Raw genomic sequence first — 72,089 nt, 5'->3', positions numbered from 1 at the left:
TGACAAAGTGAACACCTCCTTAGACTGTTGACATCCCATTTATGATGTTAATCTAATCTATAAATTATAAGAAAGAATAGGCAGGCAGATGATAATTTTTTAAACAATACATTCTGCATCACTCCAGATTGTGGAGGGAAAAAACCCCACGTTTTCCCAACGTTTTTGCATTTGTCCACCGGACGTGTGTTATGGAGCTACATAAATCGATACTTTAAGAAAAAATTGCTCCAAATCCAGATATTGAAATAGATGCTCAAAGCTCTCAAAATCGATGTGTCTAGAAATCAAAACCATGTATCTAGAACTAGAAGTACAGATTAAGTTCAATAGATTCAGGCATTCCTACTATTACTTTAAAAGAGTAATTACACCCCAAACAGCAAAAGATTAACAGCAAAAGTCAGCACGAACACTAACTCCAAGCCATCGCTGGAATGACTCCACTTCCATTCCCCCACGCTTATTTATTCAGTACGAATGTTACTGCCTACCAGCCCAAGTTTGCCATTTCAAGCCACACACAAGCCAAAATACAGATTTCCTTTCTAATTCACATTTCTCAGAGTTTTACCATGCACTTGTCCAGCCACAAAACCCAGATATTAGCAAGACATGCACCCAGCAAAGGGCATAGTAGTCAGAAAGAACTCTGCCCAACATCCCATTTTTCAAAATGTGAAAGTGCCTCCTGGTTTTCTATGTCCTTCTCAGAATACTTTGGGATGTCTTAGGTGATGCTTTTGGGCTTCCCCGATTGTTCCAAAGGGGTGGATGTGCTGCTGTTTCTTCAATGGCGTCTCTTTCCCTCACTCTGTGTCCCTGGTTGCCCACGTGTTCAGATCCACACAGAGGAGAAATCCATCTATCAATATCCCACTAACTCATGCCAGTTACGTTTGGTTATGCACAATCGAACACTGAAAGGTGGGTGCTTTATGACGGACCAGCCTTTATGTCACCTGAAGATCTGGTGCTTGGATTTCTTTGCATTTCTTCCTCTCCTCCCTCCTCATTTTCTTTTCCTTTAATATCATAATCTGGGTGATTATAAGGAGAAAACATTCAGCCCAGTCTTTAACATCCATGGAAAATAGAAACAGTTGTCCATCTAACCGCTGAAATCTCTCAGGGTTGGACTGGACTGGTTGGGTTGCAAGATTAGCTTGGAAGATCACAAAGGGGGACATTAATGATTAAGAGTGACAGGCAGTCCATTCATTGTTTTTACCAACCCTTTTCCTTAACAAAAACAGCCTTTGCTGCAATCTTTAGCCGTAAAGCAGCAATGAGGAGGCAGCTATACCTTCTAGGTTGTATCTTCTCTCTTGGAGAAAAGATCAGAGTGTGCCAATCCTGCATCCCCTAAACCAGTGTTGTCCAAACTTGGCCACTTTAAGATGAGTGGACTTCAACTCCCAGACTTCCCCAGCCAGCCATGCTGGCTGGGGAATTCTGGGAGTTGAAGTCCACTCATTTTAAAGTGGCCAAGTTTGGACAACACTGCCCTAAACTAACCTGCTGCCTTCTGGTGTTGTGGAAGACCCTCTGCCGTTATCAGCATGGAAGTAAATTTCAACTCCCAATCCAGTTGCCTTCTTTATAAGGGCCAAGGGGAGACATCAAATTGTCCTTTGTCTCAGGCAGCAAATTACCTTGGGCCATCCCCACAAACCAGGTTGATTCCAAGAGGGTTGCTATTATTGTGATCTTCTGTCTCTGCATCCCAAAAGGAGCCAAATGCCTCTTTAACAAGTAAAAAATTAGGAGCACAGTTAGCTTTCATCAGGAACTGAGGTATCCACTCAGCATCCCTCTCCTTCCAGCATGTAACATACTGCAATATATCTGGCATTGTTTTAGAGAGGCACAGAGGAAGCAGCATATTTTCCTGATTAGGGTAGAATGAAAAAAAAAATCACTCTTCCCCCAAATGGAGATAATGATCTTAAAACTTCAATATGATGCAGAGTCTTGCTTGCAGCCCCACCTCCCTGGGCTCAACATGAAGCAGAGTAATCATTTTGTTCCTTCTAGTGTCTTAATCGCATTAGCTAATTATTGTTAAATGGATGAGACGGGCCACAATCCAGAAGGCCAAGCCAATCGCTCCTCATGCCCCACAGGGCATTAGAATTACATTTCTCAGACAGCAGCATCTCTCCTGCTCCGGCTTTTCCTCCCCCACTACATCACAAACCGCTTTAGAGAGGACAGAGTGTTTCCAGAGCAGCCTACAACGAAGAGGTGCTATACCAAAGGGGCTCAGCCTGCCGTCCCCTGTCCGCCCTTAACTGGGACCGACTTCCAAACGTGCGTAAGGGAGATGGGCAAACTCTGCAGACTTTTAAAAGCCTTCTGCGGTTCATGAAATCAGAGGCTTTGCGGAAAGTTATTAATCTCTTCCTGCTTCTGGGAGGGAGAAAAAGGAGGGGGCAACATCAGAAAGAGAGAGAGAGAGAAAGAAAACGAGTGGCTGTACCCACAGGCATCTGATCCCTAACATATTACAGATTGCCTTATAAAAGGCAAGTGTCACCAATCACCTTCGTTCTAATGCATCCAAGAGTGTTCTTGGCCATTTGTTTTAGAATGTCTCTGGACATGTCAAATTACTGAACTCATCCACAGTCCTTCTGGAGCCCCAAATTAATTAGTACCTCTTCTGGCAATTATTGTCAGGAGCAGCAGTTGATGACATGGCCACTTCCCAAGCTTTTTTTTACGGCCATTTCTTCAAGCTTCTGAGATGGTTCTTGTGGTCAGACCCTGGATTTGGGGTTCTCTTCTGACCCAGGATCTTGGGGGCTGTGTTGGTGCTGTCCTTGTTTAAGGAACTGCCTGGTCACAGAAGAAACAGAGAGGCAACAGTTTGCATATCAGTAGCGAAGGAAGTCCCACAGGAAAGGGAATGGCTTATGTCCTGGAAGTGTCCTGGCACCGGGGTCTGATTTACAGTGGCAAACCTTGTAACGCCGACTCCTTCTTTAACTGCAGTTGGAACTGTTGCAGCAACTCAGGACAATCAAGTTGAGAGCTCCATGCTACAAAAAACTTTGGCAAATAATTTTGGCATATCATCTCTTTGTTAAAGATATAGGAGCTGGCCCACATCCCTCCTGGCTGCTGGGCTATAACTAACTATATTTTTCTACGAGAGGCTACAGCTCAGTGGTTGGGCAGTTCAGCATGCCAGTCTCTGCCAGAGACTATGGAAAGCAGTGGCCATTGATATGTCACATATAAATATCCCACGTTTCCTGAGAGGATACCATCAGACAATGCACTAAGTGGTGATTTTCACCACAGTTTGATGAATAAGCCAATTGGCTGGGTTCGGATCAAGATAAAAACTATGATTTACAAATTAAAGGGGTGCAGTTTGCACCAGACACAAAGTCACAAACAAGAACATCACAATACGGCCCAACGCAGGATATGAACCAAGCCATAGTAGGGCCATGGGTTCAAAGTATTGGAAGCACTGAAAGACCATCTAGAGTCATGTTTAAGATATTCCATTGAGATATAATAGTTCATATCCATTCACAAAACTCAATTCCATGAACTGGTTTAATCCTACTTAAAGGATACTGGTGGCCAGAAGTTCCATACAGAAGTTATTATTTAATAGGAACATACAATCAATCTTGAGCCAATTCAAATTTCTAAGTCAAATTCTCAAATAAAAGCAATTAGTCTGTTGACCAGTTTAGGAAAAAAAGACTCATTTGACTGAACATTCCAATTGTTCTAAATCAATTCAGTTGGGAAAAAAGGCTGAATGGATTTGAAGAAATCATCCCATTTGACAATACCCACTTTGATTCAGCAACTGGATTCAGAGGAATTATTCAAGGAAGCCACCTTTGGATCCAATCATTGAATCAAATTTTTGCACAGCAGTATTATCTAATAACTTCATATCCTGCCTTGTTCCATGGAATACATAACTTCAGAGATGATTTCTTTGGAATCGAGGTTGCCCAGATTTCTTGGGCTTATGGTTCAGTTCTCTGGGCTCCAAGGAATTAATACTAAGATATTAATCAGGTTTTCTGCAGACATTTCCCCCATGTCTCTGTAAGGGTTCTGATCAGAAGGAGGGGGGTGCACCCTCAAGAACCAGTTGACTGACACCTCACAGGAAACCTTCGGTCACCAACCAAGTTCAAATGTGATGCAGACTACAAATACCATGAGGGAACCCCTTCTGAACTGTTATACTGAGGAAGTCTCACAGGGTGAAACATCTGCAGGAAAGCTGATTAGTATCTCTGTACTGAAAGCCTGAAGAATCTGACCATTAGGAAGGTCCTACTTGGTATGGCTTCCATATACTTCATGTGCAGAAGAACTGCAGAAGGTGGGTAAAGCTGAATGCGTTGGGGCTTAAAAATGCTTTAGGAATGGAGGAGCATATGCAAAGTTACACGTTTACGTTTTCCAATACACATTTACCTTGGCTCCAAAGCATGACTTGTGACCCTTAGGTTCAAGCCGGCACAAGCATAGCCTTAAGAGACTTCTAATTAATGATCACATTTCACTTCCTGAGCCTCATAGCTAAGCAAGGGTTGGAAAACTGAGTCTCAGTAACCCTAGTGCAATAGCCTAACTGCTAAAATGCATTGGCTTCCATCTGTGTACGTCTTGTGGGTAGAAGGATTTTGAGCACTGTGGCATTCATCATAATTATCCTTTCTGAATGCAACCATGTAGTTTTCTTGGCAGCAATATGGAAGTGGTTTACTAATGTCTTCTACTAGAATATATTTTTACTGCCCATTTTACCCTATAGCTCTGAGATTTCCTAGTGATCTCCCATTCAAATATTAATGACATCTGACCCCGCTTAGCTTTCAGGTTCATACAAGGTCAGCCAAGTGCTGCTACTTGATGGATACAGTGTTGGTCTTCATCTCATCTCAGATTTTATTGTGAGCCTCTTTGGATGTGTGAAAGCACCAGAACCAAATGCAGGGGCATGCAGGGTGTGGAGGATGACAAAAACAATGCTGTGCCATTGCGATGCACACTCAGCCCCTTTTCTACATGTGTCATGATGTCACCCACAGATCCCAAAGGGAAAGAGCTTCAGTACAACCATTTTCACCTCTGAAAACCCAGAATGATTGAATACTGTTTCTTCACTGCTCTTGTGATGACCGAGAAGAATATAAATGGCTTTTTGTTAAATTTCCCCAGGTAATTTGTTTTGTGAGATTAGCAGGTAAAATCTCTCTGTGTCTTCCAACCCTCCTTTTAATAAGATGACATTCAATTCCATTCCACCCCCTCCAACCTTCATTTGCTTCACTGGTGACACCTAACAGCAAAATGCTCTTTTTTCCCCACTCCAACCTCCTTCAAGCAGCTCCCAAAATCTATTTTGGTTGAGTCTGTGGCTTACGGCAGCTGCTCTGAATTTGACAACTGTCATCAAACACCACCACCCTGCACCCTGTCAAGAAGAGGTTGGTCAAGTGTTCCCCAAATTGTTGCAGTCAACCCATTTGCATTTAGTTTGCAAAACATTCCAGAAGGAATCTCTCAGTTAAAAAAATAAAGTCAAAGTTTGGAGTTCGCCAACCATGTTGATCTAATTATGATGATCCACTCATATCCTTCAGCTTACCCCATCCTGCAAATCAATTTTAATTTTAGCTCAGAGGACTTCCCTCTCTCTCTCCCTCCAGCTCCCTGCTTTTGATAAAGCAGCAAAACATCTGTATGTGCATTTCGGATGCCTTGCTTTCAGGAAATTTCTTTGCTTCTTTCTTTCTTCCCCCAAGAATAATTTGCAGAGGGTTTTTATTTATGTATTGGATTTTGCCGGTTGTTTTGTCTGCAGTCAACAGAGCTCAGTATCAAAAACAGAATGCAGACCATCAAGGTATTCTTTAGAAATATCCAGCTGTAAAGGAAGAGGCAAGAGAAAAGGTAAAACCACTGGACTGACAGACATGGTTAGAAGAAAAGGGATCACATACAGCTGCAGACAAATGTTGGGTTCAGACATTATAAGTAAACCATATGTCGTTTGGTTTTGGCTTAACATGGTGTATGAATCCAACTACTAAGGTTTAGAAACCATTACTGATGACTTAATGGGTTGTGCAAAGCCAAAAAATGTACCTTTAGTCAATAAACCATAGTTAAACAAAGCAGTGGCTTTGTGCAATATGTGAACCCAGTTCTAAGTATGTTGAAAGTGACATTTAACCATAGAATCAACCCTTTGGTGGTAGCCAAACAAAGATGGTTTTAATGCAGCCTTCCAAACCTGGTAACTTCCACATGTTTTGAGTATGCTGAATGGTAATTCAGGAAACTCTACTTCCAATCACAAATAAGATAGAAGATACAGAAAGGCTGCTCTATTAGCAGAAGGCTTGCTGGTGATTTCACCACCAGAAAATCAGGAAAAAATGGGATCTATAGAAAAGACAAGAGGAGTTTGTAGCAGAAAGAGAAACTCTGGGCTGTGATATGAACAGACACATTGATAGAATGAAGAAAGATCTGATCCAAGCAGCCAAGCAGAGTCCCTGATAAATTTTGGGAGTGGGTGGAGAAAAAACACAGTCTGGGTGCATTCTTCAAACCAGTATTGCTTTTATGACATCATAGCCAGAAGTAGCCTTTTTTTTAAAAAAAAAAAAAACCAAGCTAGGCAGGTTCATCGGTTGGTCTTGCATGCCTGACTAGTTCCAAAAGGCTACCTTGCTTCAACCAATGCTTTTTCTCTTAGGAAAGAAACAGAGGCATGTTACACCAAGCCTCCGAACAGGATTGCCATAATTCATGACATGCAGAGGGCTCTGAAATTTTCACTAGACCAGCAAATGGCAGTTAAATTAGGAGCTCACTCCATCCATCCTGAATAGGGTATACCCAATTAGTTCCCCCAGTGGCACCAGAAAAAATACAGATTCATTTAAATCAGTTAAACTCTTTTCCTTTCTGTGTATTCTTTCTCGCATATGCTGGCATTGTATATGCCAACACCTGTCAACTTTGGGCAGGTCTGTGGGTGTTAACAACTAGCGCTAGACCTTAGAGAAACTGGCAGGAGAGGAATGCCAACATTGTCCCCAACTCCATATTTTCTCAAAGGTCTCTTTAGAGTTGACTGCATAACCGAGGCTCTTGTGGCATGTGGCATAGGTCTGCTTCATCAGTTAGCATTACAGAAATATGACTATAAACCCAGTTGCCTTGGCACATGGAGAAGTAAAGTTCAGATTATATTTTTGCACCAAAGTGCCTATGTATTTTCATGCACGTTCTCCCCAAAACACATAGTTTTGCATGCAATTTTGCCTGATATGCACCTTATGCAAAGAAACTACTTGGACGGATGGATGGATGTTCCCTGTATTGACTCATTTTGAAGGGAAGTAAATTTTGGGTTTGTACACTGGTTCAAAGAAAAGAAATAGTTAACATTTACATCCAGACATAAGGAGACACCACTTTTGTCTTTCCTTGATTGATTGATTGATTATGTGCTATCAAGTCATTTTTTACTCCTAGCAACCACATAGATAGATTTTTCTCCATGAGTCTTTCCCTGAGGAAGCAAATATCTTGGGTCTGCTCTGATGGCTTTGAACAGTTGAGGGAGAGATGGAAAAACAGCTCCTGCGTTTTGGAATGGACAACTAACCATTATGCATTACAACAGACAGGTGGTTTTCTCTCAAGGAGGTATATAATGAAATACCCTTGAGTTGATACATCAAGAGCAAATCCTATAGGGCTTTCCTCATGAGAAAGCCTTAATGAATCCAGCAGGGCTTGCTTCTGAGTAAGCTCATGCAGGGCAATGGTTTAAATAAAAGGCAGAAGGCATGTTCATGGAATTTAATCAAAGCATACTGCAGAACATCACCGAGGTGGACAAATACAGCCTGCCAAATTCAGTGGGGTGATCAAAGAGCATCTACCTGATCTTCCCTCTGTGATAAGAGAACAACTGACAGTTCAATCCTGCATGTTTATGGGTAGGTATGTGGGTGTGAGCACTTATACATATGCTTAGGTACATTCTCCAGGACCAATTGAGTCCAACGGGGTTTACCTCAGGTAAGTGAATCAGGATTTCAGCCTTGAAGTTTGATGGGATGTCACATCTGCATTCTAATCCCATCAATTCTCTTCGGCTCCCCGTTCTCTTCAATGGCAGTAATGTAAATTATGGGACACTGAAGGTGAACGTTGTAAATTATCAAGCGCTGTCGACTTCAATCTATTCCATCTCATGGGTACCTGATTTGACACTGATCAGCTTGTCAGTGACTCTTGCAAAACATTAACCCTCTCTGCTATCCAGATGTCACCAGCAACCTCGTTTCTGAAATGCAATAAATATTCTTCGCCGAGTAAAATGCTTGATTTTAAGAATGGTCACCTTCAGATGAAAATGTCAAAGAGGGCTTCTGTGTCTCATTTCTGTTTGTAGTCTGGCTTTTGAAGTGGTCTGAGTCCCCATTAACTATAAGGTGGCTTGTTTGGGTTTGGTTTAGCAGTTGTGTGAACTCCACAATTATGATTGGTTAACCACAGTTTACAGCTTAAAGACTTGGCCGAGCTGGGGTTGATTCAACAAAACATGGCTAAATGAACCCTTCAGGAAATGAATGTCTGAAATCACAAAAATCTCCTTTTATAAGCGAGGCTTTCAAACACAGCTTCTATGGCTATTAAACACCATCCAGTATATTTCAAGCAGCTTGCAAAAGACAGGGGTGCTTAAACTTTGCAAGCTGTCTGTATTCTATGGTTCCCCTGGGGAAGAAGTATCCCGGGGCATCCACAAAGGAGGGTCAAAAGCGTCAAGATGGCAGCTGTAACCGTGCGATGGAAGCCCTGTCTCTTGTTATATGTGTTGCACAGGCAACTAACTTAAAAAAGACTAGGTCTTCAGTCACAGAGTTGCTGGTACCATCTTGATGTTTTTGACACACACACACACAAATACCCTTGGATGTGCTCCCTCGAAATGCATTGGGACTCAGTTATAATAAAGTCTCCTGTACACTAATTTTCCTTCTTCCCAAGCATATTTTAAGTGTAAAGAGGATATTCAACATATTTATTCTATTGGTATTCCTTGGTACATATTAGTACCAAGGAATACCAACGCTAAGGAATATGAATAGCTCACTGCCCTTAGCGTGCCCAGCTGAATTCACCACTGCAAAGCTACATCCCAAGGATTCAGGAAGAGAAACAGTAGCTCCTTTCCCCATATCAGTTTGGCTCCATGAAACAACCTCTCTTCTTCTTTCAACCAACCCGCTGTCATCTTACTTTTAATCTCACAAGTTCTGATTGTCCAAAATCTAACATTTCCACAGACTGATGATTCACTGAATCCCGCATTATTCCAGCTGCTCTTCACTGTTTTTTCCCCTGAAAGTGGCATCAACACACACACACACACACACACACACACACACACTTCATTTCCTTGTTTTCAAGTCTCTGTTGTTTGACATGCCTCTGATTTATTGGATTTGATGAAGATGACCTTAAATGTCTCAGTGGCAATAATTCCTTCAAGGGCTTGAATCAGCAAATACGTAACGTTCTTATTTCGCATTATGTCTCCTGCAGGCTGTTGGAATCTGCATATGTCTTCTTGGCAATATTAATATTGTAGTCAAACTGGTACTAAAAGTGTTAAATATCAGAAAGAGATACTGTTGTTGTTGTGCATGAGATCTAGTGCAGGCAACACATTTTTCTTATCCTGGAGTATTGAGGCATAAAATACCAGCCCCATATAAAAGGCACCAAGACCTGGGGATTTGATATGAACAAGAACTGAATTTATAGTCAGATTTCCAAACTTGTAGCTGTAGAATAATATCAAATCAGAGGTTGGGGGGGAGGAGGAATGGAAAGTTGAGCTATGAAGTGGAGTTTCTGCTGGGCACAAATGGTGTTTTGAAATTCACATTTGTGAGCAAAGAAATTGCTCCTGGAATAGGACACATTTTCCAGTCTTCTCAAAGGCATGTGTCTCTCTTAGTGGTGACAGTGATACACCTATGAAAACAGAGTAATGGAAGGCAGATGGGATGGGGTTTGATAGAGGTGGGTAAAGCTATGGTTCCAGATTGCTGAAGAGAGGATGGTACAACAAAAAATGAGACATACACGCACGTATCTGGACCACCTCATTCCTAGGGTGGAGAGCAATAGTCTGTTGTTGGGGAAGGTGTGTGCTGTAATAAAGCCTTGTGTACAGAATTGCTACACTGTGGTGTGTCCAGACCTTGGAAAGCAAAGAACCCACTGGAAGAACCCTGGAAGTTCTGTGGATTGAATCAGTCCACTCAGTTCCAGTCCCTGTATAGTACGGAAGAATATAAGTCTTTCACAAACTTACTAATGATTTGTTAACTAAGTGTGGACTATTAGGATAAACACAACTATATAATTTTCCACCACCATATGGTTAGGTCCCTTTGGGCAGGCTTCACCTATCACTCAAGATTATTTTTGATAGATTTTTTAAAACTTCTTCTCAAAGACACTTCAAGGTTTAAATGCTACTTGACATAGAGCAGTGTCTTCCAAACTTGGCAACTTTAAGATGTATGGACTTCAACTCCCAGAATTCCCCAGCCAACATGCTGGGAGTTGAAGTCCATACATGCTGGCTGGGAAATTCTGAGAGTTGAAATCCATACATCTTAAAGTTGCCAAGTTTGAAAAACACTTAGAGTATAAGAGATGGTGAAGAAGCTGAGAAAGGAATGGAAGGAGAGGAGATATAAACAATCAAGGGGCAGAAGACCATTGGCAGCTTACATCATAAATGGCAACTTGGCCCAGATGGCAAGAAACCTAGGAAGAAGCATTTCAAATTGTTCAGGAAGTCCCTATTTAATGAACTTGTTGTACATGAGGATGAGAAATTCATCTTATAGTTTCCAAGATTCCGGATTTACTTCAGACTAGCATTCAAGTAACTACCTGAAATCTCTGTGGTTCTTGCTGCCTTGATCTTGCCCAACAGTGCGGAGCTTGTCATACAGTTTAATTTTTATATGAGAAGAGAGTGGAAAACAAATGACAAGATTATGGAAAAGATACTCAAGAACTCCTGATTATTTTCATTTAAAAAAAAAAATAAGGAGGTCTATGTGGAAACTCATGGCGAAAACCTATCTATGTAGTCGCTAAGAGTTGACAATGACCTGATGGCCCATAAATCAATGCGGCAACAAAGGAGAATTGCCTCTGATGTGCTATATCATGAGTCAGAATGAAAATCTGCTTTCAAAAAAGATAAAACAAACCTGAAGCAAAAGTGTGCAAGTGCATATTCAGCATGAACCAATTAAGATGTGTCAATATTCACCCTTACTTGTAATTCTGTTCCATTTCTGCATTAATTTGCCATCATTATTATTTTTAATAATCCCATTAAAATGTTTACAACATGATTAACTTTCAGAAAACTGAATAATGATGTTCAGATTGTTGAATGCAGGAATTTGCAAAGATTTGGTTCTCCAAATTTCATTGGCATGCATCTTTTCTTGGAGAGCATTAGTTGCCTAAATCTTTCACAAGTCTGAATGACAAAGACTAGGAAAAATATCCCAGTTAAGTTTTTCAAGATGACTAGAGGGAAAAGTAATAGATGTTTGTCTTTACATAACTTAGTCAATTTCTACTATTGGGTCCTTTGATCTGAATGTTATGAAACGATATCTGAGACCTTCCAAAAGCCGGCCCATAAATAAACAATTTCAGTTTTGATCCAAGTCCTATCTTTACAGTTCTAGGAAACGCACACTATTTATCATCAATGATTTACTCAATAGCTTCTGACCATCTTTGTCTCCTTTCCATTATTTTAAGAAGCTTCTGACATGTTCAGGAGAAGGTCTTTTCTGCACATTCACTTCCCTGAATACCAGCACAGTTTTCCAACAACTAGTAAGAGAAAATAATCAGTAGATGATAATTACAAAATGAACATGCTGTAACAACCCCATTCATCTCTGTAGCAAGAACAAAGATGGTCCTATAACTCATTCATTATTAACCAATGCAGGATGCCATGAGATTGGTAAGAAGAAAAAACAATAAACCTGGCATCCTTAAAATACCAACACCTTGGTTGCGTTTACAAATGAATAGATAAATACAACACATAATCACATCTAGAAGAGCAATAACATAACAGTAACTGTAACAAGCAGTAATCATTTTTGCACAATTCCTCTGTGCCCATGTTTCAAATGAATATGGAAGCAAGATGTTTTGCTGTTGCTGCTGTTGTTGACCTAGGAGAGGAAAAAACCTGCATATAACTCTTTCAGCTGTTACTTGGATACATGGGAAACAGAAGCATAATTCAGAAATCCAAATACATCACAGGGCAAGCTGCATATTTGGGATTGGCAGTACCCTGATTAACAGCATCACTGAAAATTCAGGAGGGAAAAAATAGGCATTTTTGTAGAATACACCTGTAACTTTTCTCGACGGCTTTATTCCCCTGGAAAAGAGACTTCTATTTCTCTACTATGCATAGTCAAGCATCCGATTGTTTTCTTTTTTGAGAGAAGAGAAAATCATTGTTCTCTTCTATCCAGCTGTTCATTCACCTGGCTATCACAGCTGCAGCAGTTGGGGTCAAGAGAAGGTCTCCTAAAATTATGTCATTGCTCGGCATCCCGTTCATGATGAAGGAAGGTAGTTGAGTGGGAACAGAATGAATCTGTATTAAGAGGTTCTGCTATAACGAAGTCATGTGTGAACGCAGCCCAAGTTCTCCCCTACAACCAAGTCTTGCTGCAGGTGGAAAAGCAAACTCTGTCCTTGTAAAAGCAAAAGAGGGGGGGGGGGCTTTTTTTTCTGCTCCAAATGTTCAAGTCTCACCATCCCTGTGGGAAAATGAAAACTTGGGCTAAAATAGATTGGCTTCTGTTTTTGCCACGGACAGATCCCATCCCTTCTCTACTGTCATTGCCAGTAAGAAGAGGGGAGGGTGGGCAACCCTTTGCTTTAATTTTCAATTGGACTGCCACTGCGAAGATCCAATTTAAATTGCATCAAGGGTACAATCCTTTGAAGTCAAAGCCAATGATGCAGCATTGTTCAGCAGGCTTCCCTAGGTTGGCAGTTCTGCAGACAAATCAAACTTTTCCCCCCCTCCTCCCTCTCTGCAAGCCGGGAGAATGCAAAGAGAACTGGAAAGAATTGTTTTCTCGATGGTAAAGTATCCCAGTCTTGTTGAAAACATAACACAAAATAATTTGCAATAATTGCCTTTCCATAACTAGATGGCAAAGCAATAAATGAAGATAACCATGTATAAAATGACGGATTAAGAGACAGACTTTAGGGCAACATAAAATAATTGCAGGACTTTATTACTGCATACTACCACTGTGTTTTAATGGGATGGTACTATGGTAGATTCTCACAACAGAGACAGAAAGGTAAATTAATCTTTATGTTTCATCATCAAGCAGTGTAAACATGACCAAGCTTAATTACGCTATAATAGATTGCTAAATGCTTGTCCCCAAAGCGGTGTGTTTTCTTTCCTACAAGTGATTATAGTCCAGGTTATCAGCATACCAATGCCAGTTCTTCAGCTACAGATACAAAATTCAACTCCAGCATCATGTGGATTGACAAGCCACCAAGACCCAGCTAAGTCCAAGGCAAAATAGAAATGGCAGCTAGAGGTGAATGTTTAATTGACCTCCTCCTTGGGGCAATGTGACATCCATCTGGGGAGTCAGAAATCAGCACGTGCTCACTGCCTTTTCTTTCAGCCATTGTGGTTCAGTCTGAAGAAGAAGAAATGGTTTCTCACATGCTTTCAAAAGAGTGAAAACATGGTGGAAGTCTCATGGGCAGGGGGGTTGCCATTTAGTTATGAGAAGACCCAAGGACTCATAACTACCTTTAACCATGCAAACCTCTGTCCGTCATTCCGCAGCATTCTTGCTTCCCATGCTTCATGTCAATGCCTAGGGAAGATCTCCTCCCAGCAGGCTGTTTTTAAATCAGGAAGCAGAAGCAGACAAGGTGGTTGCCCAAATCCATACTTAATGTTAATAATAATATGCATTATTAGACATATTAAGCAAAATGTTCCCCAAATGATGATAAGCTTTTCAGATGGTCAAAGTTGTAGCAAAGAAGTAATGGGTCAAGCCCTACAAGGCAGACCAGAATAAGAAACCTCATGACATCATTATATAACTGCTCCTCTTGGGTGAAGGTGTCATAATGCACATGTTATTTTGACATCATTGTAGCTTGTTACAGATACCTATCAACACATACCTTGTTCTCCGAGCCCACTCAGGCCCAGGAATTGCTCGCCCTACATTTTGGAAATGACACAAACTCAAAATGCAAGGCTAACACAATTCTTGTTTACAGGACTTTTCCCCAACTTATCATGCATTGTATTTCACCCCATTCTACCCCAATCTGCCTACCCACCCGTAAGGTCACAACCCCACTTGAGGACCTTCAATGAGCACCAAGGCTGTGTACATGACCATATAAAAGAGTGAAAGGAACTCAAATCATTCCAGATGGGGCAGCGTCAGAGACCCAAAGGATTCAGAGCTCCAATCCCCGTTTCAATATATTTGGACTTTGCCAGCACCATAATCGCAAGCTTGTGTTTTATTCCCACTAAGCAAACTGCAATTAAAAAGGAATGTGTTTAAAACATCCTTGGGATCAAGGAATCAATCTCAAGGTTCTTCAGACATTTTTAGAAAAGCGATATTTTAAATTTAGCTCAGATCTGTTGACACTGAATAAACAGGATATGCAAAATTGAATGAATGCTATGAAATTCAAAGGGTGAAACATTTCTCGGGCAAACGGCCTTCCTCAATAGCAATTTCTTTGTATACATTTTGCCTCCCGACTTTAACTTTTTAATTATCTTTAATTCCTTTAAATAGCATAAAGTTCTATCCTCCAGAGAGGAAATTAGGTAGAACTCAACAATCCATATGGTGAAGTCAAGAAACATATTCTTAACACTTCCATGATACATGCCATGCCATCAAATTTTGCATTTTTGCACAGATGACAGCCATGTATTGATCTCTTTGGCCAGAGGGAGAGACATTGCTTTAATTTCTTTTGAAGCCAAGGTGCTTTTCCCAGTTTCTTTGAATAAATTTACTTTGTATCCAACAGATGCTCAGAGAAAAATATGACTTAGACATGCACATACCAATAACCGTTGGGGAAGGAATCCTTCACAAATAAAATAAGGAGTAAGATACAGGAGAAAAATTCAGATTGGCTTCCAATATTATTTTGCCAGCGTTTTTTTTTTCCAGTAACATAACAATTGATTTATCATTTGTGGGAAAAATAATTAATAGGCAACCACACAAAAGAAACGTGGACCCATGTATTGGCTGAACATGATAAAACAGAAGTTATACATAACAGTCAAGACGAACACTAAAATCTGCCTCACAAGTTTTCTTCCTTCATGCAAGAATAGCCTCAGTGTTTCCACTTGGCTCTAGGGAGCTTCAAAATTCTTTTCAAATTCCTTTTCTTTATGCTTGGAAGAGCCAAAGGGGTTGGCATTGCTTTCTATCCAAGGAATTTCCATTGCTCTGAAACTGTCGTGGTTTCGTACATGTTCCAGTTGGAAAAGAAAAAGCTCCCGGGGAGATGTTCTCCGTGTTGCTGTCTTCTCTTGGGGTCTAGGAAGTATGGGGAGACAAGAAAGCTATGGAACACTGACAAGATGACCAAAGCTTGCACATTCACAAGGTTAGTAACAAGTCTTCACCCTAAACTGGAATTTGCTCACTCAACTACACCCTGCATCCATGATTCAAGAATATTCAGAGTCCAAAAGGCTATCAAAGAAGGAACAAGTATGAGTTGCACTTCTGAACCATCTGGATTAAAAAGAATAGAATGCTGACTTTGCATATTGATTTATTTTTGCTATCTCACTTTTTCCCCCAGGCATTTTTTTTTAAAGTTCTAATTACTTTCAAGAATTAAACTTTCTCTTCTGCAGTGAAACTAGGGAATTTCAGCCTATGGTTGCAAATATTCTAACAGGTCATTAATTAGAAGAAATCCCAAAATATGGATTCATAATAAATGTGAGTTTCAATGGAGGCGAATATGTGTAGCTCAGGGTTGAACGGTGGAGTCCTTGGGGTTCTCTGAGCTTGGTTCTTTTCTTGCAAACGTTTCATTACCCGGCTAGGTAACATCTTCAGTGCTAAAATGGGATGAGGTTTGCTATTTATTTATTTATGTATTTATGTATTTATTTATTTTTATTTATACATAGACTTATCCCTGCCCATCTCCCCACAATGGGGGACTCTGGGCGGTTTACCTGATTTATCTGCTGTGGCCTGCTTTGCCAGTGCTGGTGGGGGTGGGGGTTCTGTTTCAGGCAGAAGACTAGCAGAGCGCATCCATGAGCACCAACTAGCAGTCAGAAGACATGATGAAAATTCCTTAATTGCCCAACACATGGACAGACTCAACCACAGTTTTAACTGGGAAACTGTCAGCATTTTAGACCAAGCCAAATCTGAACATGCAAGAGAATTCTTGGAAGCCTGGTATTCAGACAAGGCAGCAATTAACAGACACATAGAGATTAACAGCATCTACATACTATTCAACAGAGACAAAAGACCAGAAGATCGCCTCACCAGCATTCAATCACCAGCAATCATCTCCAGCAATCATCACCCAGATAAGCAAAGGTCACCACCAGGCACACAATCAAGCAGCAAACATATGCTAATCAAAGAACTACCAGAGGAGCAAAACAAACCCTCCACCCTTACCAGCACTGGCAAGGCAGGCCACAGCACATAAATAGAGAGCAAACCCCATCCCATTTTAGCCCTGAAGATGTTACCTAGCCAGGTAATGAAACATTTGCAAGAAAAGAACCAAGCTCAGAGAACCCCAAGGACTCCACACATATGAGTATATGGTATGTGTGTGGATGTGAGTGAAAGAGGAAGGCACCATTCTGTGATTCCTAGTGGAGAGTAGATATTTATTTATCTATCTCAACCCACTGTCTACACCAGTGTTTCTCAACCTTGTCAATTTGAAGACGTGTGGACTTCAACTCCCAGAATGGCTGGGGAATTCTGGGAGTTGAAGTCCACACGTCTTCAAGTTGACAAGGTTGAGAAACACTGGTCTACACCAATAACCATTGTGAACCCCTCATATTTCAGGAGTAGTCTGTCAGCTGCTAACCAAAGAGTAAACAGAAGCTTTGGGAAGAGATTCTTCCCAAGAGTAAAGTAAGAATCTTCTTCCCAAAGAGTAAGTAAGAATCTTTGGGAAGGGATGTGCAAAAGCAAGGAGGAAAAAAAAAAAATTCCAGGGCTGTTGGGTGTTCCTTCATCTTTGGCTGCAATGTTCCTGGCTGCCCCTCTTCAGATCAATAACATAAAATGAACACCAACAGCAGTATGAAGTCTGGGCATGTGCATCTTCTATTTGAAGGAAGGTCGCCACCTTCCTTTGGTTCCATCATCACATATCCTCATCATTAGGAAATTATGTCCTCCAGCTCAACCACCACTTTCCTGTAACATAAGTTCATTATCTGTCTTAGCTCCCATTGAAACTCAGTATCAATATCCAGCACCTTCAGGCAGTTATGAGGATTCCAGTATTCTGGCAGGGGACCAGATTCAGCCTCTGAGCCACTGTTTTTATTTTCCCTGAATTCTCTTCCCCAAGAGAGGATCACTCTAGGGCATTTGGGGCAATTAAAATTGGCATTTCTATCCCAGAACATATGCCCTCAAACTATCATGGCCTTCCAGGATTATCCAAATCCTGATAAATATCAAATTCAGGCATTTCTCAGCAATCAAAATCTTCCCCCATCATTCCAGTGCTCAAAGTATCCATCTGAATATCTGAGCTCCATATCTATGTCTATTTGTAACCTAAAATGTAGGAAAAAGAATTTCAGTTCTCTGACCCAGCATCATTCACAAGAACTACAAGCACAAAAGAGAGAAACTTTAGAGGGGGAAACCCCAAGGACCTATCCTTATCTTAGTCACATGAGGATAAAGCATGTGCACTGGGGACAATATGCCACCCAATTTTGGAGCTGAAATGAAAACCTGAGTTAAGAAAAAATATAATGGTACGTCTCGAACCTGAGAGGACGTTCCATTTTAACCAGCTGGACATTCCTCCATTATCAGCAAAAACTCTCCTTGTCAGTTCTCCTGGTAGCTATGAATAAGACAGCTAGAACATTTTTGCCTTAGGAACCTGGGAGATTAGTTGGATTTTAAAGGGGGAACAGAATCCAACGGCTGAGATTTCTTTACCCTTATCCTGTCCTCTTTCAGTAAATCTTTGTGAAGAACCTCAGGAAGAATCTTGCTTTCTGGGGAGGTGGGCTGCCTAAGACCTTGACAGAGAGAGCATTAAACATCATGGCTGAAGATCAGAGGAGCAACATCTCAGTCCACAGTATTTTATTGAAGCTCCAACTGACCATCTGCACATTCAAGATCAGGAAGTCCTCAAGAGAATGTCTAATAACCAGCTCCCTGAAACTCTGCTAGGGATTTACTCATGGGTATGGTTTTTCATACTGAAAGTCTTCTACTCGGTATGTTCTACTGTATTAAACTCTACTTAGTTTAAAAGCCAGGAAGCATCGCTACCTTTCTGTACCCACAAATGCTTACATCTTTCAAATGGTCCAGTGAACCTCTGGAGAACAGAACGGGAAAAAGGTTCTTCTGTACACTTCAGACTCTAGAAAGACCCCACTCGTCTGATGCAAAATCGCCATTCTTTTCCCCAGTATGATGGATTTGTACGGGGCCCACCATGGAAGTGATGCGCAGTTGGGAAAAGCAAAGCAAACAAGTGACACGTTACTTAAGAGGCCTCCCATTTTACATTGACAGTTCATGATAATGGAATTTAATGGGGGGGGAGAGAGAGAGAAGCTGAATAATTTTAGCTGAATGTCATTCAGTTCATTCAAACTGGGAATCAGGGACATTTCTAACAAAGGTTTTCAAACTTCTTTTGAAATCAGGAAGCTGCTACACACAGATAAGAGGGAAGGTTTAAGGATTCTCTATCGGAAATTTCAAGGTTTTTCTTCCCACCCACCCCCACCCCCCCATCTGCTTTTTCACATTAACTGGTAATTATCCAGAAAGGCACATAATAGCGCCGAAATGGCAGAAGCTGACAAAAGGTTTCCCTAAGATATGTAAATTGTCAGTGATAGGCAAGATTCAACAGAATGGCTTTCTACAGCACAATTATTTATGCCAGTTTCATATGCTTTTAGGAAGGAAGGATGGCAAGTCACTTGGCGGCTCCTTATCGCATGCGCTGCACATTAGCTTCGCAACCATGCACTAAGGAAATATGGCATATATATATATATATATATATACACATACACACATGCGCACATACGCAGACAGAAATATGCACATACACGCACACTTACTTACAAGGTTCAGAGGTTTTCTCTTTCCTAGCAGTTCTATGCTTTCAATAAATACGTAGCGTAGCAGCTGTGTTTTTAGAAAAGGAATCACCTTCATTCTCCTCTTCTTCTTCTTTAAAAAAAAAAAAGGATAAGAAAGTTGGTAAAAAAAAAAAAAAAAAGGTTCACCCCCATTGATTGCTTTTAACACATGAATTTGTTCTTCTCAGAGCTGGATTATCCCCCGATGGCTAATGTTCCTAATGCTATTCAGAGACTCCCTCATCTGCACGTGGCTTCTTGTAAAAAAATTTTCACCAGCCCAGCCCTCAGATTTTAGAAATGTCTTACAAATAGTCAAGGCCAGTCACCAATGCAGAGATGTTCAGGGGTTTTCTTTATGCAGGACCATCTTTTGTGCAACTGTTCAGTGGGATGAATTTCTAGAGGAGATACAGCACCATTTGAGAATACCAGGCCTTGAGAAAGTTCCAAATGTTCCTGATCCACTTAGTCTACAACAGTGTTTCTCAGCCTCAGTGATGTTCAGATGGATGGACTTCAACTCCCAGAATTCCGCAGCCAGCATGCTGGCTGGGGAATTCTGGGAGTTGAAGTCCACCCATCTGAACATCTCTGAGGTTGAGAAACACTGGTCTAAAACAACTCCTTGTGTAGTGTATCTTATTTTTAATTCTGTGTATTAGATTAATAACTAACTCTTCTAGAAAATGATAACTGGGGAGTTGACCAAGTGTTCCATCAAAATCAGACAGATACCAAAAGCTGTATTAAAACATTGTAATAAAGGGGGACAAAACCCCAAACATAGCAACAATGCCATGTTAACAAGGACTAGGAATAAAATTAAGCAGAGTGAAACTAAGAAGCTTATTTCCAGCTAGAATAAAAATCTCTTTTTTGATATCAAGAATTACTGAACTCCTGTGGAACTTGAATAACCACAGCCTCTCTGGGAAAAATACTCTGGCTGTGGTCTGTTCTAACCCTCCAGAATAGCCACGGATTCTTTTTTGGGAGAAAAGACTATAAGTCCTAAATCCTGTAGTTCTTGTTTAAGCAACAAGATACTTGAGTTCCAAGGTGTTTTATGGTGGTGTGGCTACAATTTCTCTCCAGTATTAACACTTTCCAGAATTCACTGCCTGTTTGCAAATAAAGACAAGACAACTCAAACATGAGCACAAAGTGTCAGTGCAGAGAAGACCCTGTTTTGGATGCGTTCTTATTGAGTTTCTGCTGGGGCAAGAAAGATCTTTTCAAACTGGGAAAATAAGGAAGAATCAAGGGGGGAAATGTAATTCTGGATGAATATGTTGAGCTTTCTTTGATGCATTAGAGATCTGAAAGAGAAAGAAGTGGGACATTTCAGATTAGTGCCAGGCAGGACATTTTCCTTTCATTTTTCCTTACTATTCACATTCAGTTTAATGGGGAAAATTGCTTTAGAAATTCAAAGGAGAAAACTTCAAAGAATTTTCGTGGGTAGTGTGTGGGGTTCTTATACTTATTTAGTGACAAGGTGGGCAAGGAATGGATAGGAATCCCCTGTCTTTCACTATATTGTCATCCTCCAGTGGTCTAGAGTTGCCCAATCTGTCCATTAGGTCTATGGAAAGTGGCTCCAGTCCAATCCAAGAAGTTGACCTGATCCAGATCTTCATAATGTTCTGGTCTGAGGCAGCCTCTTGACTTGGAAAATTGAGTCATTGTGCTGATTCAATTCAACCAGCTGCTTTGATCAGTGGAAAGAGACCTCTGTGCATGCACAGAATCCTCCTATAATATCCAGATCAAAGCTGGCAGCCACTCCATATCAGCACTTTGAAAGGGAATGCTACGTTGATTTAGCACTTGGAGTGAAACTTTGTTACACTGAAGCAACTCTTTGAAGCCTCATACTAATTCACTCTTAAGGTTCCTTCTCCCATGTGGCTTTTTGTGTACCACCAAAGGGAAATCCTGACTATGACAAAGGTGAAAAAGTAATAGCTTCAGGGTTGGAGCTTTGCATGCCTAATGTCCCCATCTAAGAGGGGAAGCAGTAACATCTGAAGGTTTGCTGATCTGCCAAGAATCATTATAGACGTGGTAAGTTGATGGACCAGTGACCTGCCTTGGTAGCTTGCTTTACAGATTTTTTTCTAAGCAAAGATTTTTAAACCATGGCTTGTTAAATAAGCTACTATTAGCGAGATTCACATACCACACTAAACCTGGGTTTACAAGCCATAGTGCCTGTCTTCACACTTCACATTAAGCCAAAATCAAATAAATTACCATTATAAGGCTTATCTTATAAGAGTGTGAACCCAGCCAGTATAAAACAGCTTCTTATATTCAGTAGAATAAAAATCACTAATTTAGAGAAATATGAACAAGAAACTATAGGGAAGAACCATAACATATATTTATATTTATATATCTCACTTATAACTACTGGATTCTCAAATGATACTTACACAGTACTGTTCTGCTATAATTTCACTGCTATAGATAACTAGAAGAGAAGGTCTTCATGCATGAATTCAAGGCCGCCAAGTTCAAAATGATGGAAAAGTAAACTCTAACACACTTGAATAAAGATACTCTTGTCAATAATTAGCAATCGTGTTCCACAACTCCCACGCCACTGGACGTCCTCCCAACAGTCAAAGCTCGACTCTATCCAGCTATCCAGATTATATTTGTGGAAGTCTTTAGAAGGAACATGCTGATTATTGAGAAGTTTGATTCATTCGTCCTTTATATTTGTATTAGTAATGAATACATATCCCATTTGGGATCAGGTGTGCATTGTTTACCTAAAAGGATCTGCTACTGCTGTAACTCAATGGTTGGAGTAACATGAAATCCGGATGTTATAAATGGACAGTTTGCATAAATTCAGTTTGTGTAGACTTCACCCATTTCACGGTGGGGGGAACTGTAGAAATCAGGACAACATGCATATACATATACAAAAAAGAATCTAATTCACCTGAGATCTTGTTACAACAGGGCCAACTCTACTGTTGGAATGAGGTGGTTGCAGTCAGCAGTTAATTTTGGGTATCAGTATAAAAGAGTAAAAAACATTTCACTTATGATTGAATTGTTAGTGCCAAAGGGGTGGGGGGGAGGATGTATTTTCTTGAAATGCTCAAAGAATTTGCCTGAGATAACTTCCCACTTGGGTTGTGAAAGAAAAACTGTTCAGAACTGAATTAGAGCTTGTATGTCACCTTGCTCTGCTTTTGATTGTATTTATTATTATTATTATTAAATTTATATGCTGCCTGACTTCCAGTGACTCATTAATTAGTTAATTAAATCCTTACTTTTTGCAAAATGGGTGGCCCTATAAATTTGATTAATAAATAAATAAAATCTTGCTAAAGTCAAAGTCAAAGTCAAAGTCAAAGTAATCATTATTGTCATTGTACTACTTGCACAATGAAATTAAATGCCACCCCAGTGCAGCTTTAAAAATATAAAAACCATAGAACACATAAAACACATAAAACACATAACACATAACAATAATTGTAGATAGACAGTATCCTAATCTGAAGTGGGGGCATTGGAGAGAGAAGGCGTTCTCACCATTGTGGGTCTTATTATCCCATCCCAGCAAGTTTTGGGATCCAGTGAATCTGTTCTCCTTTATTTGGACCAGTGTCTTGTAAAAATTAATTCTTACCACAGGTAAGGTAAGAACCAGGACATGTTGTAAAAATTAATTCTTACCACAGGTATAAATCAACATAGCAGCAGCACTCTACCGTTTTCAGCTAAAAGAATATTTGTCTTGGATGCATAATTCTTCTTTAGTTACACATTCTAGGAGTTGTACTTTTGTTTTTAGACAGGGAGAGAATTATATAACTTTGTCTTTGGTCAACTGCCTAGATTTTCAGCAATATAAAGGCAGACCTATTTTAAAAAATAGAATAAATAATGGAATGTAAACCCTGAAATTTCAACCATCATCCTCAGCATGTTATTTCAGAGACTTTACCGAAAATCTTCAAGCTTTGGGACACCTTTTCACCTGGGTGAAAGAAAGGACGTGATGATGGATTTCCTTGATGGTTCTGAGTGAAAATTTCAAACTGGCACCCTTCCCTGAAAATACCCTTAACAAAAGGGCTTATTTTCCTTGAATCTGCAAAAAAAAAAAGTCTACATATTTCATTAAGCATTCAGAGGGAAGTTGGCACCATTTCACGTGCAGGAAATCATACATTCCTAAACTCTGTCCAGCACTGCAGATGATATCTTATGAACCATTTCTATCTGAATCCTTTCATCTATTATTTTTGATTAGTCTCATAATTTGCTTCCTAAAAGGCCTATTCCAAATGTCTACATTTGCCCCATAGTATAGAAGGGAGCCATTCTTGCTTAAATTTGATTAGACTTCTATGATGGATCTACAGGATACTGACAATTTCCCCATTGCTCCATATTCTGCAGTTTTGTTCTCCCAATCTGATCATTCCTCTTTTCCAATGTTGTGCGAAATTTGTTCCTCCAGCTGTCAGTATATATCTTAGTGTGTGTGTGTGTGTGTGTGTGTGTGTATTTAATTTATGTTTTCTGGAATTGTCATCTCATCTAAGAGTTTTAATGGGTGCTCTGGATGCTTTAGGCACATGCAAGGCTTAAGACACCCATTTTACCCCTTAAATTGCCCCCCATCCCCAAAATGCAAAAGAGAAAAAAGAGGGTCCTTTTTTTTTTATTTGCTCCACTCACTGGGGGTGGGGAGACTTTGAGAGGCACAAGATGAATTCTGGCAGGGCACATGTGAGCACTGCCCTGCCCTGCACCCCTGAATTATGGGTTCCCATCTCCATTTGTACTCCTTCAACCCTGATATTTACAAGATCCCTTGCAAAGTTTGTTTAGCAGCCAAATTGCCAAGCTAGACAACATGCAGAGCTCAAACCATCCTGTTCCAGTTTCAGTAAAATTTGCAATTAGTAGAGAGAAGAAAATAATATTTAAAAGGGGGGGAGAATGACTTGCAATGAGGATAGGCCAAGTAATGAACTAAAGATGAACACAAATGATCTTTCAAAATTCTCCACATTTGTCAGAAGATGGTTTCTCTGAATTTCTCCAGGAAAGGACCATTTTCAGTGATGATCCCTCGGGAAAGAGGGAACGCCTCATTTTCATACTGTAAAATGCACACAGCCTAGGAGGCTGAAGAGCAATGAAAGATGTGATTTTTTTTAAAAAAAATCTTCAGCAGCAGCAGCCTCCACCACCTCTGATGATCAAGACACTTCAGAAATATAGTTGAAAGAAACTCTCAAGCACCCTGAGAATAGGGTAGCAAAACAGACGTTTCCATTGCAGGGAAAGCACACTTCTGAGAAACTGCAGAGTAGACTCTGGCACACTATTAATTTCAATACCACTGTCTGCCTTCATCTCTGCTCCTTTCTTTCAGTGAAGTTGTTCCCCCGAGGCAATGCAGACAGTCAAAAGAAGAAGGTGGACCAAGGTGGCCCCAGCGGACTGATAGAACACTCATGGAATCTTCAGGAAAGAAAATCTATAATATTGCATCTGCTTTAAGCTACACGTGTTGCTATAAACCCATATTCTTTGTATACCACTGAAAACCCAAATACTAGATTATACAAAACTGAAGTCTGTGGAAATAAGTTCTGTGTGTTTAGCATCTAATTAGCTTTGCAAGTGCCGCTTTGCTGCATGTAGACAGTGATATCAAAGATGGGTCTGTATCTCTTCCCTTCAGCGCAGTCAGGCAGATAGTCAACAAGAAAGAGGAGAGAGAATTTTCAATTACACAACCCTGTTCAACTTGGAGTAATGATATATCAACTTTTTTTCCCCCTTGAGTGCTTAGGAAATAAAATATCTGCAGTTATTTGTCATTGCTGTTGATAAACCTGGCATCATATCATGTTAAATGAGTTTATCTTTACCTAAACACCAATGACATCTTCTAATAGAGGATAGATATTTGTATGCATTTGACTCAATAAGGTAGGTAAGATATAGGAGGACTCTACATTTAGCATTTCATGCACAAGGGCCTTTTGGCATAAGGGTTTGGAGAAAGGATGCCTTGTGATAGCACCCCAGCCTGAAATCAAAGAATGTTTTGACTTAAGTACCATGAAAGTTGGAGGAGAAAATGAAGACAACACTGCAAACCATGAATAACAAATCTAGAAATACCGAAATATAGTTGCAGCTGTTAATAGGTATCAAATCCTAGAATGAGTGATGCATATGTTGGGAAGACAGACCATTTTATATAAATAAATACCATCAGAATCGTAGGAAGGCATTGGATCATCAAGTCTACAGTATATGACCATCACAGCCCCTCCAATGCAAAAATTTAAATTAAGACACCCCTAACAGATGACTATCCAGCTGCTGTTTGAAGGGAAGACTACCCTGTGGTTCCACTGTCAAATGCTCTTTTGCCTCCCTTTCAACCAGGACCTCCTTTTTCTTGTAATCTGAGATCACCCAGAACATTTGGAGAAAATCAAAACAGCAGCTATCCACCAGGAAGTCATCACCAAAGTCAGTTCTGCTATTGTTATAAAAGGAAATGCAAAAATAATCATTAGAAAATCATTATTTTGTATGAAGGAGTCTACTTTCTTCATTCTTTAGTAATGAATGAAACCCACTTCCTTATGTGTCCCTAACAAAGAGAGGTGCATACAGGGAGTCCCTGGGTTAAGAACACCCAGGTTTTAGATGACCCACAGTTAAGAACAGAGCCTATTGTAGCAAAATTCAAGTTAAATACACAATGATTCGAGTTAAATACACAATGGTTCAGGTTCATTGCACAATACTACTTATACAGTATTATACAATAATACTGTTCCAGCCTATATACAAAATTGACTTAAGGACAGACCTTGGGAACAGAACTCGTTCTTAAACTGGGAACTACCTGTATATAGGCGTGTTTGGTTCAATGGGTTGTTTAAGCCCAGCCCAAAAAATTATAAATTGGCAAAAGTTTTAACAGATGAAACTGCAGTCCTACCCAGATGTAACTTATGAGTAAGGCCCACTGAACTAAGCAGGGTTTATCTTGATGTCCAAATGTGCAACTTTGTGTGAAATCAGGACAAAAACTATATGTACTGTAATTTAAATTTGAACTAAGCTTAGATTAATTAAGCATCTTAAATAGAATTATTCCCGGGGCATTCAATAAGTTCCTCCTGCTGTTATATTAAAGAGGACAGTTCTGCACTAGGTTTTGGCACTGGAGTCACAGGTTGTGTAACTTTACTTTAAGGAGAGATGCAGGATTGCAAACCTATACAGGTTTATTGGATGGAAAACTGCCTAGGTAAGAATAGCATTTAGTCCTAAACATGCATACAATTGGCTGTTATCTGTGATACACGTTTTGATAAAGCCTATCCTCAGATTTCCTTTTTTTACACTCTTGTTGTCTTTCTCTTTCTACACTCTCATGGTCTTTCTCTTTCTCACACACACACATCCTTCTCCATATGGAAACCTGCAGAAAATTCATTGCCTTCTGTCCTTCCCCCATTACGTGCTTCTTCTCATCCTTCTGCACTGGGCCCTTACATTTCCACTAGCAAAAGGCATCTGTGATTTAGCACACTCCTCAGGGCTATGAATCACCAGTCACATGCCTCGCCCCTAGAGCCAATAAATGCAACACAAGCTGAATTTTTATGTACGAATTTGTTCAGTGATTCCAGGCAGTGCCTGTTTATGAGAAACGGGTTTTATCTCTCCCTTTCTGCTTTTCTCCACCGCCTGTTGATCTTTCAGGTTTTTTAATTTATGGCACAGTTACTTTTATGGTGCAGCTGACATGTTTTGTGGGAAGGGAGAGGTGGAACAAGGGAAGGGCTGCTCTGTAAAACTACCATTTTAGATCTAGAAACATCTTTTTTCCTTTCTTTTTTTTTTTTTACACCGTGTCACCAACGCTTAAGAAGGTAAGCAGCTAGAGACGTGGTCATGGATCCACACAGTCAGAACTAAGCACTTTGCAATTCTATCCAACACATGCTTACCTTCATTGCAGTTGGTGGTATGAAAAGCTCTATATACCCATATCTGAGCCATCCGTAATAAATGGAGCAGTAGGATTTGCTTCCCCGCAAACAGCAATGATACACAGGATTGCCATAAGTGTTGCAGACAGTTCACACATCATAATAAACCAAAGCCAACCAAACCCACATTATCCTTCTATGCAGCGTGTAAAAGAATGTTGGAATTCCTCAACTAACTTGGAACACCCCATGGAAAGTCATCCTAGGATATGGTGGGAAAATACCCAGGCTGCTATTTTAATTTCCCACAGTGCCCTGGTACAACATTACATCCAACCTTCCAGAACATTGTAATAAATTTGGATTTGTGGCAGGCAGCCAGCAGTGTGGTGGAGCCTTACCTCTTTCACTTCTCCTCAACCCTAAAGCTAATTTCTGGGAGAAGTCCAGATATTAACCAAGGAAGCCTACCCTGACTTCCTTGGAAGCAAACACCATTTAATGAAGGGACTAATTCCTGAGGAACAATCTTGGAAGCATCACTACAAGCACAATCCAGCCTTAATGAAATGCAATTCAATCTTGCCACCAAGAACTGTGAGCAGAAAATGTAGGAGGGACTCATCAGAGATATGATCTTCTGGGACAGGGATCGGAAGATGTTGCCCCTATGATGGCCTTTGATTTTCAGCAATTCTGTGCTCAAGAAGTGGGATGGGGGAGTGAAGAAATTCTCCTGACATCCCATCCGGGGCTAAAATGAGTAAACCAAACCATTTTTAGCAATCAGTCAAGTTCGATTCACTGAGCTATAGAATTTCTGTTTAAATGTTACCCTAAACATTTTCAAACATAACCATGTTTGGTTTGCTATTCTTTTCAATACATGCCTTTTTTGCAAACAACTTGCCATAGTAGAATGGTTTGATTTTGTATCTTGTTTTCATGACTACATGTATTTTTTTACAGACATTCCCAAGGTGTATACTGGGCTAAAAATGATGAACTACATTGTAAAAGTAAGAAAACTACAAAATTTCTAATGGTCAGTATCACGCCCCCCCCCCCCCCCATCATAAACAACTCACCATTCTCAATTTCCTATTCAGATGCAACAGTTACTTTCCATCTACAAGACTTATGCCATACATTACCTTCCTCTGCATTTAAAATGTCCTTTTCTTTAAAAATTTTAACATGTCTCATTTTCTTTCTTTAAAAGGTGGAGCTCCGTATTGTTTTCAAAGAGTAAAACCACCTTCCAATTCAATAAGTTGCATTACCATTCATCTTAAACTGAGAGGGGAGAAAAATACTTTTTAGTAAAATGAATGTCCCTCCTTGTTTATAGCCTGATGGTGTTTGTTTATAATGCAATCTACTTTGCGTTATGAATCAGCCTTTCCTGCTTTTCATAAGAACACTGTCCAAAAGGAAGAGTACAGGGCTCAGACAGGCTTGGTCTGGTAAGAAACTTGTATTACAAGTAAATATAGTATAAAAAGCACAAAAGGCAATTTATCTCTTCTACTCATATCACTTACCGAGGAAGGCTACTTAAAGTATAGTAGGGACAAGAAACCATAGGCAGCGTTTTGCACAATTTCTGGTGAATGCAATTATAATGATAAAATATTAAATATACCCGGGAGGGAAGACGAGAGAAAGAGAGGGAATGAGAAGGAAGGAAGGAAGGAAGGAAGGAAGGAAGGAAGGAAGGAAGGAAGGAAGGAAGGAAGGAAGGAAGGAAGGAAAGTTAAAGTATGGTAGGAATATGAAACCATAGCCACATTTGCACAATTTGTGATGAATGCAATTATAATTAACATTATGATAAAATATTAAATATACCCGGGAGGGAGGGAGAAAGAAGAAAGAAGAAAGAACTCAAAGTATGGTACGATTATGAAACCAGAGCCAGCATTTTGCACAATTTGTGGTGAATGCAATTATAATTAACATTATGATAAAATATTAAGTCAAGATCGTAACGTGTTGATTGATCCTGATTAGCTGTATTATCCTTAATTAGAAATCACACCATCTTTCAGTTGGGGCTGGCATGTTTTGCTTCTGATGTCGCTTACAGCCTGACAAGGGGAGAAGCGTGAGTCAGCTTTTGTGCCCAGCTTTATTTATTTATGCATTTAATTGAGGCAAGGGATGGCTGTAAATACAGCAGAACAGGGCAAAGCAGTAATTACAGTCTAACACTGAGAAATTTGCATGTAGGCCCAGCTCAGCCATGGAACGAGTTAATTCATGAATCCAGAAAAACAGAGGATGTTGTTTGTCCTTTCACCATTCATCAGATGTCTGCTGGATATATATAGAATGAAGCGGGAAACCACTAGCCATCCAATTGTTCCTGAATTTCAGTTCCCAGAATCTGTCACTGTGGCTAATGCTATTGGGCGGGGGCAGGGGGGGGAGTTATATTAAGCGATATATCTAGAGTTCTAAAACAATGTTATATAGAGTAACGCTCTCATAATTTACAGGTATTCCTTGCAAGTCCCAGCATTTTCATTATCGATGTTGCTTCTCTTTGCCCACACTACTGCCCAATCATCTCAATTCTCTCTTTACAACATTACAAAAATCCAGAGTATCCACTGTGTCTTCAGTTGATATTTCCTATCAACTACGGGTAGTCCCCAGTTTAAGAACGAGTTCCCTTCCTGTGGTCTGTCCTGAAGTCAAATTTGTATGTAAGCCAGAACAGTATTGTTGTACAACACTGTAGAAGTAGTATTGTGTAACGAACTCAAGCTATTGTGTAATGAACTCGAACCATTGTATATTTAATTCAAATTTTGCTACAATAGGCTCTGTTCTTAACTATGGGTTGTCTGTAAACTGGGCGTTCTTAACCCAGGGACTCCCTGTACTGCATTCTTCTCCCTTGACTTGTCTTGGTTCCTTCTCTTTCATCTTGTAGTCTGTTGTTCATACTGTCCTAATTCACACATTACACTAATGCACAGTTTGCCTAAATATGGTTTTGTAGTAAATGAGCGGGCAAAAGCTCACCTGACTTTCTCTGACAATGAGCTGTATTTCAGCTCCAAGCCAAGGGAGGCATGGCTTAAGATCATGTACTCAAAGACCCCTCCCTTTTTGCTAGAGAGAAAAAGAGTTGGTCCTTTTTAGAACAAAGGCTACCAGGACTAGGCACAGGAGAGAAGTAACATGGTTCTCCAGAGCCCCTGACTAAAGGCTGAAATCTACAAGGAGCTGGAAAACGAAAGCCAGCAGAAGATCTTTGCTTCAGGAATCTATTTCTCTCTAAGGAATCAGTAAAAAAGTCTACTCAGAAAACTACTTTAGTATTTTTCATCTTGATTTTACTGTGTCAGCGCTTAGCCAAATATTTTGTCCTGATACTTATTTTCTCTGAACGACCCCAGAAATTGTGTGATTTGTGCAACTTGGAAACACTTCACAGCAGAGTTGGGTTTAAATTAGGAACAGATCTTCATCTTGTCGTCTGCTCAGAGCCTTATATTTTCCTTTATGTTTTACTATTCGTTGTGATTTGTGAGTTGACCAGCTATACTTTTTATCCTTGTTGCCGCTGATTTTTTTGCAGATGGCTACTTAAAGTTAGAAGGGTATTTATACCCTCTGGTTTGATATTCTTTCTCTGTGAGTATACAGGAGAGAGGGAATAGCCTTGAGGGACAGGAAGAAGAGCTTCTACCAAGACAATAGTCAGTTAAAAGAAATCTGAGTCCAGGGCAGAGATGTAACCTGAGAAAACATCTCAGGCAAGACACTCCCTCGTTCTCATGAAGATAAAGGCAGGGAGCAGGGAAGCATGTTCAGGCTTGCAATATTCTGCTACTATAGCTTTACAATAAAAATAGTATTGGCCTACATGACTTTGGTTTCCTAGTCTGGTCTGTCTTGAAGGACTAACAGTGGTGAGAGTGATATGTCTCCCAAAGGAGAGTGGAGAAAGGAAGGACTGAGTCCTCCAGTCCCATGGCTCAATCCTATAGAGCCAAGAGGTGGCCCTATAAAATGTATGGTCTTTTGTGTCTCCCCCCCCCCAATAGGGGAATGATCCAATTCATGCATACACATCAGAAGATAGGGTTGGGAGCAGTAACTACTAAGCCATTACACAAAGGGAGGATGCAGGGCTAGGGAACGTAGACCCCAAGGACTTCTGGGAAAGAAGAAGAGACTTCCAAACTTTCACTCTAGGTTCAGCCATGGCTATACATTTGAATAAAGCAGAATTACTGCAACTCACATAAATCAAAGTTTCAGCTGCATTCATTCAACATGTTAAGCCAAAAACCACAAACGTAACAAGGCTTAGCATCATAGGTGAACCCAGCCAATACTTGCCACAAGGACCACATAGTGAACTCACTATAACCCTTGCACTAAGTTTCCTGTCAGCTCTGAATCCTTCTGTTCAGCTAGGATATCCTTTGAGGAACCATTTCTGAAATTAATAGGCATAGTGTCAGCCTTACCAGGTAGACCAGACAGGAACAGACATGACCTGATAAGCCAATTCTACTTTATTGTAAAACTACATTAACAGAATCTTGCAAATCTGAAAGGACAGTTCTCCTGCCGTCTCCTTTACAACCCAAGAAACTAGGGAGGGTCCCCTCTGAACCTCTTTCTCCTCCCATTATGCAGCTGCGGGCTATGCTCTCTCTTATCTGATGGTTCCCTAAGCAGCATCTCTTCACCCCATCTCCCAAGGTCTTTCCCACATACCATTACACATAGTGGAAATTGAGTTGCAAGGGAAGTGACAACAAAAGATGAGGAAGTCAGTCGTATTGCTTGGTCCAGAGGTGTTCTTATACATAAAAAAAAAAAATGTTGCTTTGCACAATGCTAATTTTCCATGTATTTATTTATTTTAATTAACAGAATCAAAACAAACAAATAACCATTAGGGGTGGGGCAGGAAGCCTGACAGCTATAAAGGTAGGTGTCTGGCATGCTAGTCCCAAGGGCACCATATTATTATTCTGTGTAATTATTATTACATATTTAAAGAATGCATATGGCCATTCAACTTGAGCATGACAACTCTGAGAGGCTTCCAACAAAACAAAAAAACCAAAGAAAAGAACAAATCCAAGTAAAAAGGGTCAGATGTAGTTAAGGGTCAAGGTAGATAAAAGAAGACCACCACATGAGTTCTTGAAGAAACTATACCAGTCAGAATAGATAATCCAGGATAAAGAGAGATCTATCTAATAGCTTCATATTATTAGATATTATCCTAAGATATTATCCTAAATACAAGGGGAAGACAAATAGCTCAGTGGTGAAGCACATGGTTTGCATGCCAAAGATCTCAGGTGGAAGCTCCACCATTCACAGATATAGCTGGAAACTGGGGGAAATTGCTACCAGTCAATGTAAACATTATAGAGCTAGGGGGACCCCTTCCAATCAAACGGCTTTCTGCAAGATTTCATCATAATTCCCTTCTTTCCATGAGCTATTCTTTCTAATCATAAAAACCATGTCACAAAATAATTTTTTTTCTTACGCAAAAAGTCCATAAAGGGTTTCCAGTCAGTGATGAATCTCAGTAACGACCTTTCTCTAATCAAAGAAGCTAGTCTGTCCATCTCAGCAAGTTCTGTCAATTTCACCAACCATTCCTCCATGGTGGGTAATGTTGAATCTTTCCATTTTTTGTACATATAGTCATCTCGCGCCAGTAATCATATATTGAAATAATCTTCCATGGCTCTTTTCTAGGTATTTATCCATCCGTCCTAAAAGGAAGAGTTCTGGCTTCCACTGAATATTAATCTTTGAAATCCTCTGCATCAATGAATGTATTTGAATCCAACATTTTTAGCTTTTTTACATGTCCACCAAGCATGATAAAATGTCTCTTCATGCTGTTCATAGTTCCAACATGCATTTGAAATGCCTTTACACATTCTAGATAATTTTTCTGGCATTATGTACCAACAATACATCATGTTATAAAAATTCTCTTTAAAATCATAACACAATGTAAATTTCATCCCTTTTAACGACATATTTTCCCATTGAACCATCTGTATATTATAACCAAAAATCTTAGCCCACTTTATTATACCTTCTTTAACCTGTTCTTCCTCCATTTCAGATTCAATAAAAGTTTATTCATTTTAGTGATTACATGTTCATCACTGGTACACAATTGCACTTCAAATTCTATGTTACTGTGCTCCATGCCAGAACTCTTTTTATCCATTTTAAATATTTCTGATAACTGTAAATGTGAAAATGGTTTCTTTTCTATAAAATGCTTCTTGTGCTGAGACCCATAGAGCTGTTTTCGGGCACAGCCTGTGTTTATATCTATTCCATATTTTCAATATGGCACCTCTAATAAAATGGCTTTTAAAATCCATGTTAACTTTAACCTTATCGTATCATAAAAAACCATGCCATCCAGTCCTCAGGTTGTGGTCTTCTAACTCTAAAAGCCTGCTGTTTCTTAGCAGCACCCACTTTCATCCAAACCAAACAACAAACTGTAAAATACAATTTCAAATCCAATAAACCCAATCCTCCTCTTTCCTTTGGATCTTGTAACATCTTATATTTAACTTGTAGTTTTTTTTTCCTTTGCCATATAAGTTTCATCTTTGTTTCTAAAGAGATTGTTTAAGTAGGTTTTTTCATTAGCATTTCCCAAAAAGAACTTCGGAAGAGAGTGTGAGAGAGAAATCTTTTGCTATTTCTCCTTCAATGTTTTTTCCCCACTTTAATTAATTTTAAATGACTGAGAAGTGCTTCATGCTCTAAGATCGTGAAACCACCAGCATTAGCTGACACCAATGTTCTCAGCCTTGTCTTTTGCAGGAGCTATGACAACTCTTCCCTTTGAAGTCTTTTGAAGTATTCATGGCATAGGCTGACACTCGGGACTACAAAGCGAGTGGTTTTTATACAGATGAGCATACAGCCTCAGGATGGGCAAAGCTGCTAGTTTCATAACTGCAAGAAATGTGCTCTCTCCTCTAAGAATGCCAGAACTAGGACTATAACTCCCTAGACTAAGTTGGTAAGAAAGTAAGGAGTAATCACACCCATTCCAAGAAGGAAAAAGGACTGGAATGGATACAAATGTGCTAGTTTCATCATAACTGTCTGAAGAGGATCACATATTGCATGAAGCCATGGTATATGAAACTATGGTTTATTGATCAAACTATGACTGACTGGGTTTGCCCATCACAAGGAACTGTAAACTATGGTTTTCAAGTAACAGTCACTGGATTCCCATTACAGATCACAGCTTATAAACCATGATAATGGATTCACATACCACACTAAGACAAAATCAAATGAACCACATTACGGTTTAGCACAGTAGGGGAAGCCAACTTCAGTCTGCACCTCTCGAGTTCAAATCTCTATATCCATTTTTGATATTACACTACAAGGAGTGTTTGGTAGGATTTTAGGAATTTTCAGATATGCTTTTAGGGATTCAGTCCCACTGAACAGTTGGAAAAAGAGTTGGTAATAACATTTGGAAAGTCAAGGTTCTCTTGGAACATTTGACCTAGCTTATTTTCCTGAAAGGAAGACTAGTTTTTCTCCAGATAAAGGGGATTGTCCACAAAGAATATGATAATGAAGCTGATGATTTTCTTCTCCCATCCAATCTTCCTTTTGGGGGGTGGTATGGAATCTTTAATGCAGGGATGTCTTTCTTTTCAGGAAAAGGGAGGAAAAGAGATCAATGAATGCCAGTACCATGGAGAGTTCCATACAGAACAAGAGAGTGGCATTCCAGCATTGATCTGGAACATGTCAATGGCTATTCCCCAACCTGATGTCCTTTAGCTATGCAACATTACAGTTCCCATCATTTCCAAACCATAAGACCAATGGCCATGTAGGCTGGGAGTGAGGGAAGCTACAATGCATCAATGAGAGGTTACCAGTCATGCTCATACTGTTATCATGGAAACCTCTACATCGGTTTGGGAAATTGGTTTCTCATGATCTTCAAGTATCCACTGAACTTTCCTATGACTAAGGAGGATCAAGATTCACAACCATAGCAAAATCCAGACCCAAGAGCATAGTCCCCTTCCTTTGCAGATTGGTTTACTTTAAATGTCTTTGCATACTGTGAGATTCCTACTGGTTTCTTCTATGGAATAATTATACTGATGATGCTACCACTGTCTCACCACAATAAATTAAGCTCAAATACACCTCCCAAAGAAATTGTAAAGACATTCTGAAGAAAAAGAAATAGGGAAACAGAAGACACCACAGCAAGGAAATATAACTGTCAGGACAGATTTCTATACATTATTAATCACAGACTCAACACCATACTTTCCTACTTCCTTGAAAACTTATTCAGTTAAAGGCCAAAGTGTCTTAAGTGCCACTATTCTACACAACCAACATTTCCTTAATATGTACTTTTTAGGGGTAAGTGCTAGGAGTAAGTAAGAAACTTGGCAATAATGACAAATGAGGACAAAGGGATACCATTTTAATGTTTATCTTACCCTCCCAATAATATTTATGTAAAAACAGGGACAATGCCTCTGACATCTTTCAGAAAAGAAGATAGCAACCAGAACTGTACCAGTTTTCCAGAGTCAACTTTGCTTTGCAAGAATATGATTAAAATCCTGATCAGGAATACAAACACTGAAGCAGAAGATCACCACTAGTCTCCAGAAGATTTATTTCCATAGCCACTTTCCAGGATTTTAATCAGGTCACATAACAGAAGAAAAGTGATCTCTATTAAGGGGGAGAACCCTAAACAAACTAAAAGCATTGGGGTAAAAAGCTGTAATCAGATGTGAAATGAACTGGCAGTTGAATTAGCAACTAATTGCTGATTTCCCATCTGATCTACAAACCCATTTAAGTCTGAATGCTTTGATTGTATTTGATTTCATTCCAAAGAAGTCAATAGAATTTCTTGGGCTGAAATTTGCATATTCCAGTTTAACTGGTTTGCCTATGGATGACTATGTTGTTAATGTTTCTCTCTCTTTCTAACATGTTCTAAGAAATACTCAATATGTTCAGATATATGCATGAGTTTTAGAACTTCAAAACACCCATTCTCCACTATTAGCTGGGAATTGTAGTTCAGCAAAATCTTGTAGGTCACCTGTTACTCCCTGCTACTCTACAGTATTGGCTTGAGAAGACTTGATTTAACTGATCTTAGCCAGGAAAATAGTTATTAGGAGGAGTTGGGGGGTAAGAAGAAAAAAAAATCCTTGTCTCCTTTATTGTTGCAACTTCTATTTTGCTCTACATGAATATGTTATGAGTGTGTGATATTTTATGAATAAATGATCTAGGAAAAAAAGTAAAAGTAATTATTTGATCAGAAATAGGCTGAATAAGCAAGAGCATTTACTCAGGATTCCAAAAAACAGTGGGGGGAAATACAGGAGGAGACTGGGTGATGTATTCATTAGAAGGGGCAATTGAAGGCTGCATGCACATTGGTAAATTCTATGCACTCTGCTTTAAAAGTGTGATCTGCAAGGGCAATTAAGTTTCTTCTTCATCCATAATTGTTTCTGGTAAAGCATATTATTGTTGCTGGTCACACAGTCAGCCAGTTGTTTAGACTGGATTTGGCATTTTTATCCACCTATTGAGTCCTTCCCAAAAACCTGGGATAGGCAGATGTTGTTTGATGGTGCTAAAGGTATCATCACAGGATGTAAGCTGGTCCAAGTAATTGTAATTGACTGGTGGTCAATTTTTGTAATTGACTGATAGCGATTTTTGTCAATGCTGGTGCTCTTCAAGGGGTGCTGATGGTCTTCAAGGAGTGCTGCAGATGTTTTGGGATTGCACCCAAGGTGCCTATTACTATTGGTACTATCTTTGCTTTCTTTTGCCACAGTCATTCTACTTCTATTTGCAGGTCTTTGTATCATCATCATCATCATCATCATCCTTCCTCTACCAATTGCTTTCCAGAGAAATTCCATTATGCTGGTGTGAGATGATGGAAGTTGTAATTGGGAAATCCTCATTGTTCTCATCTGAAAGTAAGCCTATTTTTGTGTGTGTGTGTGTTTGTGCATGCGCGCATTATTTTGGCTCTCCTATCTATGAACAAGTGTGTGTGTTTATTGATTTATCTGATTTATAGACCAGATTTCCATATATATTTTATATGGAATTCAAGGCAGTATACATAACACACTCTCCTCTTCCCCCCCCGCCCCAAATAATAACAACAATGTGTGTAGGCTGAGCTGAGAAAAAGTGACTATCCCAATGTCATCCATTCTGTGGCTGAAGGTAGACTAGAACCTGGGTCTCCTCACTCCTACTCCAACACTTTAACTACTACATCATACTATGTGTGTGTGTGTTGCACTTAGGACTTGTAAAGATTTCTTGCAGACTATTGAGTGGGAAGCAAATAAAGCAGGAAGTGTTGCCAAGAAAAAGTGGAATTATTCATTGCTAACTAGTGTCAAATGCTAATGGGAGAAAAGTATCCTTGAAGAGAACCTTGACTTCAATGCATCAGAAGGAGATCAAATCAGTTTTAATTACGCATTTTTGAAAAAGTGCACTTATTAGAACAAATTCCATCCTGACTCCCCTCATCTTTTGATATTACAGAGATGCTACCTATTTTGACCAGTTGATTTCAACATGCAGAAGGCAAACTCTGAACTTATGATACTTTACCTCATCACTTTTCTGCTTCCTTTGGATTCACCATCATTATAAAAATGGAAATCTCGATCCATCTCACTACATAGGAAGTCCCAGCCCATGAAAAAGTGAAGTTAATTCACCTAGATGTGTGCCAAGTTGGAAGCTGAATCAGCTGATGTAATTTGTCCAGATGATCCTTCCAAAGTTGAGGTAGTAGCTATGATAAAGTCAACAGGAGTAGACAAATAGATATGGATAGCAAATCCAAACAAACCAAATTCAGGGAAGACTTGACCAGGAAGGAGCAAGAAACTGTTAAAGATCAAGTCTTGAATGTTCAAAATCAATGTCTTTCCCAGAGACAGGAAGGCGATAGATAGATAGATAGATAGATAGATAGATAGATAGATAGATAGATAGATAGATAGATAGATAGATAGATAACAAGCTATCTGATAACAAACAAGAACCCAATGTATAGCTTCCAGACAATCAGAACATTGGAAAATTCTTTACATAACAACAGGCAGCTTGATTTTACACTATGATCTTTTCAATACGGATAATTCTTACTGAAAAAACACAATGCATATGGACGTTAGCTTATTTCTTTTTTCCCTCACATGTTCAGCATCAAAGGGAAGAGGGTACAGATTGTGGATTTAGGCATTTCCCTTGGTACCAACAATATATTTTAAGATTTGCAACTGTGCCAGAAAGAGGGAATTTTCATTCTGAACCTTTAGAGGAAGGAACAGATAAATCATCCATTCCAATTTGTTGAATTCCTGGTAAAAAAAACTTCCTCCGTTGACATATTTTATTTTAAATATGTTAAATTTGTGTTAAATGCAATTGTAAAAAATGTAATATCTAGTCTCAACCTGCACAGTAATACTTCTGGCTTCTTCCCCTGGCTCTGCTGGATAAAAACTATTAATACAAGAGAACATAACAGGTTGATGAAGGATGTTGTAATCACTGTGAAATTCAGCAGAGATTATCCCCTTAGGAGGGAATGAGACATTTCTTAACAAAATCAATTGACCATTTTATTGATTCAGTGAACAGATCTCATACTAAAACTTATGCATCAATTAACACACTGAAGTAAAGAATTTTTATTCAAATTGGATAACATTTTAGCTCATATTTTAATTGCACTTCACTCAGCCATCATCTCAACTGCTGGGAAATTCGTTATTTTCAAAAGCATGATCAGACAAGAACTGAGATGGAATATTTTCTGATGCAGCATTAGGATACTGAATTTTCTCTGTTCCTAGAGAGGGTAAATTAGTTGACTTCAAATCAACTGATAAACATTTTCTTCCTTCAGCCACAAATTATTCACTTTTTTATACCAAGTTGCCTCATCTTGTAATAAGTTTGGAATTACTTGTAATAACATTGACGTTGATATGGTAAATTGTTTTTATTGCACTTTATAGATTTTAAGTCTCAGCAGGTGGCTGTATCTACCCAAACTTAGTTGACCTTGGAGGCTAAACAAGTCCAGGAGAGCCATAGCATAGAATGGAAAAATCCAATGCAACCGTTTCCATCCTTTTGCCAAGAAAATGACCTGGACCTGTCCATGAAGTCATCAGGAATTTACAATTGAAGGGATTGTGTGTATTTTAACAACTTTTCTTTGTGCAACCCATTTGAATTTGAAAAAGTATATATTGAAAATAAAATGAGACAAGACAGACTATTTATTCCAAGCTACTGAAAGGGTAATAGTCTGATTTGATGTTTAGTCATAAGCCTTGATCATCTTCCAGAGTGCATAAAAGTTCCATTTGCATGGCACCTTGATATGGGCAAAGGAGAGAGGGAAAACTTTTTAAAACCATCAGTTTTATTTCCCCGTGCTTGTTAGTTCTTTAAGTGATTCTTGGAGTCTCAAAGGAGCATCTTTTCTCCAAGGGATGAACACATTATTGAATTAAATACATTCCCATAAATGGCATGGTGACATGAAATGCATTCGGAGGAGGAGGAGGAGGAGGAGAAAGTTCATATTTTAAATATAGAATTCACTTCCATATTCTTAGTATCAGAAATTCAGCAGTTTTAAAGGTATTGATAAGGCTGATAGATTTCATGTAACCTTCCTAAGGAACAAGCCGGGTGACAGTTGACAAAACATTTCTATATGTTCAGGTTGTTTGATGGAATCAATGAACTGCAAAGTGCTGTAAATCTTACTGGATTCCTGGAAACTCATATTGCATTCTATGCACCTCTCGAAGTCAGATTGGAAATGATAAAGATTATCGGAAGAAAAAACTTACAAAGTAAAATTATCCTGCAAAAATATGAGAGGCTACCAGTTTAATCCAGAACGTGTGCCTTCCCCAGCAGGATGCCCTTCAATGTGTTGGGATTACAATCTTCAGGATCCCCAGCTGTCAACTGTGTTAGTTAAAAATATTGGGTATTGTATATGAAAAGTATTGGCATGTAATGTAATGTTTATTATGGCCCAAAGACCCAAATAAGAAAAGTATTGATATGCTATTTCTCATCACCAGCAATCCTGAAGCAATTTAAAATGATCATAAACAAGCCAAAAATAATCCATTGAGAAAAGATGTATTAGGGGAATTAATGATGACAAGTTGGCATAAAACATGGTTTTTAGAAAGATGGAATGCATCAGCATTAAAATTGGATGTAGTACCGGTATTTGTATCATGATGTTTCACCAAAGCATTGTCATCTGAACTGAGTTCTCTTTCACTTTCAAGCCCCACCCAAACAGTGATACGGTTGACCTATTAAGAATCCAAGAGCCTTAGATCAGATGATCTGCCGTCAAATCTCCATCCATATCTACTTACCTGGACACAGGTGATGTTTAGATGCCTCCCATCAGCAGGATGCCATGAGGTCTACTATGACGCAAATCTTCTCAAAGGTTATACCCAAAGGGCTAGACATTGCTTTCCCCATTAGGCCCATCAGATACCTTTCAAATGGTCTTTCAGGCACTTTTCCCATTCTTCCCCCCCCCCCCCCAAAGTACACTAAACGCTTTATTGTCACCTTTAAATAATGTGTTCCTTTTATTTCTTAATTTGCTTGAAAATTGTACTGTTTTCCCAACCCCCACCTTCACTTCTGCTATCGGGAAGACTTTTTCTCAAGGGTGCCATGCATTTATATACATTTTTTATTGGGTAGAGATCAAAACAAAAAAATTCTACTAAAAAGAAATGCACACCAAAGCATGCATGGATGTTTTTGTGCCGATTGCTTGGAACTGTTTTTGTACACTGGTGGGGGAAGGAGCCAGAATAAATTTAACATTATGGAAAACTGAAATGAGTTTTCCCATCTCTTGCTCCATGAAAGGAGGAATACCGTTAGGGACAAATAGCAGTTTGCAGTTTTAGATCAAGCCAACTCCAAAAATGCTAGGGAATTCCTGGATGTTTGGCATTCAGACAAATCAGCCATCAATAGACACATGGAGATCAACCACATATAGACACCGTTCAAAAGAGACAATAAAAAACCTAGGAAGGAAACAGAAAGATGAGAACACATCCCCTCCAGCAGCCCTCGTTAAGATAAGCAGGGATCAACACCAGACAAATAATCAGACAAAAAACAATACCCTAATCAAGGAACCATCAAGGAGGAAACCACACCCCCACCAAAACTGGCAGGGCAAACTACTGCATATAAAGAGGAGCAAACCCCACACTCCCTCACACTGATGGTGTTACTAGTTGGGTAATGTAATACCTGCAAACAAATAACCAAGCTCAGAGACCACCCAGAACTCCATAGTTCAACCTTGAGTTACAGATATTCTCCTCTGTTGGAGATTTAAGTAGGAAATGTACAAGAAATTTGCTCTTTTCACTTCCAACATTAACTTAACTCCATTTCTCACAGACTGATATGGAGATAGCTATCAAATGTCTCAGTACAATTCTTGATCCAAAAATGTATCAAAAGACATTAAGTGCATGCTTCAGGAAGTGTTTAAACTATGTATCAATGAAAATATTTGTGCAGCATTTTAGGGTTTTTTAATTTCTTTGTTTAGTTTTCAATTGTTGATAATAAGGAAAGTGGAAGTAAATTCACATTCGTGGTTCATCCAGTCACAAGATGGGCTCTACAATGGATGGGTGAGGCTGCATGTCCTAGTGTAGAACCGGTATGGATGGAACAGACTTCTGCATAACACAAAGAACAGAAGTTAATAGTTTTACCCACCTATTGTTCTAAGAATTCCTTGCAAGGAAGTATGATATAAAATGTAGTTTAGTCTTTGTATAACCAAATAAGATGCAGTCTTCTTACATTATTTGTTAGTCTCCTTCTACCTATTTTCCTTCATAAGTACCCTGTAAGTTGGTTGGAATGAGAATGATTGGCCCAAAGTTCTAGTCTAAGACTGTACAAAAGTTGTTATCTATTTGTCCCAAGGTTACTCAGTGAATTTCCATGATTCAGTGACAATTTGAACCTGGTACAACACCTTAACCACTAAACCACGCTGGTTTCCACTGAATCTAGACGGACTTATTTCCATGTAGAATTATATGGTTATAAAAATGTCACTTCAGTTATATTGGTGATGAGTGCACTGTTGGGAGACTTGAAACAACAGGTTAGGGATAGATCGTCATGGAGAAAATCTATCTTTGTGGTCGCTAGGAGTCAAAAATGACTTGATGGCACCTAATCGATCAATCAATCAATCAAGAATGTCACTACAGTCTGTACATTCATGAAAGAATGGCTATTTATTTAAAATACTGCATTATAAATCTCTGTATATAGGATTAGATTAGAAATACAACTCACCAGGTGTCAATAAAAGAGCAGGCCCAATGTAATAAGAAGCATGGCTAATTTTATTGTGGGACTTAATTGCAATATGCCAGCTAAACCTTGTTTTGCTTCATGTGAAAAGAGTAGGTCCACTCAATACTGACAGCTCAATTTCCAAATCAGTCTTATTTTTGTCCAGACCATACTGACAAGTAGAACATCTGTTCATACAAGCAAGAATTCCTTCTTTTTTATCCTCCCAACATAACACAATGCATAAAATATTTAAAAGATATGCTAAAACTACCCTTTTATATTAGCATGACTTTAAAAAAATCAATTAGCATTTTCAAATAGAGCTAATAGCATACATCATCCCAGCCAGATTTGATTGCACTTAACCAAAAAAAAAAAAAAAAAGGTGAGACTTAAAATTGAATATTTATCACTACGTTTGAAATAAATTTTGAAAACAAAACCAACTTTTCACCAATCTGCCATTAGGTACAATTTATGTCTGTTCAAGTCAACCTCACATTCATACATGTGTTTCAGTTCAGTTTAAATAGGGCCAATTATTATAAACATTTATTATGTCTTTTTTTTTTTTTTGCTATTTCATTACTATGAGACCGTGGCTACTCTGAATGCCAAGTGAGCATAAATACTGTTGTGAAGAATCCGTATATAATCTTCCCATCAAACACATAATGGAACTGATGATATGGGTTACTCACACATAGACAGGAGAACGGGATCAGTGCAAAGGCTGGCATCATTAGGAACCCATCAATTCCCACAACCTTTGCTCCATGCCTCCCTCGTGTTGCTAAGGCAGGTTCATCTGCTCTCTGTAAGTTGGTGAACAGTAAGAGGAGCATGGAAAAGTAGACACATCACTTTCATATTCTGGAGAGGGATATCAACTGGGATCACAGGGCAAGGACACAGGAATAGGCATGGCAGAGGTGTGCCACATGGGGAAAAGGAAGTCCTGTGGTCATTTCTTACAAGGGCTAACAAAGTCTGGAGATGATGTTGATGGAAGATCATATTTCTTTAAGTTTTGGAGGGTTAAAAGCCACACTGGTTTTGACGGCCTTTGGACATATAGACATCTAAGTTTACTTCAGATATCACATAGTTATAATTGTAATGGACAGGGTTTATTGGGTTCAAACAATGGGCTAAATCCCACTTACCAAAGCATAATGGTTGTGTTCCCATAACTTGTGACTATCAAAGAAATAAACCATGTTTTTGGTTTAATGTGATGACCAAGTTCACACAATGTTTGAAGACAATCACTGGTTTCCTATAGCAACACTGCTGGAATTGGCTGGTGGGATAATCGATACTGCTCCCCCCCCCCCCCGTCATCTTGAATTGTATATAGTCTTTTTAGGTAGAATTATTTTTAGCTAATTTTAATAAGGATATTTATATTTTCACTGTTTTTGCTATTTTGGACTTTAACTGTGAGCTGCCCTGAGTCACCCTCTGGGGGAGACGGGTAGCATATAAATTTAATAAAGAAATAAAGAAATAAAACATGGAAATACCCAGCACTTCCCAACTTCACTTTAACCTAGACCAATATTTTGTGTTAGCTGTTTCTTTAGTAGAAATCCAAAGTTTAGTCCACATGAATTGGATCTCTATAAATTCTTCCCACATGCTCCAGGCTCAGTGTGTTCTTATGCTGATATCTAAGCCTTTATATATGTAAGGTTCCATACTTAGTTCAATCAGAGCTTTTTAATTAGGAGAATGCTTATTTTTCATCATATCATGCCCTGCCAATTTAAAAAAAGGTGTTTTATGAGGGGTTTTTTTTCATCAAAGTCAACAGGAGATAGGTTGGAGTAACTCAAAAGTACTGAAGTAAACTTGAGATTTTAATTTAAATTACCAGTCTTGATTGCTTTGAATGAAATGTATTGATTGAACTGATCATTTCATAAAGGGCCTGTAATGGTATGTGGGAATGACCTTGGGAGACAGGGGGAAGAGCCGCAGCCAGGAGAACAGTTGGATAAGAGGCAGCTGAGCCTGCGGAAGGAACAGGGGTGTGGCAAATGTCTCAGAAGAGACCCTCCCTAGTCCCTTGGGTGGTAAAGGTGACAGGGGAGAAATGTATTTTCAGACTTGCAAGATTCTGTTAATGTAACCTTACAATAAAGTAGAATTAGTTCATATGGGCGTGCTTCCTGTCTGGACTATCTCGCAAGGCTGAAATCAATCTTGCAAGTCTGAAAGTGCATTTCTCCCCCATCAACTTTACTGCCCAAGGGACTAGGGAGGGTCCCTTCTGAGATGTTTGTCACATCCACATTCCTTCTGCAGGCTAAGCTGCTTCTTATCCAACCATTCCCTGGCTGCAGCTCTTCCCGCTGTCTCCCAAGGTCATTCCCACAAATCCATTATAGGACACCCTAAAGCGTCCTTAAATTCAGTGACCCAAAAGAGTCCATCTACAACTGCCTGAATGGATTTCCTCCATTCAGATAAATGAGGAAATGCGTGTGCTTGGATTTCTCTTGGCACGTGGGGCAAAACTGATCAATTCCTTTCCCTCCTTTTTTTTTTTTTTTTTTAAGGCTGGTATTTGTTCTTCTTGGGATGGGGAACAGGATAAATCTTGCCACTAGACAAAGCTCCAAAAGAAGTTTGCGTCTTCTACTAGAATTTTAGCAGATTCATAGACATTTCAGTGCAACATGTTTACAACAGGACAAATTTAGGACTTAATGTTCACAGGTCTCAGACAATTAAAGGAGTCTAGAACAGAATTCCAAATACTCTCTGAATTTAGTAGGTACCAGCATTTTTTTGAAGGCAAAGTGGCAGAGCACAAACAATCAAAGCTTCCAGCCTCCAGCCAGAAAGTCTGGGAACCCATCAGTTCTATGGGTGCTGACAGTTCTTAGTTGAAAATCCCAAGCCTACTCAGAAAAACAGTTCACAAGGTTGCTTGCTTACATGGCTCCTCACCGAAATATACGGTCATGGGAAACAATATAAATGTTAGAATCAGTGTGCCTAATCTAGTATTTGCCACTTGGGTGATTCCACACCATTATTTAACACTCCTGGCACGATATCACTAGTTCTAGAAATAAATACCTAAGATGACAGTTCTCCTTCACAGGTGGTGCCCAAGTGGCGACCTCATTTTCTTTACTCAAGCTCCTTCAGGATGCTGTGTCCAACAAGATAGAAGAGCAGACCTGAGAGTGACGCAAATGGTATTCCAGCAGCCGCAAACATGAAAGACCAGCCATAATAAACAGACAGAGGAGTGTCCTCCGAGCATCTTTCGCTTCTTTCCAGTAGTATGTATTTACGGAGATCAGCAACAAATTCTTTCCATACCACAAACATAAATATGAGCAGGGCAAATAAACTTCCTGTTTGAGAGAGAGAGAGGAAAAAAAAAGGGGGGGGGACAAAAATTATATTTGACACTGGCAGCATAAAATATCCTGGCAAGGGAAAAATTTGATCCCTGGATGAAATTGACACAGAAAATTACAGGTAGTCCCCATTTAATGATGGTAATTGGGACCAGCAACTCTGTCGCTAAGTGACGTGGTTGTAAAGTGTGACATCACATGACTGCACTGACTTATGACAGCAGTTCCAGCAGTCCCAGTTGCCATTGTTAGGCAAATCCAACACAGTCACAGCATCCCCCGGTCATGCGATCACCATTTACAACTTTCTGCTGGCTTCCCCATTGATTTTGCTTCTCGGAAGCCAGCAGTGAAGGTCACACATGGTGGTCACGTGACCATGGGATGCTGCAAGGGCTCAACTACAAGAAACTATTGTAAGTCCCCTCGTTCAATGCCATCATAACTTCAAACAGTCACTGAATGAGTGGTCACTGAACGAGGACTATCTATACTTGCAATTGGTCTGAGTTTTTGTGATTGTTTTACTCAAATGCTTCCCTTTCATTAAAGAGGCTTTAAACACTGACAAGGTAGCTCCTGCCATCTTTAAAATATCCCCAGGATCTGCAAGAGTTGCCAGTTTCTTTTAAATAATGGCAGGATTGAAGAGCCAGTGTGTACATTCAACTTCTAAAGCTTTTGACCCCCATTCCAAATCAAAGCTTAGTTTTGATACAAGCCTTCCTGTTAGATGGAACCATAGAATCAGAGAAGTAAAAGAAGTCACTGAGGCCAAAAACTGCTTCGTCTGCTCTGTGCTCAGTCCAAAAATGTTCCACGGACCTGCTGAAATGGATATGGTGTTGGAAAAATGCCTAGATTCCAGTCCCCACTCAACCAAGGGAATTAACTGCTGAATTTTTGACAGTCGCTATCTTTTAGCCCAACCTGTCTCACAGTCATTGGTGAAAGGGTAAAATGAAGGAAACACAATGGAGTTTGGACTGAATAAATGTGCCACCTTTACTATCAACAGGAGAAAAATAGTAAAAACTGAAGGAATCAAGATGTCCTATGGAAACAACATCAAGAGTCTGGATGAAGAAGATCACTACAAATATCTGGGCATCCTTCAAGCTGACAACATCAAGCACATTAAAGTCAAAAAGAAGGTTAGTAGTGAATGCATCATAAGAGTGAAGAAGATCTTAAAGTCCAAACCCTGTGGAGAAATACCATCAAGGCAATTAGCACCTGGACAATTCCAGTCATTAGATACACAGCTGGAATAGTGGACTGGACTCAAGCAGAACAGAAGCTCTGGATTGGGAGACCAGGAAAATAATGACAATGAATCATGCCCTTCAGCCACTCAGCGACACTGACAGACTCACTAAGGAGCATAGGTGGGCATCGAATGTTGCAGGTATACCAGACAATTGAAGAAGAAAAAAGGGCATTGGAAGAATATCTGAAGGACAATGAAGAAGATGCACTGAAGCTAGTATACTATGAAGGCTTACTGAATACTGAATACAGTTTGAAGAGACCAAACTGGCCTACAAGAAAGACCAAATGAAGAATAGAAAAGAGACATGGCAAGGCAAAGTATTACATGGCCAGTACGTAAAAAACTAGCAGGCAAAGCAGATAACAAGACCTGGCAATGGCTAAGACCAGGAAAGTTAAAGAAAGAGGCAGAGGGACTAATTCTTACTGCACAAGACCAAGCCTTAAGAATAAATGCATACAAGGCCAGAATCGAGCCTTGTATGCAGATAGCAACAGACAGCAAATGCTGCCTCTGCAAAGAAGCTGAAGAAACAGTGGACCACCTAGTCAGTTGCTGCAAGAAGATCGCAGAGACTGACTACAAAAAACAGCATGACAAAGTAGCAACAATGATGCACTGGAAGATCTGCAAGAAATACCATTTGCCTGCAAGCAAGAACTGGTGGGACCACAAAACAGACAAAGTCATAGAAAATGAAGAAGCTCAAGTGCTCTGGGGCTTTAGAATTCCAACAGACAAGCACCTGCCACACAACACCCCAGACTTAACAATTGTTGATAAGAAAGACAAAAAAGTCTGGATAGTGGACATTGCAATACCTGGAGACAGCAGAAGAGAAGAGAAAGAACTGGAGAAAAACACAAAATAGAAAGACCTGCAAATAGAAGTAGAATGACTGTGGCAAAAGAAAGCAAAGATAGCACCAATAGTAATAGGTGCCTTAGGTGCAATCCCAAAACATCTGGAGCACCCCTTGAAGACCATCGGCATTGACAAAATCACCATCCGTCCGTTGCAAAAGGCAGCTTTACTTGGAACAGCTTATATCCTGAGATGATACCTTTAACACCATCAAACAACATCTGCCTATCCCAGGTCCTTGGGAAGGACTCAATAGGCGGATAAAAATGCCAAATATTTATTTATTTATTTATTTATTTATTTATTTATTACATTTGTATGCCGCCCATCTCCCCCCAACGGGTTACTCTGGGCAGCTCACAGTTAAAATCCAGCCTAAACATCTGGATAATGAAGCTCAAGCTCAGATACTTTGGTCACCTAATGTGACTCTTTGGAAAAGACCCTGATGCTGGGAAAGATTGAAGGCAAAAGGAGAAGAGGATGGCAGAGGATGAGATGGTTAGATAGCATCACTGAAGCAATGAGCATGAAACTGTGCAAACTGAGGGAGGCAGTGAAGGACAGGAAGGCCTGGCGCAATATGGTTCATGGGGTCACGAAGAGTCGGACACGACTTAACAATTGAACAACAACAACAAAAAACATCTGGCTGACTGTGCGACCAACAATAATAATAAAGTCCTTCATGGCCTGAATCTCCTCCACATGGAATCTGCCTGTCCTGTACGTGTGAGCCTGGGAAAGCAGGGTGAAGGTCCGTCCCCCCATGTGAAGCAAAGGGGGGGTTCAAAAGCAGCCCTTCTTTATGGTGGCCCCAACCTATGGAACAGCTTGACCCCAAGTTCAGGTTGTGTCCATGCTTTCCTAACTTTTTGGAATCTGGGCAAGACATTACTATGCTCCTCCACTGAACTTTTGGGGAGCAGGAGATGATAGACTGGGATGTTGGTTCTTCATGCCAGCTTTTAATTCAGTGATTGTCTTGCTTGCTATGAACTGCTATACTGATTATGGACTTAGCCTTTGTCATTGTGAGACACCCAGAGTCTTATTTACACACACACATACATACATACCCTGCCACTGATCTTAGATTCACCTCATTCTAGTGGTTGATATTTCAGGGCAGGGTAAGTGAGACCACTTTGGGATTGGAAGAACAGAAGACAGCTATGTTGGGGCAGATACATGGGGAACAACCCAAAAGGTGAGATATATCTCACACCATCCTCCCTTTTCTTTCAGAGGTACCCACTATACAATGACCCATATATTCTTCAAAATTTTATCTGTAGCACAGAGACACACAGCATGGATTCTGCTTTGCTTTGCTGTATCAGCCAAATAGACCCAATTCTTCCTCCTTTTTTTCCCCTCCAACCCCCTTCTGCCTATATTAGGCACAAGATTAACTCTGTATTTGCATCTCGGTGTTGATTTAGGTTAATCGTCTCTTCTGGGGAGAACTTAATTGTGAGAGAATTGAACCATGATATGAAACTTTTCTCCTTTCTTTTCTCATAAAAATTGTCAAGGGGCTAACCATAAGGCTTTCTAACTTCCATCTTCTCACTCAAAGGGAAGCAGCACCTTAATTTTAAGTAAATCGTTCACTAAACCCTCATGCCTTCCTTTTGTGGTTCATAGCCTTGTGAAACCTCATTGGCTAATTGCAAAGGCAAGTGGGTGAACTCCTGGCTTGCTTTAGAACTTACAGAGTTCATCTATAATTTGCTAATTACAGGGAAATGAACCTCAGTCCCCTTTCTTCTCACCTCCATGCTAGCAGAAACTTCAAAACTCTAATAAAAAATAATGAGATGTTGAGATCTTTCTTGGCAAATTTCATGAGTGCAAAAGCACATGAAATACGAACAGTTTATAGCTGTCACAGTATGGAACTTTTAACTTTTAGAGAACAGTTTTGAATATAAATGGTATGTTATATTTTTCTGCTGATTCCAGTTAAACAACCTCGTGGAACTCTATTCATGAGCTGGAAAGAATAATTGAAGACCAAGCTAGTCATTACTATTAAGCCTACTGAGAGGTCTAGAAGGGGGAGACTCTATCATGAGTACAAACTATCTTTCACTTAGATTGCTACTGTTGTTCAAGGCATATTCTTGGAATGTACAAGAATCCATCACAAATTTCCAGGGAGACAGACTTCCACCTTTTGCTAAAACAGACTATTGATTGATATTTATATCCTGCCTTCCATGGAGGGGGCTGAACATAGCATACGTAGTGTTGTCTCCACTGGTTTTCCCCACAGTAACAACCCTATAAAGTGGGTTGAACTGAGAGAGATTACTCATGGTGTGGATAAAATGGACAAGCTATTTTCCCTTTCCCAAAATACTAGAACCAGAGGTCACCCAATGAAATTGAATCCTAGAAGAATCAGGGTAAATAAAAGGAATTTTTTTTTACACAATGCATGACTAAATTTGGAATTCACTACCACGAGATATGGTTTGGCTGGCTTCAAAAAAGGGTTGGACCAATTCATGGAAGTCATGGGGATCAGTAGTGATTACCCTTGATGGCAGTTGGATTGCTTCTGAAGGCCATCTGCTAGGAAACTAGTGGGCTTCCTTGTAAGTTGGTTGGCCACTGTGAGAACAGACTGTTGGACCAGATAGGCATTGCTTATGTTCTTCTGTTCTTAAGAGACAGTAATTGGCCCAAAGTCATTCAGGGAGCTGAGAATGGACATGAACCTGGTTCTCCCTGGTGCCAGTCTAATACCTTAACCACTAAACCACACTGGCTCTCCCTCTGCAGGACAGAGAATGGCTGTTAATGGTTTCCACTGCAACCCAGCTTTCTCTACTGAAGAATCCACACCACCACAAATCCTTTGTTTCTAAAACAGGCGTTTCAAACAGAAAGTATGCCTTTAAAGGAAGACTAAAGGAGTGGTTAGCATGTTTAGAGAAGAGTTGATATTTATCTAACTAGGAATGATACCATGGACATTTCCATTTAAAAAAAATCCATATAACCAAATTATTATAGTCATTAGCAGAGGTGAAAGCTGCAAACATAAATGGATGCAGATTGTAATCTGTAAAAAAAAAAAAATGATACAATTCTGCATTCCCAAGGCTGACAGTACTGACTGGCATGTCCTTTCGTTTCTAATTCGGCCAGGAGAATGGAATACTGTTCTCCCCAGCATACTTCCATTCTGGCACAGCTGTCATCCAGTTGTAGAGAATAGAAGAATGCATTGGGAGCCTTTTACATACTTTATGGAAAGATTAATCCTGCATGCTGTTCTCCTTATTTGAATCACGTGCTTCCCCCAGATACAAGCTGGTTGGCCGATGGTAAAGCATGGCGGTGGTGATATATATGGATGTGATGTGTTCAGATACACTTCAGATACAAGAAGGAATGTCATTATGAGATCTCATTTCCTTTGTGAAATGAGTTCAGATCCCAGTAAAGGGTTGAACATACACTATATAAGACCTAACCCATGGGGTCTTGTGTTATGCCTGACAAGTTCCAACAAGAAGAAACGGGTTATGTAGTGCCTCCTAATAGTCAGCAGTGAATGCAACATCTGTAATACAAAATTATACAACCCCCCCCCCACCCCCCACTCTGGGGATGGGAGATCCTGAGGCTTCTAGCATGAACCAGAGACAAATTAACACTGGGGGCTGTCTTTCTGAGAGTACAAACAAAATAAGAAAGGAAGGTGTCTATTCATAGCTTCAGTAGCTCTATCTGTCCTCCAATGTTCCTTTGCTGATTTTTGCATTTTTTTTTAATGTGCTAGATGAACACAGATGAAAAGGTGAAGATGCTCCTTGGTTGAACAAATGGGATGATTACATCCATGCAGGTTTTTTGGCAAATTTTCAGGATTTACCATTGGTTTTGGGGATCCCAGGCTAGCCAAGAGGAAGAGAATGTCCTGCCGATTTCCCATCCAAGGACTAAACAGGCCTGACCCTGCTTAGCTTCCAAGCCCAGACAGGATGGACGGATGTTCCCACTTGCAAAGGTTCAGAGGGTACAAGGACAAGCAACTTATGTACCTGGCCTCAGACGGTCATATGAGTGAGTTCTTAATAAGCAGCACTAAGGTTACAGCACATGTGGGAAATCCACTTAGCTTCCTATCTCAGTATTTGGTGTTAATATTTTCTGTGCTGTTGTGATTTCAATCATCAACATTCCCTTCTTTCTCTGCATGTTATCACTGTGATTCTATTGTACACCATCTTTTTAAAAGCAGAAATGAGCAATTTTTATCTCAGGGCTTAGTTTCAAAGGTCTCTTCAAGACCGATTGGCTCTCTCTGTGCATGTGTGTGTACATGGGTGTGTGAGAGAGAAAGACAGAGAGAGAGAAGAAAAGAGAGAGTTTGAAAGAAAAGCTGCACCTCTCAATAAATCCCCTGGAAAGGCAACTCTAACATTACTGTTCAACTCTTGAAAGGTCCCTTAGATAGTTCATTGCCCTGGTCTAGACATCTCTTCTTGACATGTGGAAATTAGCCTTTAATGAGGCTGTTTTTTCCGGGATATACAAGCCAAAAGGCAATCCTTGCAAACTAAGCTTCATATGTCAAACATGGTTAAGAACATCTGGCAGCAGAGCCATTGCTGGGTCGCTGAGTTACATTCCTCTGGAAGGCAAGTTGGCAACAAAGCCAAGAAGGAACTTGGTGAGGAAAATGAAACACAAATAATCAGTATCAAATAGCTTTCACTTCTTTCAGCTGAATAGCCTTCTCTGACTACTTCAGGCAAGGTGATTCTTTCTTCTTCTTTTTTCCCTGAAAGAATTCTCCAAAACAATCACCCAGGAAGATTTGTTAAGGCAGCTGGCCACCTACCAGGTTGATGTGCTAAAAACACCATAAATAATTGTGGTCCATTCTTAGAAAGAAAGAATCTAATGCAATCAAATCTTCTTAGAAAGAACGAGTCTAATGTGATCACATCTGAATCCCATGATTGTAATCAGGGAAAAGCAGCTTTCTGTTTTCTGAATGATCCATTTTAGCCACTTTGAACATGAAGTTCCACAAGTTTTAAAGCTCATTTTTCCTTCTCCCTCCTTGAAAACGTATCCCTCCTCCTTGGCCATCAGCTGGCTATTAGGGCTGCCTTATACCCTATCAGGCCCACTCTTGCTTCAGATCAAGTTGCTCAACCTTCTTGATTTTTTTTTTTTTAAGTGAGGGAGGAGTATTTTGAAATATAGCTCACCTGCTCTGCAACTCTGAAAGATAACACAAATACTGTAATATCCCTTGGTCTTAATTACTCTATATTTTGAGTTTCTCATAAACAAGCCTTGCAAAAAAGATCTAGATCATAATTTGGCAACATTTGGGCAGGGGGGAGCTGTAGGATAAATCTGGAATTTTGAAAGCTGATGATAGGGATCTTCATGAACAGCTGCTGGGTGTCAGGTTCGGTCAGCACGAGGCTTCAGGGAAGCACGGGGTTGCAGGGAAGCTCGCAACCAGACCACGCGGAATCCACCGGCGGTAGCTAGCGGGGAAAAGAGGAACCGAAAGCGCCGCTAATTAACGAGCCACCTGCGGCCAGCTAAACAGGAAAACCGCAGCGGAAGCTTTTAATTACGAACTGATAACGGCGCGAGCAAGCAAGGAACGGGGCCGCAGGGCAGCGAAACAAGATCGCAACGCAGCACAGAACCCGCGGGTCTGCACGTAGCAGGGAGGGGCCAACCCAGCCGGAGGGGGACTGGCAATCAAGGACAATGGACTCTGACCGACCCTGCCATCATGAACGATCAGGGGGGACATTGGGGGGCCTAATTGCCCACAGCCGCAACGCGATCACGAGGCGGGAAAAAGCGCGGGAAGGGGGGAATATAACAAGTGATGCAATTGTACCAAGCCAGTCCTGGCTTTGCTTGTGACTACTACGTTACGCATGAGTAAACCTTCTTTGTGAGCCACACGTGTCACGAGAGTTTCTCTGTTGAACGGGGCAAATCTCACATAAAGCCAGGACTGGCTTGGTACAATTGCATCACTTGTTATATTCCCCCCTTCCCGCGCTTTTTCCCGCCTCGTGATCGCATTGCGGCTGTGGGCTATTAGGCCCCCCAATGTCCCCCCTGATCGTTCATGATGGCAGGGTCGGTCAGAGTCCATTGTCCTTGATTGCCAGTCCCCCTCCGGCTGGGTTGGTCCCTCCCTGCTACGTGCAGACCCGCGGGTTCTGTGCTGCGTTGCGATCTTGTTTCGCTGCCCTGCGGCCCCGTTCCTTGCTTGCTCGCGCCGTTATCAGTTCATAGTTAAAAGCTTCCGCTGCGGTTTTCCTGTTTAGCTGGCCGCAGGTGGCTCGTTAATTAGCGGCGCTTTCGGTTCCTCTTTTCCCCACTAGCTACCGCCGGTGGATTCCGCGTGGTCTGGTTGCGAGCTTCCCTGCAACCCCGTGCTTCCCTGAAGCCTCGTGCTGACCGAACCTGACATGACGGCTCGCTCCGTATGTGCGTAGACTACCGGGGGCTGAACGCAATCAGCACGGAGTACAAATACCCCCTCCCCCTGATGAAGGACTTGATGTCGCATCTGTCGAAGGGGAGGGTGTTCACAAAACTGGACTTGCGCGAAGCCTACTTCAGAGTTAGGATCCGCGCAAAAGATGAGTGGAAGACGGCGTTCAACACCCCGCTCGGAAGCTACCAGTTTTCCGTGATGCCGTTCGGATTAAAAGGGGCCCCGGGGGTATTTATGCAGCTAATAAATGAGGTGCTGCACGACCTACTCTACCGGGGCGTCCTGGTCTACCTGGACGACATCCTCATCTACACCGAGACCCTGGCGGAGCACGTGAGCCTGGTGCGCACGGTGCTCCAGAGACTGCTGAAGGCACAGCTGTACGCAAAGCTCTCGAAATGCGAGTTCCATCGAGAGCAACTAGACTACCTCGGCTACCGAATATCCAGCCGGGGAATTGAGATGGACCCGGCGAAAGTAAGGGATGTCCTGGGCTGGGAAGCGCCGCGAACCCGGAGGCAACTCCAAAGCTTCCTAGGGTTTGCGAACTTCTATCGTCAGTTCATCCCGAACTTCGCCCAAATCGCCCTTCCCCTAACCGACCTGCTAAAAACCAAGGGCACTGGGAAACCCCCCAAGCCCAGCATGGCACTCGCGTGGATTGCAGAATGCCAGGGGGCGTTTGAGGAACTAAAACAGCGGTTCACCGCGGAGCCGATCCTGCGCCATCCCGACCCAGACCGGCGGTTTATAATCCAAGTGGATGCATCAGACGTGGCAACGGGAGCAGTCCTGCTCCAACCCAGCCCGGAGGGGCCATCCACCCGTGCGCCTACGCCTCCCGCAAATTCACCGAGACGGAGAGGAGGTGGATGGTGTGGGAGAAAGAGGCGTACGCGGTCAAGTGGGCGCTGGCCACGTGGAGGCATCTACTGGAGGGGGCAACTGAACCGTTCGAGGTGTGGACGGACCATAAGAACCTCGAGGCCCTGAAGACCCCGCGTAAGCTATCCCCCAAACAGGCACGGTGGTCCCAATACTTCGGGAGGTTCAGGTTCACACTGAAACACATCCCCGGGAAGCGCAACTTCTTAGCGGATGGACTGTCTCGCATGCCCCAACACGCCAGCCTACGGGAGGAGATCGTGGACTCCGTCATCCCCGCCAGCAGGCTGGCTGCAAAGGCGGTGACCCGAAGCCAGACCAAGGGGGAGCGATGGGACGCGGCGTCTGAAGTAAGGCAAGGGTTCGCGGAGGCGGCGGAGCGGGACGATTGGCTCAAGCAGAACCGAGAGGCGCTAACCAGCCAAGAGGGGTTGTGGTGGCACGAAGGAAAGCTGTATGTGCCCGAGGGTTGCCGACGGGAGGTCATGGAGAGAGCCCACGACAGCCGGAGCGCGGGGCATTACGGCTTCGTAAAGACACTCCACTTAATCCGGCGGCAGTTTTGGTGGCCCACGCTCCGGAAGGACGTGGAGGCGTACTCGGGGGGTTGCCCGGTGTGCGCAACAGCGAAAGGAGCCAAAGGCAAACCTAGAGGCCTACTCCAGCCGGTAGCGGAACCCGACGGCCCTTGGCAAGAGGTCGCCATGGACTTCATAGTGGAGCTCCCGGAGAGTAAGGGGAAGACCGCCATTTGGGTGGTCACGGACTTATTCTCCAAACAAGCGCACTTTGTAGCGTGCCGGCGAGTCCCCACGGCCGAGGGGCTGGCGAGACTGTTCGTGCAACATGTCTACCGACTCCACGGCGCACCTCGACGTATCGTCAGCGATCGGGGCGGCAACTTCATCGCGCGGTTCTGGCGGGAGTTCCTGAAGCGGGTGGGGACGAAACAAGCCCTATCCTCCGCGGCGCACCCGCAGACGGACGGAGCCACGGAACGCCTGAACGGGGGCTCGAACAGTACCTGCGCTGCTACGTGGGGCACCAACAGGACGATTGGGCGGAGCTACTACCATTCGCGGAGGTGGCATACAACAACGCCGTCCACAAGAGCACCGGGTTCTCTCCGTTCAAAGTAGCCACCGAGAGAGATTTCGTCCCCATGCCGGAGCTGCCTCAGCCGGAATCCCAGATCAACTCCCTGGACGCCTGGTTCGCCCAAATCGACGAGACCCGGCGAGCGGCGCACGCGGCATTGCAAAGAGCCAAAGCCGACTACAAGAAGCACGCGGACCGCAAGAGGCTCCCCGAGGAAAAGTGGAAAGTGGGGGACCAGGTGTATCTGTCAACCAAAAACCTAAAGACGCACCAGGCATCGAAAAAACTCAGCCCGAGGTTTGTGGGGCCGTTCCCCATTTCGGAGGTCATCAATCCGGTGACCGTCAGGCTGATGCTCCCGAAAAGCCTCGGGAAGATCCACCCGGTGTTCCATTGCAGCCTGCTAAAGTTGCACCAGCCGGGGAACGCCTGGCACAAGGCGGAGGGAGTACCACCACCCATCATGGTCGGGGGGGAGCAGCATTTCGAAATCAACCGGATACTGGACGCCCGGAGGCACAAGGGGCAGACCCAGCTCCTAGTGCAATGGAAACATTTCCCCAAGTCCCACAGCGAATGGGTGAGTAAAACCCACATAAGGGCGCCAGACCTAGTGCGGGACTTTTACAGCAAATACCCCGGGAAGCCGAAACAGGACCGAGGGGGGGGAGTTGTCGTCAGGGGGGCGGCATGTCAGGTTCGGTCAGCACGAGGCTTCAGGGAAGCACGGGGTTGCAGGGAAGCTCGCAACCAGACCACGCGGAATCCACCGGCGGTAGCTAGCGGGGAAAAGAGGAACCGAAAGCGCCGCTAATTAACGAGCCACCTGCGGCCAGCTAAACAGGAAAACCGCAGCGGAAGCTTTTAACTATGAACTGATAACGGCGCGAGCAAGCAAGGAACGGGGCCGCAGGGCAGCGAAACAAGATCGCAACGCAGCACAGAACCCGCGGGTCTGCACGTAGCAGGGAGGGACCAACCCAGCCGGAGGGGGATTGGCAATCAAGGACAATGGACTCTGACCGACCCTGCCATCATGAACGATCAGGGGGGACATTGGGGGGCCTAATAGCCCACAGCCGCAACGCGATCACGAGGCGGGAAAAAGCGCGGGAAGGGGGGAATATAACAAGTGATGCAATTGTACCAAGCCAGTCCTGGCTTTGCTTGTGACTACTACGTTACGCATGAGTAAACCTTCTTTGTGAACCACACGTGTCACGAGAGTTTCTCTGTCGAACGGGGCAAATCTCACACTGGGTTGGGTGGGCATTTTCATTCCAAAGAGAGCCCCCTCCTTCAGCCAAAAGCAAGCTGACAAATCTGCTTTCTGCTATTCCTTCTAGCCCCTCAGCATACTCTCTATGACCCCAATGAACTTCTTTCTCTGGGGGTAGAGAGAGTTTAAAACCAAAAACCAAAAAAACTGAGCTAACCCCATTCTTATTTCCTAAAAAAGTCAATGGGACTATTATAAAGGCTGGCTTTTCACGCCTTCCGATTCCTTTCTCTCCTCTTCTTCTTTTTAACTAACATCATGGGCATCGCCAGTTCTCTGATTCAGAGACTTAAAAAAACAAATAAACTTAGAAGACCTGTAGAGGACACATGCTAAAACTCCAAACTCAGTTTAACCAGACCCAAATGTTGCATTCACTTAAAGTATGATACCAATGTGATGGCCTAGTTCATACAACTTGCCAGGACAATGTAGGTTTCCTCAATGGGGTGATCCACAATTTACCCAACTGAAACAAAGCATCTTGGGAAAACCTAGCCCAGGTGGATCAAAGACCATCACTGGAACAGGGTCATCTAGGTAACAAAGAAAAAAGGGCCATTTGCTAGTTGAGATTGGGAACAGCACTAATGAGGTTGAAGCTCCAGACTGCTTAAAGACTAGCAGCTTTTATTATTTTATACATTTGCATGAACTTTGCCTTGTACATCTGGTTTTTACCCCAAAGGCTTAAAAATCTCTCCCCCCCCCCCAATCTGATAATGAGGCCACCAAATTATGGGAAAGCATTCCAGAATATTATTTCAGTGCAGAAAGCTTTACTTCAGGACTTCAGAGGGCACTGTCCTGCTTTCCTGTCTCAGAACTTACTCTTCAGACAAATTTCCCTCTTGATGAATTATAAGCACTTTCACCTTTCTCAGAGGAACAATTACTGGGGTACAAAAGTTAATTACGGCTGATCTGCCATCCATAGCAGATGACAAATAAGGCTCTCCCATTGTGACTACTGTACCGAATAAGAATATAAAGACAGACAAAATAATTAGCAAATCTACAGTAAATACTATAGGACTAAAATATGGAGCTTTTTAGTCAATGTTCTAAATGTTATCTTGTTGCATTTATTTATTTATTTTATTTTATTTTATTTTATTTTATCTTATTTTTTTATTTTACAGTATTCCTCTTCTGCCTCAATTCAGAGATTCTGGGCTGTGCACAAAAAGTTCATAATACTGATACTGTACTTTACCCATATTTAAATATTGCTTGTCATAAACTAAACGGTCACCCACAGTTCCTCATTCTGGGCCAAAGTAAGGCTACTAATTAATCCAGATTTCAAATTTCCTGGAAGGTGCTAAAAGATTAGTGCCAATGTGTATTCCCATCACTCAGCAACTGTACATTTAAGTCATTTGCTGGCATTCAAATGGATACTTTTAAAATGGTAATTGGGCCCTGGGTGCAAGGTCTCTTCCCAGCCTGTGCATATTTTTTAAAGATGTTTCTAGGTAAAGAATCTATTTACATAATTGGAAGATGTTTATGATACCAATGCAGAACAATAACTCCATTTAAATTTTTTTACTTGAAAGGTCAATCTGAATCATCAGACTGATTCAGAAAATCATGCTTTCAAAGAAATCAAATTATTCCAATTCCAACTCTACTATAAGGAACACTGATAAAGGAAGACCAAAGTAAAGTCACCTTGTGTGAGATGACCCAGAGTCACCTTGTGTGAGATGGGCAGCTATATAAAGATAGATAGATAGATAGATAGATAGATAGATAGATAGATAGATAGATAGATATTCCATCCAACACATTACGCATAATGTGATGTACCACTGTTCTCCAGTAATGTTCTAACACAAAGATCAACATGGTGCCCTCCAAAAGGACTGCAACTTTTTTTTAAGCCAAACAGTGTTGCCCATGTCTTTCCAGGCTAGAAGAATTTCTCCAGCTAGTACATTCCCTTCAAGTAGCAAACAAGCATTAGGTAACTAAACCTGCTTCCTGCAACCCAGAGCCCTCCAAATGCATGAGGTCTACAAGTCCCAAAATCCACAAGAACTGGTCTAGGATTCTAGGACTTTTAATTCCAGCACTTCTGAAGAACAGTGAGTTGGGGAAAGTTAATAAAAACATGCAACTGCTTCTGTTATTAAATGCACATTATGTTTCAAGTCTCTTCCATTTTCTTCTGCACATTTGCATTCCGTTACACCCATGACTTTAGCATTCCAGGCAACTAAAATGGCGAACACTGAATTGACCACTTACCAGCAGCAATAAGGAATCCGCCTCCAACTTTATAGAATCTTGCGTTGACAAAGGGCACACCGCACACCAGCAAAAACACTCCTACAAGGCTGGCAGTGATAGCCAGTACAATCAGTGCTGTCCAGAAGCCCCTGTACACTATGCACGGAGAGAAAAGACACACCAAAAGCTGAGTGAAAGGCTGAGTCAAGGCACAGAATCGGAGTACGTGAAAAAAATCAGTGCAAGGAAACCTAGTTTTCACCCACAACATTTGAAAAGGAAAAGAGAGGAGCAGGCTGACATGCACCTAGCTTTATCATAAATAATTTGGGACTGGATTTTATTGGATGTAAATCTCCAATGTATAGGGAGCCTCACACATTTGCACCTTTTAGCATTCACAGTTACGCCAGATAGTTCAGGATTTATAGTGCGGTAGACATGGTGCTTTAAGTGCTGGGCAGATCAATCTTCTTGATGTTTACAAAGGGTCAAATTGCAGTTTATGAAATGCATGATCATATTGAATTTATCTGGATATTTTTAAGGAAATCAAAAGCTGCAAAAGGCCATCATATTCATGACTGTGGTCCTTCAGCCTTTCTTTCCTTCACATTAAGATCTCACATGGCTTCCCAAACTTGTCTCTTCCTTTTTTTTTTAGAAGATAAATTGTAGCTGAAGGGATGACTATTAACACCTCATAGCAAATAGCAGCTTTAGAATTGGGAGTAGAATTTTCTTAGGACTAGAGAAGAACAGGAAAGAATGAAGTCCTCCCTTGTACCTTTGGACCCAACCATGATCAGGCCAGCCACTCAGCTGTCGTGCAAGTACCATTTTGAATGGATACATCATCTAAAAGCAGGTAACCAAGATAGCATCCTGTTCTAGAACTGCATGTTGGAGGCTCAGTATCCCCTTTTGTCAGTACGTCAGGAGACCAAGGCCACCCCAAACACTGGTTCATTCCGCCTAACGACAGGACCAGCCCTCTCCACATTCTTAAACCTTTCAAGGTGTGGCAGGTGAAAAGATTCAACACATAGCTTGTATATATGTCATACCTATGTCCTTGGGTACAACAGGGTTGCATACCTGTTCTTAGCTTAATGACCCACAACCCTCCTTAAAAACCAACTCAGAAAGAGACTTTGTAGCATGATCCTATGCACTTTTACTCAGAAGAAAGTCAAGCTGAGATTAAATGTTTGGTGAAATAGGCTGGGAATGTGGCGTCATTCAGAAGCCTCAATCTCTTGTAAAGAGGTAGGAGGCTAAGTTGGCAGAAGGTGTGCGTTCCTTCACCTGTGAGTGGTGGACTCCCATTTCTGAAAGCAAAGAGGCACGATGTGAGTTTGCAGGCAAAACCAGCTAGCTTTTGGTACACATAATAGAGGTGAAGCAGCTTTCTCCCTCTGAATCTCAGGAAGGCAGAGTTATGGCATATTGCCATCCATCAGCTGCACATCTTAGCACAGGGTTCCTCAACCTTGGCAACTTTAAGATGGGTGGACTTCAACTTCCAGGCTGGCTGGGGGATTCTGGAAGTTGAAGTCCACCCGTCTTAAAGTTGCCAAGGTTGAGGAACCCTGTCTTAGCACATTGATGATTCCTAGGTATGAAGAATATGTTACTAGTTCAACTTTTTCTCAGAACATACCTGCAGTTGCATCATAGGAGGGGTGAGGATGAGGCCCAAGCACAATAGGCATTGGAAATAGATAGGCATTCATACAGTGCTTAGGATGGGCTTGGCTGGCTGGAGGAGAAAAGAAATGAGAAATTTCTTTTAGTCTGTTCTCTGTATAGCTGAGCATCTTCATTCCAACCCTGCAGATACATTAATACAAGGCTTGCTTATGTAAGGCAACCCAACTGTTTTCTTTAAAAGTGTGCCCACTTCTTCCTTCCAGTTTCTTGGCATTCTTTTCCACTGCGAAAAAGGGTTCAGTTTTGCTTGGGCTCCTGGGAATTTCAAAATCTTTGGATGGTGTTTTGAGCATATTTTATTGGTGCCAACAATGGACGCTACCTCTGTATGTGTGTTATAATATTACCTCTCCACTACTCTGTAGCTGCCTTGCCCTTCCTTGCTTCCTCATCTGTAAAAGTCCTGTGGGAGTGCTATCCTGTGTAATATCTTCCCTTGGGACTCAACAAAAATGGGGGAAGCCAAGGAGAACGCAGCCTGTAAGATGATTGCCTCTTCTAATTGGTGATTGCAACACTCACATCCCTCCTTCAGGTATCTCACAACCAAGTTAAAGGCAAGAACAAGTAACTGCCTTAATATTGCAGTGACAACATTATCTTCTGAGGTCAAATTAAATCAACCCTCTTAACTCTCTTCTTACTGAAACAGTCTTAACAGTGCTTTGACACAAAATTGGCCAGAATAATAACAAAATAGAGTTGAAGTTTATTCTCAGAGGAGCTGTCACAAGGCTCAGCGTCTCATGTCACCATCTTAACTCAAGTAACTGCATCGTTCAGAATACAATGGTGTGGCCCCTGACGCTCAGCTGTGTTAGGAATCAGGAGAGATTCCTCCAAATCCGTCCTTTGCTATCTTGGAGTTCCCTGTGCGATTTAGTAAGATTCTACATGTGAAAAGCTGCTGAAGAGAAGCAGAGAAATGCAGAGAAATGCATCAAACTTCTTGAAAGCAATATATTTTCTGAAGCTCTTCTGGATTTTTCTAAAATTAGTTGAATTGCAAAATTCGCCTTTTGTAGAACTTGAATAGTTTTTCAGAGTTTACCCTTTACTCATGAAGCAATTAGCTAGGTGACCATCTTTAGTTGTCTTCACACGTTATAGCTGAGTTCATGTACCATGTTAAGCTGTGGTTTGCTTAAGCATGGTTTCTTGAATAAGCAACTGGGTAGTTTTCAGAACATCCTTAGCCATAATGCATAGTTTACAAACCATAATTCACCCAATTTGCTAAGACAGATTAAGACACATTATGGTCTAGCCATTTACTTACACTTGCCTATGGCTCTGTTTGAGGGCCACTGAATTCCAAGTAGTTCTTCTTTCCAGAGAATAACTTTCTATAGCGCGTACATGCAGTTTGACCACATGTTAATAACAACAATATTATGAGCTAAAAGAGAACAGATGCAAGCTTTCTGCACATTTGCCAAGAAAGCTTGCAATTACAGACCTCATTCAGAACTGATGACTTAGATGTTACTTGCATGTGTGAAACATTAAACATCACATACGCCTTAATTTTCCCAAGAGAAGCAAAGTAGAGACCCAAAATGTGCTTAATTAAACACTTTATACAGATTGCAAAATGTAACTCTTCAATAGGAAACTTAAGATAGGATGTTGCAGAAAGCTGAGTTCTTAGTACCACCTGCCCTATTAAATACTCACATTGTCTCTTTCTAATTGCTGCTCTTTATGTAGCTAGCATGAAACCAGCATAAAAAACCTGGCTTATCAGCATATTCAGAAAACCCCCAAAAGAAAAAGAAGGTCCATGCACACTGGTTGAAATATTAAACAGAAGTATTTCACACTACAATATTCTATTGCAGTTTATTTATTTTATTTAGTTATTCATCAAATTTATATAGCCGCCCATCTCTTGAGAAGTGACTCTGGGCAGCGTACAATAATCAAATAAAAGCAATACATATGGAAAAAACCAATTAAAAATATAAAAAGTCAACATTAAAAAATGGAGATTCATTAGTTTCTACACTTTTAAAAAGTTTTTAAAAGTTTCTACACTTTTGCTTGATGTAACAGACTTTCCTTTGGGCATGTCTGTCATTGATTTAAATAATAATATATTACTGATTGAATTTCCCTTATTTTGTCCCCAAGTCAACTGGGCACTGTTACACCATCCACACCACCATGGCCACTATTTCAGAGGTACTGATAACACCCCATGAACTGAAGGTCTTCAGGATTCTAGAGAAGTCCCATCGGTATTAATGCCCCCAAAGCTTATCGTGATGAACAGTAATAGGATAAATGTTAAACAAATTAATTAATGATTATCCACTTTACTTTAGAATGTTTCCCGCAGAATGAGAGCACTTCATAATAAATGGACATTTGTTCATGCAAAGTGACTGATGAAATTTCTACTGCATTAATTATTGCAACTGCATAAAAAGGAGGGGAAAGAATTCAGCCAAATGAATTTGCTGTGATCGGTCTCATTAACACAGATACCAAAAGTAATAAAAGATCTCCTAGTTATCGCGTCTATCTCAGGCCATGGGAATGCCTCTCAAGTGATGTTTAATTTGATCATTTGACTTAAGGTAATATCCTGTTAAACAATGCATTATAATAATTGGATTTGGAAGGCCTTCATTATTACATTAACGTGCAATCCCGAATTATCTGCACTTTATCAACTCTCTCTAGAAATACAAGGCAAGGAATAATCTTAGACTGTACTGCCATGCTTTGCACATTTACTTGTAAGTAAGCTCTTGGAGGCCAAAGGGGGTAAACTTTCCAAGCAAATGTGCATGGATTGATAACTAATCCAAAGAAATCATATTGATTCATTTGGGAGGATTAAAAGTATTGTGGCATCTTGGGTTTAACAGATTTATGGCATTAGCAGTGCTGTTGTCTCCCTCTCAAGTAGATTGGACTACAATTCTTATAATCCCCAGACGCCAATCATAATAGTAATGGAAGTTATTCTATAAGGTATTTGGAAGCATCTGGCTGGAGAAGGTTGGAATATTTTTTTAAGCGTCAGAGTCCGGCCTCTATGTGTGCTTCCACATTTAAAATGTGAACTATAATAAATTAGAAAATCTCAGATGCTCGTGGATCATTTGAAATCTGCAAGTTCCATTCAAATGGCCTTCAGTAAGGGTACAGAATGGTCAGTGATGCCTGAACTGGGCCCTCTTCTTGAGTTACAATCTGTTTTGATTTTTAGAACAACAACGTGCCTTAAATATTCCATAATGACCCCAGCAACTTCCAGATGGTGCATAGGGAGGGATAGAAAGAGGCTGAAAATGGTTGGAAAAGACAATCACTGCTATAATAGCATTTTAGAAGGAACTTTAAAAGCAGTGAGGTGAGGAGATAGGCATCTTCTGCTAACCACAATGATGCCAAAATGATGGAATGTATACTGTGACATTGCAATGCAAGTTCTACCCTTTCATACTTGCATAGTGATGTTTCATTCCTTGCCCCTCCATTACCCCATTCCAGGGATGTCTGTTGGGGAAGTGAGGGGCAGGGGGAGAAATCCATGATGACCTACTGAGAAGAAAAGCATAAGGTATAGTAGGTTGGGGTCCTAGAGCAGGACAGCTAGACAGATGGACTACAACCCCAAATAGAAGAGCTCCAATTAAGAGATCAGAATATACTGTAACTCTCTTGTAGTCTTGTACTCACTAAACCAGAAGTTCCATATAGTCTCTTTGTAATCTTGACCAAAGAACCAGCATCTCCAGAAGAAACCTTCATGGTGAAATGTCAGGATCTCTTGGTCACCTTCTTTCCAGTCTTGCTTCCCATCCTGTTTTCAAAGCAAACCAAAACCATTTAAGAAACATGATGGAAACTATTGTATTTCATCAGCTTTCCACTCAGCATGCAAGCTACCTGCCATTTCAGAATGTAATATTCACTGGCCGAGGGTGACAAAATGGAATTTGCAGCCCCAAAGAAGCTGCCATGACATAAAATACAGCTATATAAAGATGGCAAGAGATGGCTGTTTGATGCCCTCCAGGATCGGGCTAATGGGAACTGGAGTCCAACTTTAGAAAGTGCACAAGAAATCTGTGATTTTTTTATCCATTTAGGAAACTTTCTCAAATGGGAATAATTTTAAAAAGCTGCAAAAAACCCTGCTTCCTACTTCACATGTGGGGTATAGGATATTATTGTTAATGGTGATGTCAATAATAATAATAATAGTATACATTTCCTCCTAAACATTGTCAGACCAATTATTCTGGAGATCCTTCCATGTTCAAAAATAACTGTGCAATTATCCATTTGTTCATAAGCATTCAGCTCCCTTGGAGGACACAGGATCAGCATTATCAGCAATGAGTTGGGTGGTGACAAATTTGATATATAAATAAATAAAAATAAATAAATCATCCCTCGATGGTAACATTGTTGTACATCTGACTTAATAAAGGATTATTCTCCATATGAACAGCAATCCAATGCCATGCTTCTACAAAGCTTCTTTTTAAAGAAGAGCCTATCCCATCTCTGAATCCAACTCACATTTGGAACTGAATCAGAAAGTTGAATCTGATGCTTCCCAATCCCATTGAATTAAATTGGCCGAATAAGAAATTCCTATTGATTTTATTGAATCCGAATCACTGAACGGGATCAGATCAACAGCTTGGATCCAAATGACAATTCAGTTCAGATCAGAGCCAATCCAAGCACTCCTGCTTCTAGGTCAAGAAAGAGAAGCAATGTATTTTCCACATTTTTGTTCTCTGAGGGGGCACCTTCTCCTAGGGTTACCATTTGAGGGACAGATTTTTTTTTCTTGATATCACCTTATTTTCTTCTACCTTCTCTGATAATCTTTCCAGGTGAATTTTACCAGAGATCTGAACTGTTCACTTGCAGTCAGTTTTTGAAATTAGGTGAAGGATGGCCTGTGGACATCAGGTTACTGTCCCCCCCCCCCCCCACACACACACACACATCCATTTTAGTTCTATAAGAAGGAAGAGTCAATGGCCTGGGAGTTGCTGGTCAACCATTATCCCCTCGGGAGCAAACTGAGCTATGCCCCAATCACAGTTTTCCCACTTCTGCTGTTTCTATTTAAATGATCATCACGACTTCTGAATTTGCATCTCAGCTTGTAAAATTATATATGCACATTTTTCTGTCAAGCTTAGTTCTCTTTTGCGGGGAGGGAGGATTCATTAGCCTGGGGGCTAATAAAATTGTTTCCTCTTCCCAAATGTGTTGGGCAGAAATATTTTACACCTAAATGTTCCTTCTCTTCTTCTTTTGCTGGGAAAATCATTAAGAAATCAAAGAAAAGGCTGGGAGGTGGGAGTGGGGGCAGACAGCTATTTAGCACTTGTTTTTTGCAGGAAAGTTCCTAATTTTTAAATAAAATGATTGATGAACTAATCCACCGAAGCTTACAGGATCAATCAATTAAATCTACATGTTAGAGAAACAGAATAGCATTCTCTGCAATGCAACTGTTTATGACTGGATTCTATCTCAAGGGTACATACAGTGGCTTTCTATCTGAGATTTAAATTCTCAACTTCCAAGTTTTCCTCTCGTTTCCAACAGCATTCTTCAAATAATGATACTCCCAAGCTATTTATCCTGGAGTTACAAGGTTTGGCGGGGGGGTTCTTTACCTCTTTCAAGAAGTGACTGTTGTTCTTCACTTCAAATCCTCCACACTTTTCCGTCACCAGCAGCCAGTAATCTGTCCCAAAGGCTACTAGAAAAAGGAAGACGCCGAGGACTCCCAGAATCGCAGCTAAAAATGCTGCTATTTTGATCTTCATGGTAGAAAAGCAACGGAAAAGAGGGGCTTGGGCCAAGGAGCCTAGAAGGGTGAGGGCTTTAAAAAAAAAATAAAGAAAACATGCAGGGGGCTGAGAGTGATAGGAGAGGAGCTGAAAGGAAAGGAGATCTATTTTAAGAATGGGACTGGGAACATTTCACAGGGCAGTGAGTAGACAGCTATCAAAAGCAAATGGTTTGAGGTTTCAAACAGCTGAGGCATTTCAAGTAGGATTATGGATAAGGGCTGGACCGCGATGCTTCTCCCCACAGAGTTCATGCTTGGGGTTTTCTGCTTCATGCGTCCAACTAGATCAGTGTTGTCCAAACTTGGCCACTTTAAGATGAGTGGACTTCAACTCCCAGAATTCCCCAGCCCACATGGTTGAAGTCCACTCATCTTAAAGTGGCCAAGTTTGGACAACACTGAACTAGATGGTCTGTTTCAGGTTACTGCATGACTGACCTGGATGGGTGGGCGCCACTGTTCCTCTGTGTCCAGCAGTCTTGGACTGGCACGATTGTAAAGGCCATTTGGCCAAATGCAGGTAGGCTAGCAAATTGACACCTGGGATGGGTGAACCTATTCATTTTGGCTTCTCCCCATTTCTCATTTCTGCAAATGTGTCTCGTTTAGTTTGTCAACTGGAGTATTTTTTAAAATGAAGAACAAGCTAAAATGTGTATATAGTTCGGTACCCATTTTCTACTGATGTATTTGTGCTTGCAATTTGGCTTTACGCAAACATTGGTAAAAAAAAAATGTTCCCCCTATAATTTATTTTTGTACGTTATTTCATGAAACGATGCATTGTCTTACAAACTTGTTTTGTCTTAAAAGTCACATTCTCCTTAAAGCTTGTATTTGTGTTTAAGAAATCTGAACAGATTTATCTCTTTCACCAGGCTTTTAATGATGAGATGGGTTTTGTGTTTATATTATTGCGATTTTTCATTTTTCGTTGTAACTTTTAATAGTGGGATTTTGAATTTAAATTGGGTTAGCTACTTGGGTGCTTCCTAGAAAAGAACAGGGCAGGAAAAGTTGAAACCGTTAACAATAAAATAAATCATATTGGTGAACCGTTTTACAAAATCCAGAGAACTGCATGCTTCAAATTACAACTTTTGCTTTGCGCATTACTTCAAAAATGCAAATTAAATAAGTTTGGATTCCAATATGAATTATACTGGAATGCCATATAACTCATACTCATAAGGGAACTGTGGCTAAACAGTTTTATATTCTGTATATTCCTGTATATTCCTCTGATGACCTCTGGGTTTGCAATTATGTTCCTGGTTGCATTCATCCTTTAGATTTTTCACTTGCCATGTAAACTTTGTGATTGTGTAGACTTAAAAGATGTTACCATTATCCTAGTTATTTAATGTCTTTAGAAAAGGAGAGGAAAAGAAATGACTGCAGTTCTATTTCATACAACCACGTGGTCTGCAACAAATCTCTGCTGGAAAAGAATTACCATTATATTTTGCTGCGGTGGCTGCTAATGCTTTATTTAAAAAAAAAAATCTATACTTTACAAAAGTCTTACTTACTTATACTTACATTAAGTCTTTTCCTAGCTTCCCTGTGTCAACAGTGTTAATCTGGGGGCCACAACCATGTGATCGAAGCCCTTCCCCTTTTTATGTATGTCACAATGCACATTAAAAAGAGGGCAGGGCTTTGATCTCATGGTTGTGGCCACCATCTTGACCTTTCTGACCCCCTCCCTGCGGACAAACCTGTTCCTTTCTGTTTGAATCCTCCCTCATGTGCTTCACTCAGGAATACATGACCAGCTGGGTTGGGATCCTTCTTCTCAGATACAGCTGACTGTTAAATATGCATGAAAGCATTGATTGATATTATGTATTGATATTCTATCCCCATACAGATATAGTAGGGCTGCCTGCAGCTTCTTCTGCACAAACAGTGGTTGGGGGGGGGGGTTGCTGTGCGTGCACATGGACATGGGCATTTCAGAGCAGCTATGCAAACCTTGCAAACCACATGGCTGCTTTAGATCTTCCAAGAGAGGAGCTTCATTCCCACTCGCTCCCACTGCAAGAGCAGCTCTTTTGCATATTTTACATAGCCTACACATTCCCACTGGATTTGTAAGAACTGCGGTACTCAGTTCCCAATGAAAGCAACTCCCACTGAAACCAATGCGGGTTCAAAGAAAAGTTCATTTATTGGAAAGTAGTAGTGTACAGCTCTAAAGCATTGCTGGAACTGAGTCTCGCACACGCCGAAGCTTAGTTTTACCCCATTCCTATTCCAACCCCCCCCCCCTTCTGTCTTTTAATCTCTTTTGCGCATGTTGAAGATTCCCTCTGGTTCTCACATTGGTACGACCTTGGGCATTCCTGAGAGCCAGATAATAGTCCATCTGTGCCTAACAGTTTACCTCCCAACCTTCCTTCCCTTCCTCCCCATCACTGTAATGGCAGAAACGAAGCAAGCAAACTAGTAGGGCAATTGATTGATTGTGAGGATTCTGGCAGGATTTGAAAGATCATGTTCTATGTCTCACCCACGCGACAAGCAAAGTTCTTGGTGCCAAAAGAAAGCCCTCAAACAAATATTTTCAAATTCTAGGCATAACATTGACCTAGGTTAGGCTTCCCTTAAGGGAGAAATGTGACTAAAGACTTCATGTGCTTCAGCAATAGATACATTTATTTGCAAAGAGACACAATGAACATAGAAAGAGGGATCTCTTAATATAAACACCTTCCAGGGACCTATAGAATAACCTCACAGAGCAGATTTGAATCTGGGATTCCCCAGTTCTGGCCTGACACATTAACTAATCAAGAATTAACATTCAGATTGGGGAAGTTGCAACCCATGAAGAGCCTCTCCCACTCTGCTGCTTATTTAACAGAGAGGAAAGGTCAGAATGCTTCGTGCTACACAAGAAAACCCTTCTAGTTCAAGAGATTCCAAAACTAAAGGACTCTTAACCTTAAAGGAAAGGAAAAGAAGTAGCTTTATGGATGGTATCTGACCCATTGATCTGCAACAGAAGACTCAACATTGCCTCTGAGAAGCCCATGGATGAGTCCTGTGTCCCAAACATTGAAGTAGGATTTTATAGGTAAATCGTACCAAGTATGCATGACTCTAAACCAATGTTTCTCAACCTTGGCAACTTTAAGATGCGTGGACTTCAACTCCCAGTATGCTGGCTGGGGAACTCTGGGAGTTGAAGTCCATGCATCTTAAAGTTGCCAAGGTTGAGAAACACTGCTCTAAACCATGCTCTTTATTTACAATCCCTATATTCAAGACATAATTACCCTTCTAATACATGCAGATTCTGGGAGGACTATGCACTGGAAATGCTGAAAATGCACTTTGCTTCCTGTTCCCCCAGGATCAGCCACTTCTGCTTGTCAACAATGGGATTTAAGTTGACTTTTAGGTGAATTTTAATCCTAAATGACACATACTTGGTCACTAGCTCATTTTTACATGTCTGGACCATGATATCCGTAGAGAGGAGTGTGCAAGGATGAGAAAGGCTGTTCTACAGTCACAGAGGTTTAATGAGGAACAAGATGTGAGACAATTCATAGTAACTGGGTTCAGACATCTCACTAACTATGACTAGTTGATTAAAGAGGAGCTGGCTGAAATCATGAGAGTAAACCCTAAACCATCATTCGCAAAACACAACAGCTGGATTCACACCCTACATTAAGTCAAAATCAAAACCTTCTTCATGATTTAGCAGGATGCCCAGAGTAAAATAAGTACGGGTTAACCAAAATTGTTATGTTCACAAACTAAGAGACCACATTATATTTTAACTTAACAACAGGGGCTATTTCACACAATGTTATAAGACAATGAAGCAGTTTCCACAAGATGCTGAACCATAAACTACTTGGGCCCATTTTAGCCTTGACTAACATGCAGGGCAAACTAAGCCACAAAGAAACAATTGG

At 40.9% G+C, this 72,089-nt stretch overlaps 1 protein-coding gene across 1 annotated transcript; it reads right to left on the bottom strand.

Annotated features, from left to right (window-relative positions):
• Positions 1-45,368: 45,368 nt before the first annotated feature.
• On the bottom strand, positions 45,369-68,392 carry LOC103064901 (transmembrane protein 182-like). The gene is made up of 5 exons (XM_088151673.1): positions 67,976-68,392; positions 66,006-66,129; positions 62,263-62,361; positions 60,618-60,755; positions 45,369-46,448 (listed from the first exon to the last, which is right to left on the bottom strand). The coding sequence occupies exons 1-5, from the start codon at positions 68,126-68,128 to the stop codon at positions 46,219-46,221; spliced, it is 744 nt and encodes a 247-aa protein (XP_088007799.1). The 5' UTR covers positions 68,129-68,392; the 3' UTR covers positions 45,369-46,218.
• Between the last annotated feature and the right edge of the window lie 3,697 nt (positions 68,393-72,089).

Source organism: Python bivittatus, unplaced genomic scaffold, assembly GCF_059951505.1.
Source record: "Python bivittatus isolate LINGU-HERP-01145 unplaced genomic scaffold, Pbiv_v1 ctg000670_np1212, whole genome shotgun sequence".
NCBI lineage: Eukaryota > Metazoa > Chordata > Lepidosauria > Squamata > Pythonidae > Python > Python bivittatus.
The sequence above is the reverse complement of the archived record's forward strand: the minus strand, read 5'-3'. Positions and strand labels throughout refer to the sequence as shown.

What these genes read in the sequence shown, in the direction of transcription:
- LOC103064901 (XM_088151673.1), bottom strand. Translation starts at nt 68,128, where the DNA reads ATGAAGATCAAAATAGCAGCATTTTTAGCTGCGATTCTGGGAGTCCTC. An exon ending in TATATGGAACTTCTGGTTTA is followed by an intron (nt 62,362 to 66,005) that starts GTGAGTACAAGA and finishes TTTCTCCTCCAG; the next exon opens with CCAGCCAAGCCCATCCTAAG. An exon ending in CGGATTCCTTATTGCTGCTG is followed by an intron (nt 46,449 to 60,617) that starts GTAAGTGGTCAA and finishes TCTCTCAAACAG; the next exon opens with GAAGTTTATTTGCCCTGCTC.